Genomic DNA, 61,602 nt, shown 5'->3' with positions numbered 1-61,602 from the left:
GAAATTGGTATAATTCATTAAATGCTACAATCAAATAGAAGTGAATGTATAGTTTAATTGGCCTTTTTTGTCCAATCAACAGGTGCAAACAAGCCAAGCCGAGCCCGAGCCGACTCTTGGCTCGTTTAACTAGCTCGACTCTCGGCTCATTTAACTTACACAGAGCTCGAGCTCGGTCCGTGTTCTGTTTTCAAAGCTCGGGTCGTGAGTAGATTGCAAGCTCGAGCTCGGCTCGGGCTCGGCTCATTTACTATTTATTAATTATTTTTTATATAATTCTAATTTTTATATATTTTTTCTATTATAATGTATAAAATAATATATATTATTTAATTATTTTTATTTAGTTTTTTCATAACATTATATATATATTAATTAACAATTATTAAATATATATTAAAAAAGTATTATAAATGACATGCTCGTTTAAGCTCGCGAGCCGGCTCGAGCTCGATAGGTGAAGCTCGGGCTCGTTTATTAAACGAGCTTATTTTTAGGCTCGAGCTTGGGCTCGGCTCGATTGAGCTTTTAATGAGCCGATCTCGAGTAGCACGAGCAGCTCGGCTCATTTGCACTCCTAGTCCATTGGTATCCTGTTACGATTAAGGCTTAGGTTTTATGAAGTCTTATGTTCAAACCTAACTCGAGTGAGTTTTTCTACAGTGGTGAGTTTCTTTCTTATTTATGAATTATGAGTAATAATGAAGCGTCAAAATTTGTACAGACGGCTGACATCATATCTCAAGAATATTTACTCGAGTATTATGGAGAGTTCTAAATATTGTTAAAAAGGACGGAATGTAAACCATAAATACTGGTTTTGACGCCTAGACATGACTCGCCCAAGGAAAACAACCTATTGCTGTATGAAAACAACCTTGATTCAGGTTACAAATATGCGCCCACAAATATCGAAAACCTCATCATCACCCAATGTCATTGTAAAAATAATACTTATAGTGTTATAACTTATAAATTCTTTTGTTTGTAAATTTTGTATCGAATGTATCATGCATGTTGAAAAATATTTGTCTTTTATATATCAATATATGTAAAAAATAAAAATGTGAAAACAGTTGACGAGCCAACTTGATGAGTCACAACCTAACTCTAGCTTTTATCAAGCCGAGCTCGAGCTTAGTATTTCAACTTTTTAATATAAACGACCTGAGCCCGACACAAATCATTTAAGTTGGCCTCGAAACTGAACAAACCCCGGCTCGCCTTGCCTCGTGAACAGCGTTACATGATAGTTAAAACTTAGAAGATAAAAGTGACAATCCCAATAATATTCGTTCCTTAAATACACACTTGATTAATAATTGGATACACAGACAGCAATGCTTGCTCATCAGTTTACTCCTCGCCCCAATGCCCACTGAAGAAACGTGGATCTACTCGCTGGTCGCAGATCTACTTTCCTCGGGTGTGATTATACTATTACACCGATGGTTCTTCTGGATCCGTGCTCTTCCACCTACAAAATGAACAGCGCCGTTACTTACCCCTCAGAAAGGGACAGAGGGGTCCTCTTTGGGGTAACCCTCCGGCGTGAGAATCAGTATATTGTGGAGAAGATGATAATGTGTGTAAGGGAATCTCAAGAGTATTGCTGAATAGCTGAATACCCTCTGATTGTGAGACTGTCTATTTTGTGTGTAACTGACTGTGAGTGAATGTAATTCAATATGATTGAATGTGATATCACTGCCTGTAACTGTCAATGATTGAGTATGAATGTGTCATCAAAGTGGAGTTGATGCTGTATTTATAATGCTAGGGTTTCCACTGATTGGGCTCAACCTCGTTGGCCTCCTCCAATCGCACTGCGCCACGTGTCCTCTGGGACACCTGGCGCTTTCTCGTTGGTTGTAATCACGTGGCAACACATGTGTCATGCTGAGTTGTCGACCTTTCATTTGGCAGCTGTCAACATCAGCATATTCTTACTCCTTAAAAAGATGCCTTCTGGAAGGTTGTCTGACGTGCACAATCAAGGTTGCCCTAATCCTGATTTGGATAAGGACGAGGTTGATTATGCGCACGTGTGATATGCGCCCATCCCGAGGATGCGCGAGGTCTTCTCTTTATTCTCACGCGCAGATATTTCATGCGCAGATGTGATATGCACGAGCATGTGATATGCGCCGCGCGCCGATGCGCTGCGCGCATATGTGATGCGCGAGCATATGTATGCCTGGGCAGATGTGATATGCACGAGCATGTGATATGCGCCGCGCTCTGATGCGCCGCGCGCATATGTGATGCGCGAGCATATGTGTGCCTGGGCATATGATGCCTGAGCATGTTTTGTATGCGCCATGCGCATAGGTTTTGGCTTTGTGCCTTCATAATGTCTTTATCTTGTGGGTTGACCCGCCTTGCTCGGTGTTGAGGCGGGTACATACCTCTTCAAGCCCCCCAGTCTAATGTGTGTCTTATCTCGCGCGAGCGCGGTAAGATAGATATTAGACTTACTGATTTGGTCTTTTAAAAGGGGTTTTGTCGTTTTCTTGGTTGTTTCCATCGTTGCGCGAAGTTCTATCTATTTGGTTGAAACGAAGGGTCCAAACACGTGGTTAGTTGGTGGTGACGTGCGCCGTAAACGTGTCAGACGTTTCGTGTGCTCGAGGTGCTACAGTTGCCTTTCATGTCCCCTCACACAGCTGTCTTGAACACGTGTCGCGCTCGCATTGGTTAGCACCTGCTAGTGGGGGCGCGTCTCTGCTCCGTGGCAGGTCAGTTACGTTTTCATGTCCCCTCAAACAGTGTCAAGGACACGTGCCGCGACCACGTTGGCTCACAGCTGCGAGTGGGGGCGCGTGAAAATCCGATCAGTTGCCAAATTTCTCTATCCTGGGCCTATAAAAGCAGGCCCTTAGGAAATTTTTTATCTTCATCTTCATTGTTACTAATTTTCGAATTTCTGTCTTTCATATTCTGAATTGAGTATTTTCATCGTTTCGAAACTTCTATTATTTGCTGCTGCAGTTGTATGTCTGATAGTTCAGACTCGTCTAGCCCCTCAATCACCTCTATTGCCTCTCGAAGACGCCGTGTGAAATCTGTGGTGATGTCGACACTGAAGCAAAAGGGGAAGGGGAAGAGGGTTGTTGAGACCACATCGGAGGAAGTAGGGAGGACCAAGGCCACCAAAAGGTGGAATGAAATCCCCTGCAAATTGAAGCAGGCCGATCTCGACAGCCTCATCGCCTCTCAGGGCTTTCTCCCCCTGTTTGGCTGCATGTTGCCTGGGGCCGGGCAAACGGCGGCGGACCCGCCTGCCGGCTATATATCCCTATATAGCCACTTTTTCACCCACTGCAACCTTCGTCTCCCGATAACAAGGTTTGTGGGTGCACTGCTGAAGTTCTATGGGATTCATATATCCCAAGTCCATCCGTTTGGACTCGTGCGCGTGACTCACTTTGAGTTCATGTGCAAATCCCAGCGCGAGGAGCCTACCTCTCGGCGCTTTCAGTATTTTTATAAGGCCAAGATCCAAGACAATTGGTTCTCTTTTATTCCTCGCAGTCAGAAGGTGAAGTGCTCCACTGTTTCATTCAAGAGCCTTCATGACTGGTCTGAGAGGTTCTTCTACATTAGGGCTGGTGTGATACCCATCCGTATGACCATGCGCTCCATCTCTTCTGCGCCTGCGGATGTGGGTGTCCTCAAGAACCCAACTGGCGCCTGGGTTAAGAAACTGACCGCCGAACCATCCCCCGCGAAGAAAATTTGCGAGGAGGCACTGGTGGGGGTCGGCATGAGTAAGCTATGGGCCGACAGCGCGCTTGAGCCCGTTATCCAAGTCGACGGGTTGTGTAAGTTTATTTCATTGGTTTATTTATTTTTTCTGCGCGAACATAATTCTTTTGCTGATATCACTTGACTTGTTTTTGCGCAGTCACCAAGGATTATATCCTTGCCGCTTATGATGATCAAGTGGAGGGTGGCTCCGTCGCGCTTGGCGCTGGGGAGGTTGGTTTCCCAGATCGCTTCGATGACATGTTCATCCCAGTGGATCTAGATTTTGACTTTGACAGTGACGCGCCTGGTAAGCCTTCGCACTTATGCTCATTCCTTTAGAATACCCAAGTTTATTAACAGTTCTGTTGCTTGTTTTTGCAGATGCGCTTGAAAACTACGAGCTGGAGCTCGCGGAAGAGGAGGAGGAGGAAGAGGAGGCGCCCCTACTAAAACGCAAAGCTAAGGGGAAATCTGGCGCAGGGGCCAGTAAGAAACAAAAGAAAGATGACACCCCTGTCGCTCATCCCCATGCTCAAACGAAGGGACCTAAGGAAACCCAGGTGTTTACCACCAAGGTTTCTTTAGCTTCCCTGCCTGTGAGAGTGGGCCGACCTCCTGTCCACTTGAGGTATGGTGGCGTCACCTCCTCCGTTCGCGCGGCTGAAGAGAGAAGCAGTGCCGCGCCTGCGACAGGTATACTTTGCTTGTCTTCATCTAGTTGAATTGTTATTAAACCTTTGCTCCTTTGAATGTTTGCAGAACCGGCGACGGTAGCAGATCAGCCACAGGCGCCACAAGGTGCTAAGGCTGCGTCGGGGGCTGCTTCGGAGTCCCCTGTTCTACCCTCTGAAAAGGGTAGAATGAACTTTATGGCGATGTTCGCCGCGCGAACAGAATTGCGCCAAGGTATGTTTTGCACATTTGTCTTCTGAATTTTTCTTTTGGATTCAGTCATAAACCATTCTTCCTTGTTGATTTGTTCATAGGAGTTGTAGCTGGCGCACAAGTTGCTGGTGACACTCCTGGCGCCGTTGCCGGCGCCGCTGGTTCTGTTCCTGCTCCTGCTAGTGCTGAGTCTCCCCTTATTGGGATTACCAAGGAGCAGGAAACCGTATTGCGCGCCGAACTGGCGGCGTCGAGACCTCCCTCGCCTCCTCCTACACGCAGCCCTCCCCGCGAGACTGGTTTGGAGCCCTCCAGGTCGCAGGAGAAGAGGCCTATTGAAGAAGATGAGGAGGATGAGGGGGCTCAAGCTGAAGACTCCTTGGGAGACCGCGCCAGCCCTGCGATGCCACAAGAGTTCGCAGCGCAGACTTCTGGTGGGGCTGGCGCTGACTTTTCTGCTTCATCCCCGCAGGTCTGTTTTAATTTGTTGCTCCGCCGCGCGTACCTCCATATAAGTATGTTTTATGACTTAGAACATTTCTTGTGTTTTGCAGGAAGGTGACCACGTTTACCGCCCGAGATGGAATATTAATGAAGACAGTTCCTTCCAATCCATGGGCGTATGCGAGGACTTCTGGGCTCATGCCGTGCCTCCTACTGAAAGGAGGTATCAGGAGGAGCGCACCCGCGCGGACTTGCTGAATGACCATATTTTCGCTGGGTCGGCTTTCTTTGCTGCCTCCCAGGAGCTTCGTCGTGATTATATTAAAGTAAGCGATGCTCTTGTGGAAGCCCAGCGAGAGGCTAAGGTGGCCGCCTGGAACCTTTCTGATGCTCGCGCACGAGCTGAGAAACTCCAGGCGGAGCTCAGCGAAAACCGAGCAAGTGCCAACACCGCCTATATTAAGCGCGGGCATGAGCTCCAAGCTGCGCGGGAGAAGCAGCAGGTGGCGGAGGCCGAAGTTGCCAAGTACGCGTGTAGAGTGCGTGTCTTGGAACAGCAGGCTGAGGCGCGTGACCAAGCTATCGTCCAGAGTATCACTGAGAAATCATCACTGGAGAGCGAGGTTGCGCGCCTGAAGAGGGAGTTGGCGGCCGCGCAGGCCGATAGAGATGAGGCCTTGGCGGCGGCAGCGTCCAGCCAGGAAGCACTTGGTGCTGCGCAGGCGGAGAAAGAAAAAATTTTGGCGGCAGCAGCGTCTGATAAGGAGGAGCTAAAAAAGACCAAGGAAACTGTTGAGTTATTAAACTCCCAGGTTCCTGCCCTCGAGACGTCTGTTGCTGGCCTCGCGCAGGATCGCCAATGGCTGGTGTCACAGGGCATGACTCGTAGCGCTTTGGCGATGAAATATTCCGCCGAGTTTCAGGCCCTTGTGATGGACTGCAATGCTGCCGCGCGCTTGGTGGGTCGCGCTGAAGGGTTTACGGATGGGTATGAATATGGCATGTTGAAGAAGAACCCATCCGAGTACCCTTACAAGAGCGACGTGGCCTGCGCGGACATGGCCGCGGTGGGGGAGAAGTACATGAATACTCCCATCCCCATCCTTATGCAGGTACCTTGACCTTAATGAGTTTTACTTGATTAATTTTCCCAGTGTTTTGTACTCAATACTTTTCTATTGATTTTGCAGATAGCTGCGCTTGCTGACCAGCCCGACCTCGGCGCGCTAAAGAAGTTGCTCGATGAATGCGAGAGGGCTGGTAGCGATGATGGTGGCGCGGGGGATGTTGCCCCTGCCAGCGGCTCTGGCGCTGCGAAAGAATCTGCTCCTGACACCGTCGTGATAGAAGACTCCAATGAGGAGGAAGAACTTGACTATGGTCAGTTCGGAGATGAGGAGCAGGCCGCGCCAGATGCTGCGGGAGATGATGAGGGTGATGAAGTGGCTGACGTCGACGTGGAGACTTGAGAAGCCCTTCATCAAATTTTATAATTTTTTTTTTTATACTTGTAATTTGTAACTCATCATACTTGTAAATTTCAATGCTATGGAATGAAACTTGTTTTCTCTTTTTTACATCTTGCGCATTTCCATTCATCTCTTCATGTTTGCTTGTATAGATATAAGATATGCTTGCACGTTAAAATAAGAACAAGGTTGTAAGGAAATTATTCACTTAACCATAGTCCTATTTTGTAAGTGGTTTCGCAGTATCTTGTTTATGCTGACATGCGCGATAACTTTTCACAATTCCTTTTTCGCGCGTCGTTGTCGCGCGGTTTTTATATGGAAGTATGAGTTTTAGCCATTACATGTCAGCATGTGTTACTCAGATACCCACTATGATTCCGAGCGCGACCTCGACCTGAGACCTTAACAACTATGATATGGCATGTACTTTGCCTTAGTTGTGTTTAAGGATTTTTATGATCAGGCTGCGCAGGATGTAAGATGGATGTTTGTGAGTGTTTTGAGCTAAGGCTCTTTGTTTTGGGCTAAGGCCCTGACGTTTTAGAGTTAAGACTCATTAACGTGTTTGAGCTAAGGCTCGTAGGTTTGGGCTAAGGCCCTGACGTTTTAGAGTTAAGACTCGTTAACGCGTTTGAGCTAAGGCTCGCGCATGTATGTTTTACTTCGTTTTATTTTGTTTTGAAGTCAATATAGTGTTGTCATATTGCTCCAAATTAATAAAGGAAGTGTGAAACATGTATGCAAAGGTAATAGAACAAATATTGAAAGATAGCGCGAATCATCATTCATGATGGCTTAAAAGCCTTGATTACATATTTGAACTTTTACATGAAGCATTTTCTAAGCTGTGCCGCGTTCCACGCGCGCGGTATCTTTTTTCCATTCAAATCTTTTAAAGTGTACGCGCCTTTCCCCAAATCTTCTGAAATTTGATAAGGTCCCTCCCAATTGGGGGACATTTTTCCTGGGGGTATCGCGCGGCTAGCTTCATTGTTTCGAAGGACAAAATCATTTTTCTTGAAGTGGCATTCTTTAACGCGCTGATTATAATATTTTTCCAGCTTTTTCTTGTATTTGGCTTCATTGATGATAGCCGCCTCTCTACGCCCTTCAAGCAAGTTGAGGTCCAATCTTCTTTCGCGCTCGTTATCAGTCTTGCTCATCATGAGTACCCTATGGGATGGGCATCCAATTTCTGCTGGGATCATAGCCTCTGTCCCATAGGTTAGGCTGAACGGGGATTCGCCATTGCTAGTTTTGCTTAATGTCATGTGCGCCCACAGGACATTAGGTAACTCTTCGACCCAAGAATGGGATTCTCCCTCCAACCTTTTCTTCAGCCCATTTAACAAACTTTGATTCGCGCGCTCCACTTGGCCATTCCCCTGAGGGTGGTAGACCGAAGTGAAGATTTGGTTGATGTGCAATTCTTTGAGCCAGCTGGATATCTTCCTGTCAGTGAATTGTTTGCCATTGTCGCTCACAATTTCCATAGGAAGGCCAAAACGGCAAATGATGTGGCTCCAGATAAATTGCTTCATCGCCTCAGCTGTGATTTTTGCTAGTGGCTTGGCTTCAACCCATTTTGTGAAATAGTCTACTGCCACTACCAAAAATTTCACTCGCCCTTGCGCTTGCGGCAGGGGCCCCACAATATCAATGGCCCATTTGTGGAAAGGCCATGCGGAGGTCACTGGAATCAAGTTGTTCTTTGGCCGCATGGTGTTTGGCGCGTGGCTCTGACATGCCTTGCATTTTTGGATTTCTTTGAGCGCATCCAAGTACATGCCTGGCCAATAGTAGCCTGCGCTCATTGCCTTGGCAACAACCATGCGCGGGCCATCGTGTATTCCGCAGATTCCTTCGTGAATCTCCCTAATCACATAGCTTGCGTCTTCAGCATCCAGGCATTTCATGAGCGGTCCAAGATAAGAGCGTCGATATAATGTACCCTCAAGCAGTTCATAGTTCTGCGCCTTGTGTCTTATCTTCCTCGCCTGCGCGCGATCGTCCGGTAACTTCCCCTCCTTCATGAATTCCATTATTGGAGTTATCCAGGATGAAGGGGTTGTATGAATTACAAGGACCGATTGCGTTTGCACTGACGGGTTGCTCATTACTTCCACCCTGACATCTTTGCCAAAGTGATCAAAATTAGTTGATGCCATTTTACTCAACGCGTCAGCGGACTTGTTTTCGCTGCGCGAGATGTGTATGATTCTGAAGAAGTCAAACTGCTCAACGAGCTTTTTTGCCTGCTCTAGATATAGAGGCATTGTGTTCTCCTTGGCGTCATACAGGCCGTTGACCTGAGCAGCTACCAAGTAAGAATCAACATGGGCCTCTAGCCTTTTAATTCCAAACTTGCGCGCAATGCGCAGACCAGCCAGCAGGGCTTCATACTCAGCCTCATTGTTGGTACTCTTGAAGTCCAACCTAATAGCATAAGTATATTCATGATTATCAGGGTCCACCAGTTTGAGGCCTGCGCCGGACCCTTCGCTGTTGGAGGCTCCATCAGTGAATAGCCTCCAAACATCTTCTTCATCATTTGCTAGCGGAGGGTCTACCTCGCGCTGAGCTTCTTCAATCTTTCCCTCTGGGATTTCCGTGATGAAATCCGCTAAAACTTGACCCTTTATTGCTGGACGGGGCTTATAGGTGATCGTGTTTTCACCTAATTCCAGCGCCCACTTTGTCAGCCTTCCGGAGAGCGCAGGGCGTCTCAAGACTTGCTGGATGTTGTAACCAGTCAGAACTTCAATAGGATGACCATTGAAGTATCTATGGAGCTTGCGCGACCCGTGTGTTAGTGACAAAACTAACTTTTCCATGATGGAATAGCGCGTCTCAGGGTCTGTGAGCACCCGACTCACATAGTATATTGGCGTTTGGATCCCCTTGCGATCCACCAATAATACTGCGCCGATGGCGCGATCTCCAGCTGACAAGTACAATGTAAGGGTTTCGCCAGGAAGTGGAGCTGTGAGCGCGGGCAGCTTTATGAGACATTCTTTTATCTCAGTGAAAGCTTGCTCAGCCTCAGGCGTCCACTTGAATTGGCTCTTCTTCAAGCAGTTCCTCAAAGTGTTAACGAATGGAGTAGATTTGCTGGCGTGGTTCGCTAGGAACCTGTTGATTGACACCAGTCTACCATTCAGCTTCTGAACCTCTTTCATGGTGGATGGTGAAGGCATGTCAAGGATGGCTTCCACCTTTTCAGGGTTCACCTTGAAACCATCCTTAGTGACCATTACACCAAGAAATTTCCCCTCTTCCGCGCCGAAAGTACATTTGCTCGGGTTGAGCTTCATGTTAACTTCCGTTAGGCGCTGAAGAGTTTCCTCGATGTCTTTGAGCATTTGTCTCTCCTCCCTGCTCTTGATCACCAAATCATCAACGTAGACTTCTAGATTTCTTCCGATTTGTTCACTGAAAACCGAATCCATAAGTCTCTGATAGGTTGCGCCCGCATTCTTTAAACCAAAGGTCATTTTTGTGTAACAAAAAACACCCTTGTCGGTTCTGAAGGCAGTCTTGTCTTCGTCCTGTGGTGCCATTTGAATCTGATGATAGCCTTTGTAGGCATCCAGGAAACATTTGAGCTTGAATGGCGCCACGGAGTCCACCTTTGCGTCGATGTTTGGGAGGGGGTAACAGTCTTTCGGACATGCTTTGTTGAGGTCCTTGAAGTCAATACACATCCTCCATGACCCGTTGCTTTTCTTTACCATCACAGGATTGGCTACCCACGTCTGGTATCGGATCGGGCGGATGATGTTTGCGCGCAACAGGTCCTCAACTTGCTCATTCATGGCCTTCGCCTTTTCATCCCCCATGATTCTCTTTTTCTGAGCAATTGGCTCCACCGACTTGAACGTGTTAAGAGAATGTTGCGCCAAGTCTCGCGGGACCCCCGTCATATCGGAGTGTTGCCACGCGAAAACCGACGTGTATTTTGTGAGCAACCTTTTCATTCTCAATCTCGTTTCGTCTGAAATGGTAGCGCCAATTGTGACCGTTTGCTCTGGGAATTTTGGGTTTAAAATCCACTTCTCTGGCGCATTGTCTGCCATTGGAAGTTTCATTCTCCCTTCCCGCGGCGTACTTGTCACTGCGCACAAATGATCGCGGTAAACAAATGTTACGCCTGTTGGTGTAGGGAACCCCAATGCACCGTGCGCTGGCGACGGTACAGCATTAAATTGGGCAATCGTTCCCCTACCCAGGATCATATTGTGGCATGACGTGGTGGGCAAGACCAAGAAGTTGACAACTTCGGCTCGCTTGTGCTCATCATCCCCCATAGTTAATTCAAACTGAATCTGGCCTAGGGGATGGATGATTTCATTTGAAACACCACAGATTGGTGCGTTCACAATTTCGAGCCGCGCTTGGTCTGCCGGGTCTAACTTTCTGAAACATTGCTCATACATAATGTCAGATTCGCTTCCAGTGTCCACCAGGACTTTTGACACTTCGTAATGAGCAATGTGTGTGGTGATGACGAGAGGACTGCTTATTGAAGGGCCTCCCCTGATTCTTGGGAAGATTACTTGCTGCTCGCGCCAATCCCCGTGGATTTGCGCGCTTCTCTTTTTTGACGTCTGCCCTTGTCGTCCCCCCTCAGCCACACAGATTCTTTTGTATTTCTTGCTGGCAGAGGCTCCTTCCGGTTGCTCATCTTCTATTCTTTGGTTTTTCACCAAGTGAGCCAGCCTGCCTGACTTTACATCCTTCTCGATCGCATCCTTTAAATGATGGCATGCGTCGGTGTTGTGGCCCGGGGACCTGTGAAATTCACAATATTTGCCACTGTTTTACGGTCCCTTGTAGTGTAGTTGCTTGGGGGGCTTGAATTGGACATTCTCAGTACTTAACACCTGTGAAGGTGTTTTAGTGAGGGGAGTCCATATTCTTGGCAGAGGTCTGCTTGGGTCTCTGCCGCCCTCCCTCTTGTCACCCTCCCCGCGATTACGAACATCTTTTTGGGGCTGTGGTGAGCTTGGTTGCGCTTGCTTTTCTGCTGTAGAAAAACTTGTTGGCTGCAACCTGGACCATACAGAGTTCTGTTTGGCCCTCTTCTCTTTGCTGCGCGGTGATTCAGCCTGATGCGCTCTTTCTCTTGCCCTATCTTGGGCAATCTGTTTCTCATTTTTCGTGAAAACTCGCGATGCCTCCATTAACTTGGCCCACGTGGTGGGCATGCCATCTTTGCTTACGAGAGCTCGTCGTAATTGATCACTGCGAGCGCCTTGTATAAAGGCCACGCGCAGGAGTTGCTCGGTTATACCTCCGATTGCCAGAGACTCCTGATTGAACCGAGTGATGTAATCTTCAATCGTTTCATCATTCCTGCGTATGCAGTGCATGATGTCATCAGGATCGCGCGTGTGCCTGCGCTGCTGTACGAAGTGGGCTTGGAACTTTTCTAATAGTTCCTCGAACCCATCAATTTGCCCTGTCGGCAAGCTCTCGAACCATACCCGCGCTGCGCCCGTGAGGCAGCGAGCAAACATATGACACCATGTTGGCATCGTCCAGCTCTCTAGGTTTCCCGTGTTATAGAAACCTTGCAAAAAGTCATCTGGATCTGTTGTGCCATCATATTTGCCCAGACCACTTGGCATCTTGGTCTTGTGCATGATGGGATCCTGCGCGATGCGCGCAGTAAACTTTGAGTGTTTTACCAGGATGGCTGGTCTGTAGGGCGTGGTTACGTCCACTTGCCCTCTGACCGGTGGGCTGTACGGCATGTGCAGATCCAGATCTGCTCTGGCTCCAGGCGCCATGTTCACAGGCGCGCGGAGCTGTGAGCCTCCTGCATGAGTATCCCGTGTCTTCCTCATGCTATGCACTTCTTCATCACTGAACTCAGTGTGTGCAGTGTGAACAGAATGTCCTTCTTCCGGCGCGCGCGGCCTTTTTGTAGTCTGCTTATCAAACGCTTGCCTTTGTGTTTGGTCGGCTAGCTTCTTCTGCTTGACCATTTCATTGTACTTTTCCATCAGACGCCGCTGCTCGTTTATGAGCCATTCATTCGGATCATTTGTTTCTTCTTCTGGACCCATTGGTCCTTTCAGTTTCGCGCCGGCCATGTTTTGTAACGTGAGATCATCTGGAGGAGTTTCAGTCTGGCCGTGAGGGGTTGTGACGAAGGGACGGTTGCTGGTGGTACGCGTAGAATCACGCGGAACCCTCAGAACCTGTTGTCCGTCGTTAACAACCTCACGTTCAATATCCTCCAGAGCTTGATCAACGTTACGAACGCCAGAAACCATGGTGATTGATTTTTTTTTTTATAGATCTGATGAGATCTGATTGCCGTTTGTAACAGTGGATGGCGCCAATGAAGAAACGTGGATCTACTCGCTGGTAGCAGATCTACTTTCCTCGGGTGTGATTATACTATTACACCGATGGTTCTTCTGGATCCGTGCTCTTCCACCTACAAAATGAACAGCGCCGTTACTTACCCCTCAGAAAGGGACAGAGGGGTCCTCTTTGGGGTAACCCTCCGGCGTGAGAATCAGTATATTGTGGAGAAGATGATAATGTGTGTAAGGGAATCTCAAGAGTATTGCTGAATAGCTGAATACCCTCTGATTGTGAGACTGTCTGTTTTGTGTGTAACTGACTGTGAGTGAATGTAATTCAATATGATTGAATGTGATATCACTGCCTGTAACTGTCAATGATTGAGTATGAATGTGTCATCAAAGTGGAGTTGATGCTGTATTTATAATGCTAGGGTTTCCACTGATTGGGCTCAACCTCGTTGGCCTCCTCCAATCGCACTGCGCCACGTGTCCTCTGGGACACCTGGCGCTTTCTCGTTGGTTGTAATCACGTGGCAACACATGTGTCATGCTGAGTTGTCGACCTTTCATTTGGCAGCTGTCAACATCAGCATATTCTTACTCCTTAAAAAGATGCCTTTTGGAAGGTTGTCTGACGTGCACAATCAAGGTTGCCCTAATCCTGATTTGGATAAGGACGAGGTTGATTATGCGCACGTGTGATATGCGCCCATCCCGAGGATGCGCGAGGTCTTCTCTTTATTCTCACGCGCAGATATTTCATGCGCAGATGTGATATGCACGAGCATGTGATATGCGCCGCGCGCCGATGCGCTGCGCGCATATGTGATGCGCGAGCATATGTGTGCCTGGGCAGATGTGATATGCACGAGCATGTGATATGCGCCGCGCGCTGATGCGCCGCGCGCATATGTGATGCGCGAGCATATGTGTGCCTGGGCATATGATGCCTGAGCATGTTTTGTATGCGCCATGCGCATAGGTTTTGGCTTTGTGCCTTCATAATGTCTTTATCTTGTGGGTTGACCCGCCTTGCTCGGTGTTGAGGCGGGTACATACCTCTTCACCCACCTATTGATATTATTCATTCATTCACATATTCTCTCTCTCTCTCTCACAATTTCCCCTTCAACGTTTTTAGAACGACAAAATTTTTTTTGTGTTTGCAGGTTATAACACTTTTTAAATTAGAGAGCCTTATTGGTCTTATACAGCCAAACTATGTTGTTTTAATTAATTAGACACATACTGACTTTAAAGTTTAACTTGGATGTTTTCCAAGACCTTTTGAGATGGGAACGCAGGGAGATCGACCGTCTTAGGCCCGAAATATATATGAATTTTCAAGTTCAACCAACCCATTTTCAAAATATCAAGCATATGAATAAAAATCTTGAAAAAATCTTTCATTTGTCTCAGGGCCGGCTCCGAGAATTGGAAAAAGAATTTGGGCCGAAGGCGAAAAATATTTTGGGCCTTAAGTAAAAAGAGTATTTTGTTATGTTTAAATAATTTAATTTTAAATTGATTTCCTTGGTTATGATTTAGGTTGTGTAAAAAACTAATGTATAAAAATAAGCTTAAAAATGTCTCAAATGGGACTAGAACCCACAACCTTTTGGTTGGAAGTCATACTCCTTTACCAATAGACCAAGTTAGTTGTTATGTAATTGAGTTTAAACATTAAGTATACATATAGTTTTTTTTTTATAAAAATACATATAATTTTTTTAAAAAAAAAATTTTGGGCTTAACGGGTAGTCGGGCCTATGGCCGTCGACCGCCCTGCCATAGGCCATGGCAGGCCCTGATTTGTCTATCATTATATACAATCCCATCAATATTATTATTAATATATATAAAGAACAACTTTGGTGTCGCAGGTGGTCTATTAGCCCACTTGACGGCACCATATTGGTTGGTGAATTTTGTTTTTTTAGTTCTGTTACTATAATAAAAGTAATGGAAACCGACCAAACGTAAATTTTTTTTATTTTAGCAAATTAACCGAGTTCGCACAGACTCGCGGCCTTATTTAAAGCCATGACCAACAACGCTTAGGTTTTACCAATACACAAGTTTATCGACCCCCCCCCCCCCAATGATCGTTGGCCCACCTCAATTTATATATATTTTTTTGTTTTTAAGTTCAGGTACCATAACGTGCGTAATCAAAACCGACCGAATTCGTGTCAACTTACTACCTCAATGCTCGAGACCGACAACATTTGGGTTTTACCACTGCCCGGGTTTGCCAACCAAGTAAACATCCTATTAAATATTTTGTTTTCTTATATGTTAATGTTTTTATATGTTAATTTGACGAATTAAATTTTTGGGTTTTAACGCTCAAATTTATCGCCGATGTCTATATCGTAACGAAAACAGTAGGTTCTGACCGAATTCGTGTCGACTCATCGTCGTAATGCTCGGGTTTACTAACGTCTAGGTTTCAACCGCCGGGTAGAAAACCTAGTTATCTATGGAACTAGAACCTGAACTCTATTTGCAATTCAGTGTTTCTATATCATCGGCTCTTCTTATTTCTATTGATTTAGGTCTAGCCTGTTCTATTTTTTTTATCTTTTCATAGAAATATTCAACATATTTTCACATTTAGTATTTCCATATACAACATATATTACTTACAATATATATCACCGTCAAGGGGGAATTTCTTAGTATTTGAGTGATTTTTCGGTATTTCAATAAAAAAATAATCAGGTTGCGCGATATATATGAAAGTATATTTATAAAAAAACTGTATTAGACTCAATCAAAAGTAACAATACCCAATAAGTTAGCAGAATATTCAAATTATATACAATGCCCGCTTACCTTTTATATCATGAGTTATCAAATTTATATTTTATCTAAGTCCCGTATTCGGCCCAATTTTTTTTAACTATTCTTGGTACATTCTTCCAACAAATCATACCCGTGACTGTCATTTAAGAATAAATTTCTATTGATTTAAGAATAAAATTGATCTTCAACAATAAACACCCTTTATACACCTACTCTGTATTTATAATTTGATCAAGACACCTTTGTGGGCACCCCTTCAAATTTGTCTTCTTTTCAAACCACGCTTTACCCTAATTTGCAAGGACACCCTTCTCATTCATAAATGCCACTTCTTCTTCAATTTCCAACATCATCTTTCCTATGCAACTTCTGGCCTTCTGTTACACTCTGAAATGCAGTTATTAGTCATCATCTTAAACTGTCGGTGACTCATAATAAGATGCTTAAAGCTGTTAACTCTGATTCCACTCCACCTATCTCACCTGTCTCATCTCGCCACTCAAGCTTTCAAGGGTAAAGTTTTGATTTTTATTGCAGTTTGCATATGGGTTTATCTTGGTTTCTTGAAATTGTTTGTTAATTTGGCTGTATGGTGATTCTTGCAGGTGTTCTTGGAATAATAATAATATTAATAATAATGGGAAGATTAGTAAAGATGATGATCATGATGGTGTCTTAGATATGGGCCATATGGCACCAAGAACTTCATATAATTTAAACCCTGTGAGTTTTTTTTTTCAAGATTGATGATATTTTGACCTTTGTTTAACAAGATTAAGACAACACATATGGGTTTGTTTAAAAAATTGTCTTTTTAGCAAAGGGTTTTTGTTTGTTTCCAAAATGATAAAGGAACATTCAATATTAACAGAGAGTTTGAGAATCTTTGTGTCTGGTATGATGTTGACCATTGGAGCAAATAAGATGTAACTTGAAATCTTTCCAATATGAGGATGCCATAATGTTCTTGAGATTCCCAAAATCCCAAATAGAATTTGATACAATCTTTATTTGACTATTTTGTTGTATTGTTGTTCATAAAGATTGTTACTTTATGATATGCTTCATGGTTATTAATTAGTAGCTATGGTTTCTTGAATTTAAAATGAATTCAAGAAACATTGAAATTGAAAGTTTGAAGTTTGACTTCATATCTTTGACCCAGGATGTTAAATTGTCCTTTTAGGATGGTTTGTTTGTTTGTTTTCCCATATTATAAAGGACCATTCAACAATGACAAAGTATGAGAATATTTGTGTTTTGTGATGATATTGACATGGGAGCAAATAAGGTGTAACTTGAAATCAAAATCCCACATAGAAATTGATGCAAATGTTATCATTTGACCATTTTGTAATTTTGTTATGTCCATTTATGACCATTTTGTTGTTCTTATATGTTTTGCTTTCTGCATATTAGAAGTAACTTTTGTTCATGTAAGTTTGACTTCATATGTTTGACACAGGATGTAAAATTGGGGAAAATATTTCTTGATCAATCCTCAGTTTGGTCAGAGTCAGAGATGACACCGACACCGTGTTCTAGTTCATTTTCTTCAAATGCTTCAAATGGGACGCCAAATTCAAAGGTTAAATTTATTTCCCACAATTGTTAACTAATATGCTCATTTTAACAATCTAGAACTATTTGTAATCATTGTTTTTTTGGTGATTTTGGGTACAGTCATCAATGGAATTAGTGAAAGAAATTACATCTATTGAAAAGGAAATATTTCATTTGGAACGGTATCTACTTTCTCTATACCGCACGGCTTTTCAAGAGCAAGTTCATCAAGTCCAAATTACAAAGTCATCTTCAGAGTATAAGATAGAATCGCAACTAAAAACTGTTGCTGATCAGTCAATCTTTAAAGTCAACTCTGATGCTTGGTTAAGTGGTTTCCATGGTCAACTTTCAACACGTAGTGAGGGGGTTACGGGTTCAAATCATCAAATTAATTCTGCGGTCTCAAAGTCATCATCTAGAAAGGTGAGTATTCATTAATCATTAGAAGTCACAATTTCGATCAATTCGCTTATAAAAGGCTGATTTTTCTGTAAAAAAATTTGGTTTTTAATTAAAAAGTTTGAATTTTTTATAAAAAAGAATTTATTTTTTATAAAAAGCATTTGGTTTTTATATAGAAAATTGTGTTTTTATATAAAAAAAAGTTAGCTAAAAAATGAACAAGTTGAAATCTGGTCAAAGTGATGTTTATGCATAAAACACAATAGTGCATTTCTTATAATCATATTTGACTCAAACCATTACAAGAAACGACCTTTCTGACCCGTCCATATTTTTCATAACGGATAATTTCAGGAGAGAAAAACGAGTCGTTGTAGTCTTGGGGAACACTTTGGAACTTGTACTGAAAATGCCGTTCTTGACGGGCCTGATAGACTATCTGAAGACATAATCAAATGTATCTCTTTGATCTACTGCAAACTTGGAGACCAAAATCAAACTCAATCTAGACCGTTAATTTCTTCATCTGGTACAAACTGTAGAAATGTTTCTGATACATGGAGTCCTTATTGCAATGAGGAACCTAAACATGAGAATTTAAAAGATGAAAGACGCGCGGATGCTGAAATGATTGAAGTTTTGAAAATAAATGTGGATGATGATGTTTTTAATTATGCTTCAAGGATGCTAAAAAAATATAGGTAGTTCATTAAATTGCTATAATTTTAATCTTTGTTCTTTTTAACATTTTTAATTTTTAATTGATGTAGAGCATTGGTGAAGAAACTCGAGAGTGTTGACCCAGGGAAAATGAAGCGGGAACAAAAGCTTGCGTTTTGGATCAACATTCATAATTCTTTGATCATGCATGTAAGTCTTTCATTTGTTTATACTCTTCTCACGTTATATGCGTTTTTGTGTCAAAACGCCTTAAAAATACCCTTTTAGAAAGGTTTTATTTTTGTGGTCGTGAGAACCTGTTAGGGAAAACTCATGGGACCCACTAACCCCGGATAGGACACTTACTATTGTACCACTCCTTGAAGGTTAATGTGTATTTTGGGCATATGCAAACTTTGACATGAAACTTTCTGAAAAAAGAAAGGCTGCAATGTTTTTAGGACATATTAAAAAGGGAAAAAGTTATTATTGGTTTATTTTGCACTTATTGAAGTACTGTTATGTGCTTGTTTCTTGCAAGGCTTATTTAGCATATGGGACGCAGAACACCACAAAGAGTAATTCCATTTTAAAGGTACAACATACGCTTTTTAAATAATATATGTTCATAGTTATCATTTGTTAACGCACATTAACTTTTTTATTGGAATTTATAATTTTGTTTTCAGGCGACTTATAACATCGGGGGACAATCCATCAATGCATATATTATACAGATATCTATATTAGGAATCAAATCACACTTTAGAGCCCCGGTTAGTCTCTTATCTTTATTTATCGTATATAATATCATTTATTTGTTCGTTTTAGTCGTTATTCCGGTGTGGGTCCCACAAGATGATATTAATAAATGGAACTTTTATGGTATTTTAACTAACATAGCATAGATGCAGTGGCTGCAGTCATTGTTATCTCCAGGAAGGAAGTTGAAGACGGAGCCTAGTAAACATATTTATGCCATCGAATACCCGGAGCCACTTGTCCATTTTGCCCTTTCCTTAGGATCGTTTTCAGACCCTGCGGTATGCAAATATTTATATTTTTACATTTTTAACATAATAATTATAATAATACTAATAATGCAGTTTTAGCTGCCAATGCGCCTTTTAGGTTTAATTTTGTCGTTTAATTAGGGTTATCGTTTTGCTAAGAAAAATAAGCTGGCAAGATGGACTTGTTCGGACTGTCGGCTAATGGGCCAACATATTGGGTTGGATGGGCCCGTCAAACATGATTACAATATTGATCAAATATTTAGAATAAAGCATTAAAATTATACCGGGCCCTGGCGTTTCCTTCTACTATATATTTTAATTAGAACTCGTTGACCCGTTGAGGATAGAGAATAGCATAATTTACCTCTTTATAAGTAAACGGGCTGAAATTGCCACCTCCAAAATTTATTAAATTTGGATTAATAAGTTGTATTTTTGTCGCATAGGTTCGAGTCTACAGCGCGAAGACCATTTTTCAGGATCTAAGGCTTGCTAAAGACGAGTTTATACGATCAACGGTTTATATAAACAAAGATTCAAGAATATACCTGCCCAAAATCTTATATTTTTTTGCAAAAGATATGGCAATGAGTATGGCAAGCCTTTTGGAATTAGTCAACGCATGTTTACCAGAAAGTCAACAGAACTTAATGAAAACAAGCATCAAAGGTAAACCCGAAAAATGTGTGTACTGGTTGTCACAAAGTTGTATATTTCGATACTCTATTCATCGAGAGACAGTTGAAGGCAGACTATCAGTTGATTTTTAATATTAATTTTTTTTTTGTGCATTTGTGAATCTTGAATAATTTTCTTATATTTGTTTAGTAAGTTTTTAAAGTGTATAGTTTGGTTAAAGTAATTTGAATAGTGGATTAAGATTTTATTTACTTAGTTTGTGTTTTTTTCAAGCTTGACTTAGATTGAATAATTATAAGGGTTCATATGTGTTCCATTTGCCTCGCCTCACTTAGTTTTACGGCTTTCTAACACTTTAAGCTTATACAAAACTGTAAGACGTGATAAAAGTTGAGTGACTTTAAAGTAATAGAAGACTATTGAGTGACTTTAAAGTAATAGAAGACTGATAAAAGTTGAGTGAATTTAAAAAAACAAAAAATTCCAGTTTTATCATAATACTTGAAAAACTTGATATACATTGAAACATTCTTTTATTAATCTTAACACTCAAAACATTAAAAAAACATCATATTACAATACTTAAAATGGTATCTATATCTAATCTCTTTTATCTACCATGACTAAGAGACCTTGAGTGTTCAACTTCATCAGAAGGATCCCAATCCAAAGAAGAAGACAATATCTTATCCAACACCCCAAACACCTCCGCCACCGACGGCCGGTCGTTTAAATCCGCCGCCACACATTTACTAGCAATCTCCACCATCGAATACGCCAATTCCACCGGATACTCACCCCGCAACCTCCCGTCCATAAACCCCGCCAACTTCTCCCTCACATTCTCCTCGCCCCGAACCACCTCCTTCACCATCTCCGACAACTGCCCTTCCGGCACCCCCGCCACATCCTTCCCGTCATCATTCACCACCCGAGCAGCGGCCTCTTTTCCCGATAACAATTCAGATATCAAAACCCCTAAAGCAAACACATCCATCTTCGGCGTAATCAACCCGTTCTCGATATACTCCGGCGGCATGTACCCAAACGTCCCCACAACGTGTCGGGTCAACTGAAGCTCGCCATTCTCCCTACCCTCCACGCTTCGAGCCAGCCCAAAGTTGGTTATTTTCGCGCGCATATTACCATCCAACAACACATTACTACTCTTCAAATTCTTATGTATATAAGGTGGAGTGATATAATTATGCATATAATTCAAAGCATCAGCCATATTATGTGCAATTTGCACCCTTTGCTTCCACTCCAAAACCAAATCATACTTACTATTTTTAGCAGTCACGTGCGGTGTATCACTGGTCACGTGCAGCCAGTCACTGAGTGAACCATTGTCAGCAAACTCATAAACCAAATAAGTGTTTCCTTGATGCAAACAGAAGCCAGACAGTCTAATAATATTAGAGTGATTAATCTGTTTAAGAATATTAATCTCCCCTGACACGTCACCTTTCATAACTTTAACGGCGGCTGAGTCGCCGTTAAAAACCCCTCTATAAACCAACCCTTTTATTCTATTTTCGTCGCTAAAGTCTCCGGTAGCGAGTCGTAAGTCCTCGTATTTGTAAACTGTTAACGACCCAACTGCAATTCGAACTCCTTCTGACGAAATCGACCATGAATTGCTCTCCGGCGGGATTAAGTTACTCGCCGGCGGGTTTTTGGCCGAAATTTGGGTTTTCCGGCGACGTTGAATTTGCCGTTTTCTAAAGCAGTAGACAAGAACGCCGGAAGTTAAAACAAGTAGGAGTAAACCGACGCCGATTCCGACGCCGGCGGCGACCCATTTGCTGGAGGATCCGCCGGAGTTGGGGGGTGTGACCGGAATGACCGGCGGAGCTGGAGGTGGTGATGGGGTGGCTGAATTGTCGATTCTGGTGGGTGTGGTGGTGAGAGGGATTAGTAATGGTGTGAATGGGAAGATTAGGCTGGTCGGCGAGAGCTCGTTGGCGTCGGAGATGCTTTGTGCGGTAACGCCGGAGAAATCTCCGGCGATGGAGTCTAATGTGTTGCCCCATGTTATAAGGAATGTAAGCAAATACCTGAGTAAACGAGTAGTTTAGATTTATTGGTGCCAAGTAGATTGAAATAGTTTAGATTTATGGGTGCCAAGTAGATTAAAGTAACATTTCGTTGGGTATGAAACCGTAAATCGGAAAATCAAAATGAAATAGCATAATTAAAAAAACCGATGATTTGTTTTATGTTTTAAAGAAACCGAACTTTTGGTTCGGTTTCAGTTTTGCGAGTAACTAAAACCGAACCGAATATATATATTTTTATTTTTTGTTTTAAATTTATGTAATTTGTAATATATGATTATTTATAGTTTTAACTCAATTAATTTAGTCGAAATGTATAATGATCAAAGTAGATTAAAGTAACATTTGTTATTGGTGTGTATGAAACCGAAAAAAATCAAAAAAGTTAAATTAAAATAACATGGCCAAACAAAAACTAAACCGATGGTTTGTTCAATGCTTTTGAAAAAACCAAACTTTCAATTTGGCTTTAGTTTTGCAAGTGACTAGAATCCAACCAAACCTACATAGTTTTGTTTTAAAGTTTAATATAATATTTAGTATATAGTTTAACCTAATTATTTTAGTCCAAATGTATAATAATCAACTAGTAGTTTTTTCTTTTCTTTTCCTTTTTTTTTTCTAAAAGGATAAATTTACTTCATGTTTCAAGTAACACCAAGCTCAACTATATAAACATAACCATTTGTTTGATGCCCACTAGATCAAACTAGTTAGTCATTGTATACCTTAATTGTTAATTGAATGGGAGAAAATCGACCCAAAATTTCAAGCCTCAATGTCAAAACCGATAAATCCTGAAACCGATCCAGAATCAAAATCCAAAAAAGTGCAAGAAATCAAAACCGTACAGTTTTAAAAAACCCAAAATCCGACATTGTTGTTTTTGGTTCAGATATAGCCCAAAACTGACCTGACCTGACCCATATCACTAAAATTTGCGTTAGAGGTGGGTAAATAAACCGGTTAACCGAACCGACTCAAAAATCGAAACCAAACCGGTTTGAAACCGATTATGTAGAAATCGGTTTGGAACCGATTGAAACTGTAGGTTCGGAACCAGTTTGTTATTTTCTTCATCAAAACTGGTTCCAAACCAGTTAACCGAACCGAAACCGGGCAAAAACCGGTCAACACCCGAACCAAAACTGATTGTAACATGGTAAAAAATGGTTTCAACCTGAACCAAAACAAATTATAAACCGGTTTTGATTTTTGTTGACTAAACCGAACCGGTTTCAACCCAAACCGGTTTGTGCACCTCTAATTGCTTTAAATAAAAAAATACCTGATTCCTGATGCGGTTTGGTTCGCGGTTGGACATGCGCACCTCAACGGAACCGTTAAGTTATACCCGACTAATAAGTTCCGAAAATTATACGGGTTTTGATGAATCATAGCCTGACACGCGGTAAGCCCCCATAGGTATTATTAGCAACAGTGAAGTAAGTCTCGTTAGTGGATTGAAGTACGTAACTAGCGTTGTGCTGGTAATATCCGGCGTCCGTACAAGAGCAGTTGCTGATGGGGACCACGACGATAGTGTTGGCGGGAATGGTGGCGGAGTTGGAGGAGAAGTTGTTGATGGCAGTGATGGATGAGGCGTTGGAGTTGAGGAGTGTGGCGATGGCGGAGGGGGTGTTGTAGGGTGGTGATAGTGATCGGAAAGTTAGGTAGGAGAGGCAGGTGGGTGGGCCGTTACAGGTGTATCCGAAGGTGGTGGTGTTGTCTTCGTTGCAGGCGAGTTGGCGGTTGTCGACGTAGGTTTGTTGGGCTTGGTGGCCGTGGATTGTGAACAAGAACACCGCCGCCGGCAGCCACCAGACGATCATATTTTATATTTAATCAAAGTGGGAAAATGATTGGAGTGAAATTGGGGTTGGATAATTTAAGGGTGGTGGATGACTTGAAAATTCAACGCGGTTGATGGTTTGACTACGGCGGGAATTTGATTGGTGGGTTACTTTTGTTGTCGTGTTGGAGACGGATGGTAATGTTTAATTCAAAAAGTCAAAGCACCTGGAAATTAACTTAAGTCAATTCTGGACGTTCAGGTGGTGAATCTACGCATATTCGGTCAGTTTCTGTCACATTCGTTACGATACCAGAATGCAAACAAAAATAAAGAGGCATTCGGTTGATTTTTATTATGTTTGTTACGAACAAGAATTTAACCAAAAAAAAAAAACTAAATTGGTCACACATGATTGATGCCACATGGACCATAAGAATCCAGCGGCACCAAACCTTACAATTGGTGTATATAATAATGGCCTTGGCGAGAAAAGAAGGTGAACATGCCTAATTATGCTTGAACAACGAGCGCGTCACCGATTGTGAGTTGTTATTGCTCGCCTGATGAGTCTAAAGTGGACTCTGACCATGAATGAAACGGATAGGTTGGACGTAGGTTAATTAAGGGCAACACACGGGGCGTTAAAAGATTGCTTGTTTCAAATAAGCTTATATTGTTTTCAAGCCAAGCGAGGATGGCTTTATAAGTTTTGAGACGATGTAGGCTCAACGAATAAAAATATTAGCCCATGCGAAGGTGAAAAATGACGGTGAATAATTGGTCAAGAAGAATAGGTCTCCATTTTGCAATTGATATTGTAACCTAAAGGAATGAAGATCTTAGACCACGCGTATTCAAACTAGGCACATCTGGACATTTTACGTCATGTGGCACCTAGTTAGCATTTTAACATTTTGCAAAAAACGAGTGTAGTGAAAAAATACTCCCAAAACGCCCAAAAGCCTCAAAATTCGAGCCGACCTAGCATTTTGTACAAAAAGTTCACCCAAAATGACACCCAAAACGCTAGGGGTGGGGGTGTTCCCTGGCCCAAAGCGCCGCCCCAAAATGTCCGACTGCGGATGATCTTATAACCTTTAGGATTAGTATGCCAAAGTAACAACATATGACGATGCTGAGTAACAACATAGACGTATTAATGTGGATATATCATGTTGATATAATCATAGGTAAGAGGCTTGGTCAGATCGAGATGACGAATAGCTTACAACATCGCTTAAAAGAACAGTGGAATTGTTTCACAGTCACCTCTACTAGGCACGCCTCAACGTAACAGGTGCGGGGTTGTCCGAAAGTGAGAATCAAATTCTGCTAGACATAATTCGATCAATGATAACTCTTGTCAGCATGCCTCATTTTACATAATTCTACCAAGTCGTATCATTTAGCCACACAAAATAACTGTTTTTTACACAAAACATGTCACACTCCCATGTCATTTGTATTACCAAATGGACATTCACTACATAGATAATAGTTACACCAGAAAATAAAAGAGTGAAAAAAAAACATAATAAACAACACAAGCATCAATAATTGGAGGAAATTAAAATAAATATAGCACATTAATACATACAAGAAACAACAACTATGCAATTCAATTCTCCTCTCTAACTTCATGCCCTTTTTGAGTTCACCCTGCTCTCTCTCAAGCTTCTCCCTCTTCTATAATCAATTTCCGCATCCGAATTCGATTGATGATACTTCACATTTATTCTTGAACCCCCCATCTTCGAGAATATGTCCTCGTCATCGGTCAACAGGCTGTTTCACATCTGAAATCACACCAACATGAAAACATATTATCAGACAAAAATTCTTGGATCTCAAAGGAAGATTCTTTGGTCAGACCGGACTAGGCCTGAAAACGAACCGAACAAACACAAATGAGTCATCTGTTCGTGTTCGTTCGTTTAACTTTTAACCGAACAAATTGGGTTCTCTAGTTCTTGTTCTTGTTCATGTTCGTGTTCGCTCACTAAAAAAATGAACATGTTTGTGCATGTTTATGTTTGTTAATTACGAACGGTTCAAAAACGTAAACGAACATAATTAAACATAGATGAAGGGATATAGCCGAGCCAAAACTAGTTAAAAGTAATGTGAAGAAAAACGTGTTGGGCCTAAAAGTTTTTTAAATCCATACTGAGTTGTAATGGGCTGGAAATTTTAAGTGAACACAATAACAATAATGATCGTAACTGTACTTATACAAGCGTAAACTAATGAACATAAATGCCCGTAAACAAATGAACATAAACGAATTTAAATGTTCACAAACATAAAAATAATCATAAGATATTATTCACCTTTTATAGCGTGACATGAACTTGACTCGCTCTTACTAGACTGAGTTTTCAGGCTTGACTCTTCATTCGCGACAAGGGTCAGCCCGGTTTTGATATCGGGCAGCTTATTAAGCCCGGGTGGCATAATGGAAAACGAGTCATCCGCCACATCAGATATCTCAACATAATGAGGAGTTGAAACAATCTCATCAGCACTAAACCCGAACGATGCTCGATAAGCTTCCAATTCCTCAATATCTTGTTTACAAACCTTACTCTGCCTACTTGGTACCCCGTTATCCGACTCTTTAGACACACTTAACCGCCCACCCAACTGAGGAAACGAAGACTGATCATAATAATATTGCGCAAATGTCTCAGGACAAAAGAAATTAGCATCTTGAGGCGCCTTTGAATCATCGTTCGAAGCCCGTGAAACAGGTGACCGAAGTGTGCTAGCCAGGCTGCCCGGGTACAAAGAATAAGACGGTGACATCTCATTCTTTTTACGACCATTTCTAACTTTCAAACCGGGCGAAAGGAACTGCGCGTACGGGACCTCTGGCGAACTAGGCGTAGTCAAATGGGCTAGCTCGGGCGGGGGCGTGAATGGGGCCGTGGACGGCTCGGTAGTAAACGTTGAGAACACGGGCGGGGAGACAAGCTGTGTCTCGTGGGCATACGGGCCGGTGGCAAACATTGACGGGCCGCTGGGCGAGTTCGCAGATATGAAACAGTTTGGTGATTGGGCTGTGGATTGAATGGCGGAATTGGAAAAGGACGAAAAGGATGCGGGTGAGGATGGCGGAGCTAGTAACGAGGTTGTCGGGTTGGTTAGCCCGACGGGTTGAGGTACAGGTTGCGGGTAAGGTGTCGGGTGGGTTTCGGGTAAGCGGGTTGCGGGTACAACCCGTTTTCTGCCTTTTTGTGAGCGGAAACATGATAAGCTAGTTAAACAGCCACCCCAATATCTTTTCCTCTACAAAAGCATAAATGAATTTAGGGTTTAATTACAAATTAATAACAGGATCTATAATGTTATAAAAATTAAATGAAGACCCAGTAATCATAATGTAGATCTGAAGGTGGTCATCAATCAATTAATACTTAATTTAACTTAGTATAAGTTTATAAATACAAGATCTGAAGAAATTACCCGGGAAGAAGGTGGTTGATGGTGTTGAAGTAACAATCTGTGTTGCTCGGTGGCCATTATCAACCAAAATGAAATAATTAATCAATCAATGAATATACATATAAGAAGGTGACAGAATAAAGAAAGGTTTGGAGAGTGAATAGATGGGAATGAAAGAAGATTAAAGATGGGTGGCGCTTTTGATTACTTTTGAGAAAAAGAAGAGTGGACGCCATTGTTGTGAGCTTTTTGTGCAGACAAAAGAGAAAAAGAAAAGAAAGATGATAAATAAACAGGCTTTGTTTTTATTTGCCTCAAAAGGAGAGAGAGAGATAGATCAAGACAATAACAGTGTTCGCGCGTGACCAATTAGCGGCTATCTTTAGTTTTGGTGGGAACATAGGCTCTGTTTAGCTGTTACGTTAGATAGTTTTCATCTTCTGGAAGCTGCGGTATGGTTTTTTAGAGAATCGTTTAAATCAAACTTTGAAAGTTAACGTAGACTCGGTTAATACACCATAGTCTGGTTAAAGTGAGACTACAAGACTCTCCAGATTAAAGAGTACGGTGACGTAAACACAAAAGAAAATTATCGTTCTAAAAAAATGGAGGCCGTGTTTATGTGATTGTGAACTTTAGGCATGTAGGTTGTAAAGATCTTGCCATGTGTATGTGTTGCTCACTTACCTGCCGCTCTATTATAATTAAATCATTTTATTAAATAATTCAATCATAAACTTAAGACAAAAAAAGTGTATGTTTATTTAAAATAATTATTTTTTTATTAATTATAACTAGTGTATGGCATCGAGAAACCAATCCAACATTTACATTTCAAGCACTCGCGCTCGTTATTCTCTAAACACCTTTCCCTTAGCGCCCCTGCCCGTTTCAACGTTTGAATGCCTTCCCATGTTGAGTAGGCCTGGACTTTACGACACATGTTCCTGTATAACTATTTTGTATAACTAGTTGGAAGAATTTAAAGTTTCGATTACAAACCACCTTAAAATGTTCAAACAAACTTTTTTTTTCTTTTTGAACGTCTAATTTGGATCACTGACAGGTTACTAGATCATTGGCTCTAGTAACCTGCCATTGTCTCAAACTAGGGATGAGCAAATTCGGTACTGGTACCGATTGATGCCGGTACCAAAATTTTAAGTTTCAGTATCGGTACCGGTACCGGTACCGATACCGGTATTTCTCGAATTTTTTACCTTCGGTATCGGTACTACCGAACCGAAGATTTACTGGTACCGATACAAAAATTTGCAATTATCGAGAACATAATTTTTGATACCGTACCCCTAGCTCAAACCAACTTTAATTAGGCGGTCTCCACCGATGGCCGCTTACTCCCTTCAACCTTTCGCTCTAACCACTAAATCGATTCCTTTTTCATCTCAATTTGTAGCGCATCCCTAGGTATTTTAAAGCAATTTTTCTCAACTTATACCTTCTTTTTGATATATTCTAATTTAATTTACTTGTAAATTTCATGGTAGTTTAACTCCTTTTTTTATATTCACATAGTTAAGTTATGCATTTTATCCTACATTAACACATATATGTGTACCTATATAGTTGATATCTATTTACGCTAAAAGATATAAGTTGATTATCCTGTTCATAACTTTTCTATTGCTAAAAGTTTTATACGAATAGGTGTTGAATGGTGTACTAGTAATTTACGTGTTATTGTCAACCTTTTATGAACCTAATGGGTTGCATGCTGAGTTGGATGAATTGTATGTCAATGTTGGGCGATGTCCATTTCATTAAATGCGGTTTTTCAGTAGTTTAAAGAGGCTCTTAAACGGTGTTTGGAGACGCATGATTTTTGGGATGCTTTAGTACATTCTTTATGCAAAAGAAAATGCCTAGAAACTCAATATTTTTATAAGATTTGTTTGTTCATCTTTAATATGTTTGCTAGATGAAGACTTGTAAGCTCAACTAGGAATATTATGCATGGGTAATTAGTAGTCGATACTCAAATCCGGATAAAAGCTTGATGATTTGGTTGTAAGATATTATGTTCATATGAAAAATAATTACAAACACTAGCTTGTGAGTTTGAGTTACTCGTAGTATGTGTTTGGTTGATATGATTAATTCGACTTATTTTATGTTTTTACCATTAAAATTGTGAGTTTTAGAATTATTGTTTGAAAAGTAAAAGATAGTTTAAAAGTGATGACACATGTACTAGTTTACTACATGTGCAAAAGTAAAAGTAAAACCCGTAAAAAGAACATACGTTTACACAATTTTAGGTAAGGCTCTCATCATTTATCAACTACATATCTTCTTCTTCCTTTTTATTTTTTAATTATATTTCTAAACTCTAATATCAATAAAAGAATTCAAAACAAACACTTGTTTATATAATCATATCTAATCCCGACCGGGTTTTACTACAACTGGCATTCGGGCGATAGATTTTCCCTGAAACAGGAGATAGCGAGCTCGGGCTACCTGGTGCTGTCTACAATCGTGGACGTATGCCGCGTATGAGGTTGTCTTTGTCGTTAGGTTACCCCGGATAGTTAGGCTGTAAAGGAACTGAACTAGCACGAACAAGACCTTGTTCATGTTCGTTTGTTATGGAAATAATATGTTCACGAACGATTCACTAACACTTACTAAACGAGATTTTATGCTCATGTTCGTTCTTTAAGGAAATAACGTATTCACGAACGGTTCACAAACACAAATGAACACAAATAAAATTGGTAGAGCGTAGAGATTGAGACCGATTTATTAATCAATATGATTAATGAAAGCTTGCAAATGAATCGAATGAACACGAACAAGGGCATTTTCGTGTTCATTCATTTAACTTTAAACGAACACGAATGCTTAATCGAACAATTATTTATGTTCACGTTCGTTTATATAAAAAAAACTGAACATTTGTATTCTTTTATGTTCGTTTGTTTAAAAACTAAATGAACATAACTGAATAAAGATAAACGAACATAAATGAATATGTATGAACAAATGTAAATGAACACAAACAAACATAAGCAAACATAAATGAAAACAGTTAAATGAACACAAATTAACAAATATAAAACATTTAAGCAGATTACCCATCCAGATAATGTTTAATTAAATTTTTATTAATACATAAACGAACATAAATAAACGTACGTTCATGAACATAAATGAACGAACGGAATAAGTGTTCATGTAATCATGTTCGTTCGTTTATTAAATAAATGAACATAAACTAACTTCCCATCAAACGGTTTCCAAATAATTTACCAAACGTTTGATCCGTTTACATGCCTAGGTATAGTCTTGCTTTATTCGTCGTTCGTTTAGGAAAGATTACGTGAAGGTTTGTAGTTGAAAAGTATAAAACCATCACTTATCACCGCCCCTTGGCCCACTCTGATCCGATTATTTTTATATTTTAACAATTTAATAATGAAATAAGGCAGGTGTTGCTAGTTCAATGCACATGTTAAATAGTTTCATATGCTCTTACAAGTGTAAAATAGCCTCACATGCTTGCACATGGTACTGTCTAGATTGCTAATTTGGTGCCTGGGTTTGTTATCTAATGTTTGGATTCTCAATCTTTCAATCAACCTTTCGTTGTTGATTACTATAAAAGATTAAAACTAACTTAGGATTCTCAAATCAACCTTTATTTTCAAACACAGTTCAAATCATCATATAAGTTGAATTGAAAGTGTTGATATAAATAGTTATAACTTGTAAGTTGAATTGGACATTAGCTTGTTGTTAAAGCCGTAGAGGTGTCACTTCACTTGTTAACAAAAATAAATTTGTCTTGTCTTCATGCACCACCGTTATATGATAAGAAAAATGCTTGTTAAAGCTTCATTGGTCATCGCTTAATGAAATAACTTGATAAATCTTTTAATTAACTAAAATCAATCATGCACCAATCAACGCAAAGCAATTATCATTAAAATAAGACAAGATAAATTTGTGATTATCTTTCTTATGATCGCATCATCTTTAAAATTCTTGAAACAACTTTACTTTTGATTGGTTCGCTCTATGATTATTTTTCTTATTCTTGTATCACCTTTCACATTTTTGAAATCGTATTACTTTTGGTTGGCTGGCTCTGTGATCGCCAAGTTAAGTTCAATCATAGTTGGATTTGAATCCATACCAAGTCATTTGTTGTGCTAATAGAAACCCTCAGAAAAAAAAAAACAAGATCATGGGTAAATTAAGACGAATGAAATCGATAAAATGTCAAAAGGAGTTCAAACTTTTAATCGTGCTATTTACACCAAATTCAACATACACTACATGAAATTCAAAATCTAAGTCATGGATTCAAATATTTTAAATCCCAAAACACATTTGGTCGTGCCATCGCCTTCTCCCTCCTTCTAACTACCACTCAACGGGTCTCCTCCGGCATCTATTTTCCACCGCTCTCGTATTTTTCTTATATTTCGTCTACAAGACCACTTTTTAGTTTTGCATTTAGTTTGTGTATTTTTTTATTCTATATATATTAACAAATTGATGGGATGGGACATACGCATAGCCTATTTCTAGAATCAGAGTTCCGTAATAGACAGTGTCTTACAATGCCACGTCTGAATCTTCCAGAACCCACCGACATCTTATATACCACACCCTCCTCTCTCATCAACGTTTTTGTTATCCTCCTAGCTAAGGGTGCAAACGAGCCGAACCCGAGGCGAAACCTAGCTCAACTTGGCTCGTTTAACTTCTACGGAGCTCGAGCTCGAAATCGGCTTGTTTACTATTTATTAATTACTGTTTATGTAATTATAATTATTTGTATATATTTTTTCTATTATAATTATATATATAAAATAATATATATATTATTTATTTATTTTTTCATAACATTATATATATTAATTAATAATTATTAAATATATATTTTAAAAATTATATAAATGATAGGCTTGTGAACCGGCTCGAGCTCAATAAGTGAAGCTCCGGTTCAGACGAGTTTATTTTTAAGATCTAGCTCAAAATTAAGCTCGGCTCAATCTTACGATGATCTTGCACTAAACTCCTAGCCACTTATATAGAGTCCAAACTTTACTGGAGGACTCCAATTCCAATTCCAATTCCAATTCCAATTGGAGCAGCAGGTTGAAATGGAAAGTTGAATAATCAAACTTAGCACAATTACAGTCTGTCTCAGTCGGCAGTATTCATTTGATCATACAGATTTATGCGCCTTGATTCTTCGTTAACCTAAATCAATCAATCAATCAATCAATCAACTAAATCCACAGCAACAGTGGCACCAGCATTGCGATGGATGACATGGAGGACTCACTATTCGAAGGCATGGTCCTCTTCAACCCTACCTCTTCATCTTCATCTTCTCAATTACCACTAACTAATAATAATAATAATAACAAGGCGGATGACGATTCCGTTAATCTATCTAATCACCGTGAAAGTACTCAGCAATCTCTTCAATTTGAGCCGTTAGATGAGAACCTGTTCTCCGATCTAACCCTAATTCAACCTCAACCTCAAGATGACGACGTTTCGTCACTCGATCCTCCGCTTTCTCCGTCTTCTTCGTCAACATCGTCTCGTAGCACTACTGATTTTGCTTCAACTGTTGTTACTACTACTACTACTACTAATAATAATTATTATTATAATTATGCAAGTGTTGTTCCGTCTGCTCGATCGCTCACGTCGCAGGTTTCGTCGACTCGGAAGAAGAAGAGAGCCGGATTACGGATCGGATATGGTAGACCGGCTGCTGCTGCTCAATTGCAGGATTCTGCTGGTGATTTTGATCATTCATCAGCTCGTTCGTATATTCGGTCACCGTCTCAATTATCATTGCCTGTGGTTCTGCCAGAAGCAGAAGCAGAAGAAGATAAACAGCAGGTTGTTCGAATTGTACATGATCCTGAAATTAGGTCTGAGATTAGGTCTGAAGTTAGGTCAGAATCACCTGTAGTAATTGAAGAGCAGGTCTCGATAACCGAAGCAGTTCGGGATTCGGAATCAACGTTAGAGCAGGAGGTTAAACAAGTTGAAAGAAAGGAGGATTCGGTTGAGTTGAGATATGAGCAGGTTAAGAAACAGGTTGCTGATAAGCTCGATTCTGCGCAGCGAGCGGTGGCGGCTGTGTCTGTTAAGCGGAAGGAGGCTATTAGAAAGAGAAGGAAGGCTGCGGAGGAGTTGAGTCTTGTGTCTGTGAAGTACAAGGAGATGGAGAAGGAGCTGGAGGAAGCTGTTGAGTCTGAAGATTTTGAGACTGCTGAACGGGTTAGTGATGGTCTTGCGTCAGCGGAGAAAAACAAGGAGGTTCTTTTGATTGCGTTGAGAGAAGCGGAAGCAGAGTGTGATGCCATTGATTCTAGGATGCAGGAGGCTTTGGAGCTGCAGATTGTAGCTGAAGAAGAATGTGCAAAACTGCTAAAAAGCTTTGCAGTGGTGAGTTTGTTATCTTTATCAGTTTATTATTGAATATTAACCTTATGATAATCATGTGCTCAGTGATTTTTAACATAGTGCGATTTTTGGTGGCTGCATAGTGTTAATAGTTTCACAGACATCACTTATCAGATTATGCATACGATGAAATCTTGGAGCTGAAACAAACAGATCACATGTAGGAAAATAGTTATAAGTTGATTACAACTGGGACTTTAATGCGTATATAGAAAGACAAATTACTACAAATAAACCAATAGTTTTAAGTACTTTTAATTGATTTACACTTTTGATTGGGATATATGAAGTCATGGAGCTAAAGCAAACTGGTCACATGTAGGAAAGTAGTTCCAAGTGTGTTCAACGCAAGACAATTAACTGAGAATAAACTGATAAACTTTAGTGTTTTACACCTCAGATGGTGATGCTATCTTTTGTATCCAATTTTCTTGCTTTTATTAGTGCTAATTATATATATTAGTAGTTTAATATTAGGGTTTATTTATATTTAGCTTACAAGATTGAAGGCCTTGGATTAGATTATTAATATAATAATATCACACTACTGCAGCAACTTTGATTAACCAGAACAAGAAATAAAAGATGAAAAAGAAAAACAGGCTTCGATCAAAACTATGATCGACTCCTTTTTTGTAAACATGAACCGAAAAGTTAACAATACAAAGACTCCATGACCCGTTTGTAATACTATGATTCGGTTAAATATGTAGTCACTTTTACAGTTGGCATCTTTATTCAAATAACTCAAGTAAATTCTGATTTATGTTTTCTTCTCAGGATGCTGATCAAAATGCAGATTCTGTCATCTCAAATGCCAAAACTAAAACTTCAGAAGAAATGGAGAAATGGGATTCATTATCTGAAGCTTTAGAGGCCAAGAAAATGGAAGCTGAAGTTGAATCAGATGTTATATCAGGAGCACGCCAAGGGTTAGATGATTCCATTAACCAAATAGTCAAAGAAGACAAACAAAAAAGTCAACTCCTTTACAAGAAACTGAAGATTTTAGCAGATGAACTACAAGAATTACTCGCTTTAGTGAAACAAAAAGAAGCAGAAATATCAGAAAACAATTTACAAATCGAAGAAATTGAAAAAAAGATGGCAGGTGCTGTTTCTAACTTCCAAGATGCACTCTCAGACATTGATTTGAAGTTTAAAAATATTCAATTGGGCCTATCAAAACTGGAACTGGAGAATGAAGATTTGTGTAGAAAAAAGAAGGCAATTGACGATTTTGCTCTTCAGGAAGAAGCTAGAGGGTTTAAAATCAGGGAACTTGCACAGGTTTCTGCAGATGAAGCAAGTGTGCACCAAGAAGTTATAAACTTGCGTAGGAGTTTAATAAAGTTTATATCAAAATCACGAGAAGATAAAATACGGCTAGCTACAACCGAACAGAAGTTGTTTGATGATGTTCAAGTGCTCAAACAAGATATCTCTGCTGTAAGAGCTTCTCTTCAGGTTAGTTATCTGATTAATCATGGACTCATGATTTGAAGGGTATTAACGTAAAGTTACTAGAATGTCATTACTTAGGTAATGTTTTGTGACATGAAATTAGGGGAATGTAGGCAAGTAGACAGACCGATCGTTTGGCGGGAAGTTCGAACATGAAGAAACAATTGTTCATTTAGTTAAATGAACGGACATGAACACATGTCTCGTTCGTTCATTTATGTTCGTGAACGTTCGTTTAGTTAAGTTCGTTTATGTTTGTTCGTTTACTTTCAATTATATTCGTTAGTTTTAAGTTATTATATTCATCTAAAATTGTTTGGCCCATTACAACATAGTATAGATTAAATAACTTTTTAGGCCCAATGCATTGTTCTTTACTTTACTTTTAACTAGTTTTAGCTAATTAGCTCTCAGTTATGTTCGTTCATCTAATTTAGTTATGTTCGTGAACTGCGTTTATACTAACGGAGCGAACATACACAAACAAGAAAACCCTATTTGTTTAATTGTTCGTGTTTGATTGTTTGTTCAGTTAAAGTTAAACGAACGAATACAAGCATGCTCTGTACCAACCAAACAAACATGATAGTTGCTTAATTGGTTAAAAATTGTCATTTTGAAACAATACAAATCTTATAAACTTTTCTTTATTTGTGTTTTAGGATCTGTCTTCAACAAAATCTGGAACCCAACAATCAATAGAATCTTCCAAACAAAGGCTTCTTTTTATAGAAAAACGGGTCCCGGAGATCGAATCTGAAAAGCGAGTCTTTGCAACCGCAAGAAACTTCAAGGAAGCAGCCCGAATTGCCAACGAGGCAAAGACACTATATGCTGAAAAAGAAACTTTACAACTTAAAATATATGAAGATTCGAGTACCCTTAAAAAGATAGAGGATGAACTCAACCAAAATGTGCAAAAGTTACAAGAAAAAGAAGAAAATGTTTTAATAATGGAAAAGGAGTTAGAAGCGGTTAGATACAAACGTTTGGTTCTGGTTGCGAGTGCTGCCAAGGCTGAACGATCGGCTGCTATGAAAATAGGTGATGTTGAAGAAGCCAATATTTTGTTGCAAGAAGCCGAGGTTGCAGATTTGGAAGCTAGAAAGATTCAATCAGATTGTAAAAATGAAGAAATTGATGGTGAGATGTTGAACTCATTTGTTTCAATGGAACTTGTTTCCACTCTGGATAAGAACCAGTTGGCTGAGCTTGCAAGCAACATCAATGGTGAATCTAGGGTCAAGTCTGAAGGTGGTGTCTAGAGGTATTCTTTTTTCTTTTGTTTTTCATACACCCATGTTTTGTTTTGGGATTTTGATTTGTTGAAACTGTTTTTGTTTGTTTGTGATTTCTATACAATGTTGTATAACAATTGAACTTGAGGATTTGTTAAAAGCGCTAAGACCTTTCATTTGGATTAGAACATTCAAGTCAAAATATATTGAGTTGTGAGTACAACTAATGTGCTTTTAGCCTTTGAAGTATTTTGATTTGGTTGATCTACAATGGTGTTTTTGATGTAGCATTTTCTTATGCAAGTTTCGTGGGATGTTGGTGGGATGTTGGTAGCAGTGCTGTAGAGATCGTCAGAGCCAAGTCGGGCGGTGGGTAGGGACTGACAATTATCTGGATTAATAGGGATTAGTCAAGATTAATTGGATTGAAATTTATATATAAATTTTTAAATTTACATATATATTTTCAATTTTGACCGATTTTATACAAATGAGGATTAATTGGTGACAAGTCGGTGTGGTAGAGGCTAATGATTGGTTGGCAGGTCGAATCCAATAAGTTATCACGAATTAGAAAATCATGTCAGATATATGAATCCGGACACAACACAGTTTTTCATAGTTAATACAAACATGACCCATTTAACTTGAAGTTTTATTTTATAATTTTGCATGTTAATAATCTATAATTATAAAATCGTGCCCGTCTGTCAGATATATGAATCTAGACACAACACGCTTTTTCGTAGGTTAATACAAACACGATCCATCTAACTTGAAGTTTTATTTTATATTTTTGCATATTAATACTCTAAAATTTATAAATTTAGGGCCTTGGAAGTTGGAACCAAAAATACAAATTTATATAAATCTAGGTTTGCAATCGTTGCGTCAGTTGGTATGAGTTAAGTTCGTTACGATATAGACATTGAATTGAAAAAATTAATCCTTCAATGAAGAAGACAATAGTGACACTCGTATAACTTATAATAAAGAAATAACATGTTAAAAAAATAAATACAACTCATGATCAAAGCTACACAAATTCGGTTGGTGCGCTACAATACTAACACTAAACCCAAAAAATATATTATTAAATGCCCAAAATACTCATATAGCTTATATTACCAGAAAAAAAAATAAAAATAAAATAAAATAAAAGGCCGAAGTTTATGTGGTCGTTAAAATTGGTATTAGAAACCTGAGCGTTGTTGCGTCGAGCTGACACAAGTTAGAGCGGTTTTGATTACGTTTGTTATGGTGCCGGAAATAAAACAATAAAAAAAATACAAACTTAAAGAAAAAAAAAACAAGAGAAAAACAAAACTGGATGACGTGACACAAGCTAATGCCGCCAGGTGAACCAATGGTGCTCTTGCGACACCAATCCATTGATTTTTATCTTATATATAATGTTTAAGCCATAAAACTTGATGCACATTTCTCTTTGAAGATTCTAAATAAAATATTCAAAAAAATAGTTTAAACTATGACATAAAACACACATAAAATTAAAAGGATCCTCAAAACTAGAATGGAGTGAAAAACACAATCAACCAGTTGATATTAATGAATCTATTAATTTGACACAATAATAATTTCTATAAATGCATAAACAAATGAGCTTAAAAAGCTATATAAAAACTATAAATTCCAATTTGGAACAACAATGAACAAAACCACATCAAAAAACATGCAAAACATGATATCAAATCAAATGCATATTTGGAATCAATCTTTCTATTTTGACTCCCCAAACTCAGGTTCCTTAATTGGACCTTTCTCCAACCCTTCTTTCAACAAAGTCAACTCTTCTTCAGTCAAACTATGCTTCGAAAGCGGTAAGCTTTTGTTAGCCGCCTTTTCGACCTCCACCGCCCAACTATAAATCACCATACCCGCAACCGCAACAAGCATGCCCGCGATGTTCTTGAAAGTCAACTCTGAGTCAAACAGCAGCCACCCTAAAGTCAACACGGCCACGGTTTTCATGTGACCTAAAACTTGAAACGAAACAGCTGAAAACCGCCCTATGCAGAGGTATTGACTAATGTTGCAGAAAACCGCCAATGAGCATGAAATCAATATGAAAATCTGTCATTTGTGAGAGTGAAGTTAAAAATATGATTCACCGATATAATTGAAATGTAACAAGAAACGAAAATGAACAAATTTTGCTTACAATTGCACCAGAAGATATGGTTTTCATGTAATCTGAAATTAGTCGTCCACTTAAATAATAATCAATAAAAGGACCAAGTACAAGAAGCGAAAGAGCTTGAATCGGTGCGGTTTTACTCAACAATTCAAAAGCTCCAATCGAGTATTTCTTCTGCAAGGATCCGATAGACTGCGCGATAGAATCAAAATCATTATTGTTAGCTATATTCATAACAACTTACTATTGGAATTAATTAGTATATACGTTTCTCTAGAGTTTCTAGTTTTGTTCCTATATATATTCTTATCTCATATACTGTTACAATTATTAAGGATTCGTGCGCATTAAAGGTTAGTAAAACACTTGTGACACGTGTACTCACAATTTGTTGCAATGATGTTGCTAGCACTGCTACACACGCGCATATAAAACCTTTGGCGTTAACTTTAACGTCAGTCACAGTGCAAACACCAACACCTATAACCACCACCACAACCGAAGCTTTGACTTCCTTTGAATACCGCTTGCCATGAAGAATCCATTCCATCACACAAACCACCGGAATCATGCTTAGTTTGGAAATCTACATAGGAAAAAAAAACATAAGTAATGCACTCAAGAATGCGACTTTTTTTGTAACCATGAGATTCCGTTAAGGAAAACTCATGGGCCCACCAGTACACAGACAAGCAGGTGGTCTTCAAGAGGTTAAGGCAAAAACCAGTGGACGCAGGATTCAAATCTGAGACCTCTAATTCAAGGAATCAGGCGCTTACCACCGTACCAACCTTACCAACCGTTGAACGTTTCAAAAACGCAACTTATACCATAAAACTATAATTCTATTTGTAAAACATATATGCAAATAAATAAATTATATAACTACATACTTGGTAGAATCCAACTGAATTCAACATGAGACTAAGGTTCATCCCGGTGATGGACATATTCGCAACGACCGAAAACCATAAAAGCTCCCACAAAGGAACATGTTTGGCCGTAGTGTACCCCGAGGAATTCGACACGAATCCAACCAACGCCGTTACCGCAAAGTGGAATCCGGTTAACGTTGTAGCTGTAAACAACACCATTGTTAGCAAACTTACCAAATCCTAATTCAAGATCAAGAAAATAAAAAAAAAACTTTTCTTGATCTATGAAATGAAGTGAATTTAAACAACTTTATGCATAATTAGGGCAATTCGGTCAAACCCAATAAACTAGAGCTGAAATTGAAACTAGATCAATGAAATAAAACCCTAAATTGACGAAATTGAAGCCCAATTAAACCCTAATTTGACAGATCTGAGAGACCCACTAACCGAAAGTGAAAGAGTAGCCGTTAGCCGACATGAGTTGCTTGTTGGCCATGATGATTCCGACGGAGCTTATGACGTTCATGGCCCATGCTCCGACGTCAGACACCGGCGATGGTTTCTTGTCGGTGGCCATAATTGATCGGAATCCAATTGAATTGAATTGGGTTTTTGACGGCGAATTCAAGAAGTTGAATTTGAATAATAATAAGACGAAGAAGAAGATGATTGACAGCAAGAAGAAATCAAGATTCTTTCATTAAGAAGAAGAATAATAATAAATGATAATAATATGAACGGTGATCTAGGAGTAGAAGAATAATAATATTATGTATGGAGACAAGATCTGTTTTATTTTGGGAAAATGATTAAGAGTTTGAAATTTATTTATTAAAGTTTTGATTGATTTGATAATTATTTTCTTGTGACTTTTACTAAATAAAGGCAACTGTTACTTTACCTAGGTAGCTTTTTTTAGGAGGTGAAGAGGATGTTTTAACATTTGGGTGTGTTTTATTTGTATGGGTCATGGGTGTATTGTAAAGTGAGTGTAGTAAATGAATCTCTTTTTATTATGGCTGTTGAGAGTTTTAAGTATGATATGGATAGATATGTAGATTTAGGAGTTGTTTAAAGAGTGTGTGGGTAGTGTTTGCAGCCCGTGATTTAAAATATGTGAGGGGGTTTTATAAATAATAGGATGTGGTTGGTGGTGGTTGTGAGTAGAGAAAGAAGAAAATGTTAAATAGGAAAGTTAAATTTAGGATTTTACTGTTTACACAGTATAATATTTTGATATTTTTGAAAGTGGTTGTGAGTGAATGAGAAATAAATGGTAATGATAAAAATATAAAAGTGTATGGAGAGAGAAATTGTGGTATTTTTAGTTTAATTATAGGTATATTGGTTTTTAATAATCCCAACTATTGTCTTTTGGTTATTGCTGATCCCAACTAATGAATTGGCTATTAATAGTCCCAACTTTTAAATTATTTGTTCCTAACGGTCCGCGACTAACAGAAAACTAACGTCGTTAGTTTCAAGTCGCCGGAAAAACGGTTTTCGCTGGAAAACTCAAATTCTTTCCCGAAAAGTCAACATTTTCATTCCAAACATCTTGGTAACTTCGTATCGGACCTTTAGGAACCTTTTTCTAGTAAAAGCCCCAATTATTGAGGTCGCCGAAAACCTTAGAACCATCATCAGAATCGGTTGATGGTTCTCAAGTGGTGGTAGTTGGTTAACAGTGAGTCAATTGCCGGTGGTTGCGGTGTTCAGGTGGTGTTTTCCGGCAACAAGTTTGAATTTTCTGGCCAAAAACGTTTTCCCAACGACCTGAAACTAACGGTATTAGGATTTTGTTAGTCGCAGACCATTAGGAACAAATACTTTAAAAGTTGGGACCATCAATAACCAATTCATTAGTTGGGATCAGCAGTGGCCAAAAAGCAATAGTTGGAACCATTAAAAACCAATATACCTAATTATATGATATATATGAATATATAACATTCTGTTCCCTACCACACACACATATGTGTATATATATATATAATTAAACTAAAAATCATTATAGTTTCACTCTCCATACACTTTTATCATTATCATATCTCTCTCCTTCACTCACAACCAATTTCAGAAATATTAAAATATTATACAGTGTGAATAGTGAAACCCCAAATTTAACTTTCCCTTATAACATTTTCTTTCTCCTATACTCACAACCACTTATAACCATACAATATAATTTACAAATTTTTCTCACATATTTTTAGGGAACATGTTGAGATTTGAGAATGCTCTTAGTCGTTTAAAAAGAAAGTTTAATTGTAATTTGGGGTGTTGATTGTGTTGAGTTGACGGTTTTCAGGTTGGCGGGAGTAGTTGTTCAAGCAGATACATTAATACGGCGAATATTTTTATTTGTGTGAAAAATACTAGTTATAACCTGTGCCCATTTGAAGTTGTGTAATATGAACATGAATCTTTGACTCATTTATTCAAACGTGTCGCCAACCAATCCCTTTCTTCCCACGCATCATATGGGTAAGCGGGGCTATGAAGTTAACCCAAGCTAAGTGAGCGACGCGATGCTCAAATTGGATTTCTAACCCTCCAGAAAAGAAAGAGTGATATTAAATAATGCGCGCATGTGAAAAAGGCAAGCTGATTTTGCCAATCCAACTCAATCGAAGGAGGAAAAAAATATGGGACTACGACTTGCTTAGTGAAGGCAAGCTTGTTGTAATTAGTTGGACACTCTTTTTGTTTAAAGTCGACGCTTTATCACTTTATTAAGCTTCCCCAGCTAGTTTATTGAAAGGGGTACAAATGATTGCTACTCAAAGCATCTGGTTTGGGATCTGCCAACATCCTCGTATCCCTATTCCCAAGCAATGCGAATTTCCTCTCGCGACTCTTTGGCTCATTTATTCAAACGGGTTGACAGATGCAGTGGCGAAGCCACATTGTGGTCACCAGGTTCGGCCGAAGCCGTTAATTTTTTTGGTTTTATATATAACCTATAGTATTGTACCAACGAGCGAACCTATTCTTTTTTGGTGAGCGAATCCAATGTCATTTTAAAAAAAGTATTCGACCGACCGACTCTTGGATTGCTTCAAGCCTTCAATCGATCCAGACCTCACGCTGAGTCTTTCTTTGATTTTGCGTAACCAGGATCCAGACCTCACGTCGAATCTTTCTTTGATTTTGCGTAACCAGATTAGTGACAACCATATATGATGTTTGCATTTGTTATATTGAATATGAGTTCTTTTTTCAAGTCACGATTGAAGATGTTATGGTTTTTAAAATGTGAAAATACGTAGGAAACAATTATAATATGTATTATCTTTTTTATTAAATATGACTTTGTATTTTATTGAATGCTGACAATGTACGTTTATTATCAGGCTGATATTCTAGTGTATCCATCTCACTGAATGACCAACCCGACCCATTGGGGCCTGAAAACTTTGACTCTGGACAAAATCGAGCACCAAAAAATCCCGAACCCATAGAAAAAATTTTCTGGCCTCCGCCACTGGACAGATGGTAATCAAATTGTAAATGTTTTAATCTGGTTGGAGAGTTGTAAAAACGGGTTCAATGGATTACATGCCGACATGTTCAACTTTAAAGGTACAAACTTCAAGCTAACATGATCCATTTGATCAAACATTTCAACCTGTACATGACAGGCTTATTAAACATGTTAAATGACCGGTATATGATTAATGTGTCCACATAATAAATACCTTGTTAATAGTTAAATAGATAAGAGTTTATGGTTGATGCAAAGTCGCATTCGATGCCCAAGATGCGGTTTCATGTGTAGGAAACCAACCAAGGCCATACTTACCTACCGACATGACACATATATGGACTATGGACCATATTGTAACTGTTTTCATGTCAACTTATTATATTTATTACATATGTAGGGTGCACTATCAATTTTAAGTAGATAACTAGGTAATACCAAAAATAATTGTATATAGTTAATGTAAGACTCACCTGTAGTAAATATGCTAAAAAGAAAACACAACTTATTGTAAATACGTAAAATTGAGAAAAAGAAACGATTAAAATATCATCGTATACACTAGTGATAATTTCTGACACAACACAAAAATAATCAAATTTTGAGTTGTCATATCTAGTTTGTTTAATAAACAGGTCATGTTCGAGTTCACGTGTTTAACCCAGGGCTTTCACTTTTACCCGAAACCCAAAACCCATACCCGAACCCGAAAAACCCAAAACCGAAAAGGACTAACCCGAACCCGAACCGAAGTAATTCGGTTTGGTTTTCGGGTTTGATTTATAAGTTTTAGGTCAACCCGAATAAACTTTTAGTTTTGAAATTTAATATATTTTTAGGTAATAAGCTTAGTCCTAGCCACTAAAGTTATCAGAATCTGATCCTAATCGACTGTTGTCATTCCAACTATTATGGATCGATTGTTTATTGCTAATTTATGTTTTTCGTTTATTACTAATAGCAACCGTAACCGAACAACCAAATCACATCCAACTGAAGACAATTATGGTTCGAGTTAGTTACTTATTTTATGAATTAATCAAGTTATGTTGGCTTATTATTTGGTTATTTGTGTTACAAGCAAAGAAGAATATGTTGTTTTAATTTTAGCATTAAAGTTTTTAATTTTTGTTTTTTGTTTTGTTTTCTAGGATACTTGAAACCCGATTAACCCAACCCGAAACCCGACCCCAATAACCCGAAACTCAAAAAACGGACCCAAAGAACACCCCTAGTTTAACCCATTAAATTAAACATATCGACCACTAACTTGTTTAACAATTTTTTTACAACCCACGTAAAATAATTTAAACGAGTCATATATTGATTACGCAATTTAAAATGCATGCAGGTTAAGATTAATGTTTTACACACGATAAGTCATAAGTCATGTTTGGGTTGCAATTCAACCCGTTAATCCAAAGCCCGTCGACATAAGACAATTGACACTTAAACCTTAAATCAAAGCATATAAATATTAGACACACAGTAGATCAAACAAATAAAAGAGTTTAAATATCACTCAAAATGTATTATAATTCAGATAATTTAACACGTAAAAATACTTAACTAAGCACCGAGAACGTTATAACCTTGATATTGAATAATCTAGCGAGTTTGCAACACAGTTTGCGAAAAATAATACATGGTGTGCTTATAATAAAATCACATTAAAAAACTGAAGTATTCATTTATCGGACGTTACTGTACATGACTTTGCAGTTTGCAACAATAGTTTGGGAAAAATAATGCATTATGTGCTTATAATAAATCAAAATAAAAACTTAAGTATTCATTCAAATAAATACAAATTCAATATCATTACCACAATGATACATGCATATAAAACATATACATACCATTCAACCATGCAACTTCACTTTAATCTCTGGGCCCCAGGGGGTACAGTTGGCATAGGGTAATTGTAATTTTCTGCACCTTGGGGAGCTTCCACATATGGACTCTACAAAAGAATTTATTATATAAAATGGAAAAAGATATGTTTTTAATAGTGAAAAAAATGAATAATAAACCTGCGGTGCGGTGGTGGTTTGAGAAGTTTGACCAGATTCTGCAGCTTTTGGCTTATGATCTGAATCAATACCATTTGGATCATGCATGCCAGAGTTTAACATGGGCTCATTTTCATGCCCATTGGCTGGTTTTGCTTTCTGAAACCAATATAATTGTTTATACATCAGTCATGTATCGGTTTTGACTGATCAACTTGAAAATGGATCGATTTCGATTAGATATTATATCTCTTCAACGGGTCAAGTGGATCAATTTTAAAGGATCTAGTACATTATTTATTAATGGTAAAAATTGTTTGACCCGGCCCATCCAGTTAACCAGTTTTGCCATAGAGTCCTAGGTGTGTGGATGAAACCGAAATAGCCAAACCCAACGGTTTGGTTTTAGTTTTGCCTGTGTACCGGAAAAACCAAACTCGTAGAAACCGAACTGACTATTACAACCAAACCAAACCTGTAAAATGGGGGGAAAAATCAACTTTTGTTATTGAAGTTATGAGTTATATATTTTATTTTTGAATGCTAAGTAATTTATAAGAATTTGATAAAATTTGTAGCTCAATAATTTCAGGTCCATATATGTAACCTTAATTAATCATTAATTAACAAACAATTTAGGTCCAACATTTCATGCCCAAATTCATTATTTTCGGCCAGCAACTTTTTCGGCCCAAATGAAAATTTTAAACCTTACGGTTTTCAAAAACCCAAGAACCAAATTTTCGGTTCGACTTGAGCCCATACTGACCCACACACATGATATTAATAAGTATAACACCTGAAAGATCCGACCAAGAGTCTTCAATCCCTTGGCTCGCATACGAAGCTCTTCTTTTTTCACATTATGATCATGAAGAACCTGACACAGAAAAATATAATATATATATATAAAAGTACTGTATAATATAAACAAAAAAATGAAGAAAATTGAAAACCACCATTTGACAGACACGGGAAACCGTGGCTTCAATATCTGCCACATTAAGCTTCCAAAGAGAATCAATCATTAACTTCTTGTGTGACTCCATATATTCTTCAAGTTGCTCTTCTGTGTACTTCCCTTCTGCACTCAACTGTCGTTTCATGTCCTCTTGAAGCTGAATCAAAGCAATCGCGCCTAAAAACATAGAAAGTAACACAACAATGACAAAAATATATTAGAGCAAAATATTAAAAGGGATAGGCTTGTAAATGAACACGAACAGAGCATGACCGTGATCGCTTGTTTAACAACGGAATAAACGACCGACCATGAACAATTATACGAATAAGGTTTTCTTGTTCCTGTTCACTCATTAAGAATATGAGTGTGTTCGTGTTTATAAACAAACGGTTCACAAACAAAAGGAATAAACATAACTAAAGATTGATGAACGAACATAACTGAGCTAAAACCAATTAAAGTGAATGTGAACAATGTGCTAGGCTTGAAAAGTTATTAAAACTAGACAAAATTGTGATGGGTTATGGGTCTAAAAGTTTTAAGTGAGTATATTAACAAACGTAAACAAATTAACTTTAAAAAACGTAAGCTAACGAACATAAATGGACATATACATATTTAAATAAATGAGCGCAAACGCACTGGTTCACGAACATAAATGAACAGCAAGACATGTGTTCATGCTCGTTCGACTAACTAAATGAACAAAACCCTTTTTTCATGTTGGTTCATTATTAGATAATCGAGCATCCCACAGAACGGTTCACTGAATGATCTATACATTTACATGCCTAAACAGGGATACTTTCATATATCCCTTGTAAAACTTGGTAAAACACCATATTTACCCATCTGGAACATCATAATATTAAACATACATATTCTCAAATTTGTGACATTTATGCCTTTCCCTTAAACTTGCATTACAATGGTCATATTATAAATTGTAATCAATAAAATGGGTAAGCATCATATAGTAGGAATTTCAAGGGTACATATGCAATTTCCATATTAAAAAGGCAGATGTACCTGTGGCGGCTGTAACTTGTGATTTAATAAAGTGACCTTTGTTCCTAAACCACTCAGCAATAAATGGTAAACCAAGGTAAATAGCCTTTTTACCAAGCTCCTTGGCAGCTTGGTGAGTGTATATATAACCAATTGTGTTCAACATGTCCACACCATAAGCTACAAAAGGTATTGATATACTTTAGTAAATTGATTTATAATAGAAAGATATGTTGCTTAAACTAATAATACCTGCATTTGAAAGCCTTGATACTTCAGCTTCAGCATGGCGAATAAAATCATCTTTGTTTCCTTGAACGTATTCATGTAGACGATTTTTAAGTAATTCAATTAATTTTTCTTCTCTTTCCATTTGCACAATCTGTGATGCACACGCTTAACTGATTCAAATTTTCGTTGACACATTATAAATTTTATAAAATATTACTTCTAGCGTACTGCCAGATAACAAGAAATACGTTACTGCATAATGTATATTATAAGGGCGCGATCAACAATTAAAACACGGCTTTAATGCTTGTATGCATTATAGTAGTCGGAGAGACAAAAAGAGACGGTTATGCAGTTACATTACCGCCTTATGTATCACAATTAAATTTGTGAATCTGTCTTTTTCAATGCTTCAAAATTTTGTCAACCACTTCAAAAGGAATATAAAACTGCCAAGTTAATAATTTTATCATCTATACGATTCAAATTGTACATTATGATCCCGATTCTATACACACGCATACATACCCTCATCTTTTCTTGCAACTTTTTAGCATCAACCTGCTCCCCTTCTGTGAAAAGATCCAAAGAAGCCATGGATGCCATTGCCAGCTGCCCAATGTAGTCTTCAAATAACTCACTCCCGAAAAGCATTGCAAAGATTGCAGCAGGATCAATGATCGCTTCACTATAATTAACAGACAAAATAACTAAATAAATATCAAGAAGAAAATACACATATGAACGTGCACGTGTATACAGCACAATATACCATAATCTATAATTAAAGACCACAAAACTAAAGTTGAGATTCCTGATTTCCCGTGAGCATCATAAGCTTGTCGTTGATCAGGATTACTCAATACTTGGTAAGCTTCACCTAAAACCTGTTGTAAAATATAAAATCTTTAACTAAAACAGTATATTAAAGAAAAAACATAAGCAATAAATTCAATACGGGTTAGATGGAAATGTTGCCTGAAAATTCTGCGCTGCAAGAGGATCATTCGGATTTTTGTCAGGATGGACCTGTCGTGCCTGCAATCATCCAAACATAGCAAGCTAAAGATAACAAGAATTGCACTAATTTTACTAATCTCGTGAAAATAACGTTAAAAAGTGGCGGAAGGTTAATCAGACATCATGTGGTGGCGTTGATAGCCAAAAGACAAGGGTACATGCACCAATCGACCAGTGTGCCGATGGTTGAGTGTTATGTGCCTTATGTCCAAGGCTTGATGCAAAACTACTATCGAGCCGGGGGTCTCACCGGAAGCAGCCTCTCTATTCCTACGGGATAGAGGTAAGGCTGTCTACATCTTACCCTCCTCAGACCCTACCATAGCTTTGCTATGGGTGGGATATACTGAGTACGATGATGATGATGATGATGATGATGACATACAATCATCATAAATCATTTATTTGTACATGTATAAATGTTTAGATACCAATACAGACATGTTAGCCTGCCCGATTTGATGAATTAATGTAATGTTTATTATAGGTCTAACAGGCTATGCATAGGTAGCTATATCAAATCTAGCACATAACTTTTTTTCTTCATAATCAAAGACTTTAAAATGGTAAAGATAGTTAGTGAATATAACGCATACATAACTGCATAAGTTTAAAAGGATTAAATGATCGGTTCGATTACACAGCCGACCACAAAGACATTTAAACCGCCAAAACCGAGGTTTGATATGTTGTCTTATATAAACAAAATGTACTACATATTAGTTGTTCTAGCATGATTCCTTTTGAAACTGCAGATCATTGATTGAAATGAAAGTGAAAGGTTGCCTAAACAATATAGATAATAGATATTACTACACACTAGCTTCAATTTCCTTGCTTTAAATTAGGGCAAATAAAAACAGGTAATAAATGAGCAGATTGAAATGAATTTGGCGTCAATGAATTGAAGATGTGTGTTATATGTATATAATAATAACCTTGACGTAATAAGCTTTCTTAATCTCAGATTCTGTGGCGGTAGGTTTAACCCCGAGGATATCGTAATACTCCGTTTCCTTCACCATCGATCGATCATATACGATTATTTGGCGTTCCGATTAACGATCGATCTAGCGATTGAAGAAGTTGTACGGAGGAGGAAATATCAATGCTGAATAATTAAAGTCGTAGGAAATGGATTGAATTGACGAGTTGGTTAGAAAATGATAAAATAGGAAGCAACTGGCTAGCTACGTCAATTGGAGTCGGAATAGTCGTTGTTAGAAATCATCCACAAATTGTTAATTGGAATGCAATTGCTTACGAATTGAAAGCTTATGATTGCGACGTAGAGGCTGCGTTCTAACTTTGCTGACGATCAGATCAGGCCCCACCAGTTTAACGAGCTGGCTCGGACACATGAAAGACATGTCATCTTTTTCTAACGCAAATTTGGATCACCGACGGCTCACCGGTTCACCTGATAACTTTTGTTCCCCAGGTATGAAACCTTAGAACTCTAGACCAGGACGTACTGGCACGTATCGAAAGAGTTTAGTGTCTCAGTCCCGACTATAAGGGAGGTACAACCTTGTCACATTAGATTTGCCGCTAAACCCGGAAGCCGAGCTCAAGTAAGCATTAGCTCGTTTGTTGGGTCAAATAATTTGTATATCCTATAAATCCTTTGTTTAAAGCACTACCAACTCGCGTAGCGTCTAAAACTACTCTTAATCTACGTCAACATGGATTGTTAAATTAAAACTTTTAACCACTTATGAATGCTATAAAATCTAAATAGATAACTCAAGTAGCTCATTGAGAACTACTTGAACTTGATACAAAGAGAGTAAAAAGTCAAGCTCATATTAAACCGGTTGAAAAATACTAAATCAAGTTGAGCCACGTTATATCTTAATTTTTTAGTTGTTGAACCGCTCTCAAAAATAGTCTCAACTATAGCAAATTACATATTTAACATTAGCATATTTTTATGACAACATGACCGATGGACTCTCTTAACCCTCCACGATTCGATCTACATCAACAAGCGACCATTTAAATGTACATTCATTATGTCATTATACAAATACAAAATACATACATGTATATTATTTTGTAATATATATATTTTTGACAAAATGGCAAAACACTTTCTTTACGTTTGACCCGATTTTCATTAGACGTCCTTTAATGAAAGAAATAGCAAAAGGCAGACATCATGTTTTAAATTCCTTTCATGTTACATCCTTTGTCACTAACCCAGTTAAATTTTTTTTGTTAAATATTGTCATGTGCAAGACACATGAGGGTAAATTCGTCTTTCTACTCCTTAAAGGAGTATTTGTGTAGATTACTTAAAGTTTGGCCATCATGAAAATATTAAAGAAAATAAAAATTAATAAATATCTAATATATATATATATATATATATATATATATATATATATATATATATACTTCTCTCTCATGTACTTTATCTCTCCTCCCTCTCTCTCACACTCTGCAACTACAGCGGTTGTGGTCATTGTGCCACCACCACGACCACCGGTTGTCACTACCAGCGGCAGCCACTACCACCTCCGGTCGCCACTACCATCGCCGCTGACACCCCTACGATCCTCTAAGTCTTGTCGTTCAGTCGCTGACACCCCTCGGCGACCTCGAGAAGCGCACAGCCACATAAAACCACCATCACCATCGTGCTCCCACCACCACCAGACCCTCTCTATCAGCTGTCGCCATCACCCCTTCCCTTCCATCGGAATCCCAACCCCAAATTCTGTCCATGCCGGAACCCTAACCCCAAGTTCAGTCCCCTGGTAGCCACGATCTCTGCGATAGTCGATTAAAATTACCGGTGACTTCTTTACCTACCACTCCACCTGCAACTTCCGATTAAAACCCTATAAACTATCAATTTCTCTTCAAATCGAAATCCGGCCAAACCCATATAAAAGTGTATTTGAAATTTGGTTTAGGGTTTCATCACACACATGAAAAGACAGGCACCGATACCATATCTGAACTCGCCATATGTGACAGCCGAAGGTAGCCGGCGGAGGGACCGTTGGAGGTGGTTGTGACATTCGTCAATTTCGGGTCTTGTTTGTATTCGTTTTTGTTTTGTTTATTATGTAAACCGACCCGATTTGTAAACCAAAGCTTATGTTATAATCAAAATGATGGATTTATGTTACAATATTGTTTCACACTTGTTGGGTCTTGAAAACATCCTATTTTTATTTTTATTTATTTATTTATTTATTATTTATTTATTTTTTTGTTGTTTTGTGTTTTTGTCTTGATCCATTTTGCATGAAAACTCTTGTGTCTCACACCCATATTTGACCACCAACATTACCCTATATATACACCACCTTTCCTCTTCATGTTCCCTTGCTACAACTCCAAAAAAAAAAACTCTCTCAAACATCAAAGATTCAAGGTTATCTACTTAAGTGTTCTTGAAGGATTTTGGTCTTTCATCTTAATTAGTTTATGTAGCCTTATTAATACTTGTTTATGGTTGTGCAACATATATATAATATACACCCCTTGTTTACCTTTGGTAGTTACTTCTCCGATTCCGGTCGGTGAGGTTTCGGACCCCATAAGGCAAGGCTTCATGGAGGACTTCGTGTCCTTGATATATATACATCTATATAACTTGTTCATACATATTAATCTTGCTTATTTTAGTTTGTTGGTCATGTTTACAAGTTCCATGGTAATGGGTTTTTAAGAGTCTATGATTCGGTTTAACCGTAAATAGCTCTAAACCGTAAACCGAACTTTGTTACTAGTTTTGTTTGTTTAAACATACTTAGTGTTAGATCTAAGTTTATAAAAATCATTTTTACAAATTCTATGGTTATGGGTTTGTAGAATCTTACCTCGGTCTTAACCCGAAACACGATCCGAACCGAAAACCGAACTTTTGTTTAAAGACTTTATTGTTAACTTTTGGTATTTTTTTATTTGTACATTATTATACAAGTTATTTAGTGTTTGGACATGTGGAAACCATCTATGAACTTGTTGTAAGATGGAAACCGAACCAAAACGATTCTTGCTCGCTTAAGACACACAAGTGTGTTTTTTTTTAGCCATCAAGACTTGTATATTTCTTTAAAAATAGTTACAAATTGATTTTTAAATATTTTCTTAAGTACTTGGAAATGTTGGATCCAACTTGATCTCATAACAAAGTTTGGACCGACAAAACCGAACACTCGCTTAACGTGCGTTGTTAGTTCTAAAACAATGGAACTACATACTTGGTTAAGTCTTATTAAATTTTATTGAGTTATCTCATAACATTCAATATTTTGGAAAGTTGACTTTGGGTTTGACCAATTATCAAGACCCGAACCGACAACCCGAACACTCGATAAAAAAAACCCGTTTTAGTATCTTTATTCAAAAGGGATTTGCATTCTTGCATTTTACCCACCTTATTACTTAACATAGGTTGAGTAAATATTAAGGTTAGATACTTTAACCCGGTTTCGAGCAAACTTACATTTTTAAAGGGTTATTATTATAAATTCTTAAATAGTCACATTTTAAACCTTGAACTTTAATTATTTACATTTCTCAACATTTATTTTGTTTAAAGACCTTCAAGACAACCTTTCTAAATTCAAGACTTCTTTTCTTTTTATGCATTGTGCGTTAAACTCGTCGTTCCGACAAATCTCCACATTATCATCTTTCTAGTTTACCACTTGAAGGTGAGTACTTCATACCCCATTTTCCATCTTTTATTTTGGGGGTGACATTTCATACTTATTCAACAAAATGCTTTATATTTGAATCTTAAACCACAAACGTAGTTGTATACTTTACCTAAATAATTGCTCGATTTGGTGTTCTATGCTTATATGCCTATGTGTCTATCGCTTTTGGTTGGTGGAACTATAAAATCCTAGACTATTTGGCATCCCCTTATAGCAAGGTGTCGTTAACGTAATGCAATTAACGATAACTATAAAATCCTAGACTATTTGGCATCCCCTTATAGCTAGGTGTCGCTAATGTGTTTAGCGATGTCTATTTATCTAAATTACCACTTTTATTTATTGCTTCGTATGCAAGTTTTGTGGCTATCTTTATTATATACTAATATGATTAAACTTATGAATTGCTCACCGACCTTTGTGTTGACAAACTTTATTTTATGAAATGTTGCAGGTTTGCATCTTGGTTGATTTATGATTGTGAAGAAAACGACATCAAAGACCTTAGGATATTAGTAAAAATGAACAATATCAATTTGCCATATTTTGTGATATCTTGTTTATGGTTATTTTATGGATAATTGTTATGTGACATTTTCGATGTTGTGAAATGAAATGAGTTTATTAAATACTGTCACTTTAATTAGTGTCATGTGCTTATGGACAATCGTTACACCTCGGCATGTTCCGCCGCCTTTGGTCGGGGTGTGACAGTGGTAGCCGGAAACTTCACACCCAAATCTCTACCACCCAATTCCCATTGTTGCGGTCAAAATCCACAAGAAAATATCCAACCCAGATCCAGATTGATTCACCTTGATTTGGAGAAAATCAGAAATTAGGATTTTGTTTTTTAGATTTTTGTTGTTTAAGGTTCGATGAATATGGGAGGAGAGACAGTGACTGCTAGTGAAGAAACGGTTGGTGAAGAAACAGGGCGGTGGCAGTCGTAGTGGTGGTGGCGACGACGATTGGTGAAGAAACGAAGTTGCGGTGGGGGTAGGGGTGTGTTGGCAGAGGTTAATAGAGAGAGAGACGTGTCAGACGTTGGTCGTTTGTGGTGGTAGTTCGATGGTGAGGGAGAAGAAGAGAAGAAGAGAAAGAAAAAGAGGAAAAAGGGAACTCTTTAGTCTAATTACATAAATAGTCATGTGCCTTACACATGACTAGATTTAACAAAAAAAATTAATTGGGTTAGTGCCTAAGGACGTAACATGAAAGGAATTTGAAACATGATGTATATCTTTTGTTATTTCTTTCATTAAGGGACGTCTAATGAAAATCGGGTCAACATAAAGAACGTATTTTGCCATTTTATCTATATTTTCTCATTTTAGTTTATCCTAAAACAAATATCCAAACTTGCTTCAACTTTACACTTTATTCAAAATCCAAAAAGCATGCCACCTGCACTAAAAGTCTAAAAAACCGAACCTACTTCATATTTCAATCTCTAGACCACAACACACGTACACCTAAATCACAACCGACCGTCTTCATCGTACTCCACGTGTACATCAACCAACATATATAACTATCTCGAACACCAACAAGTAACAACAATCCAAGATGAGTCAGAACCAGCTGCAAAAAGACCCCGTCAAATTCGGAGACGTGTTTCAAGTTTCCGGCGAGTTAGCCAACAAACCGGTGGCCCCACAAGACGCTGCCATGATGCAGGCGGCGGAGACTACGGTGTTCGGACAAACACAGAAGGGTGGCACTGCTGCAGCCATGCAGGCAGCTGCTGCAACTAATGAACGAGCTGGGTTAGTTGGCCATGAAGATTTGACTGTAACCGGTGATCAAGGGGTTACTGTTACTGCTACTGAGATTATCGGTGCGCGTCTTGTTACTGAAACCATTGCTGGCCAGGTTCAACTTTTGCCCTGAAATATTAGAGTTTATTTAAGAAAGAAATTAATATATTTAAATGGGTGTGATTAGATTGGTGGCAGTAGTCGGGGGTCGGGCCCTGGCCCTGACTAATCCCGATTAATCGAGATTAATCAGGATAAATCGGATCGGTATACACACATTTTTACATGTAATTTTCAGTTTTATATGGAAGCAAACATATTTTTGGCCGAAAATTGGATGGAATATCGTGGAAACAGCTGATTTTGGTCGGAATCTCGTCAACTGCCGATTTTGGCTGGATTTTGACCGTTAGATCGATTAATTAGCCGACTAGCCCAAAATTAATAAGTGAACTGGCGACCATCGATTAATCGGGATTATCGGTGCCTAATCAAGATTTTTGCAACACTGATTGGTGGTGTATAATTTTGTAAAACTTTCAAATTTGGGGCTGCCTCCGTTGTTAAGCTTTATATAATACATCTTTCTTTGTTAAACGCCAATTTGGATGGGCCGTCGGCAACTCACTCGTCCGATAATCTCCATTGATTTATTATATCTAATTAATATTTTCTTATTGGTTTTAGTTTTAACATTTAATAATTTTTTTTTCGAGGATGGAATGGAGATGACTAAGTGGTGGGTCAGGTCCAATAGCCCGTTTGTAATCTAAATTGACCGTTCAAATAATAATAATAATAATAAGAAAAATTTGATTTAAATAATCCTAACTATCACCAATTAATATCACCTATTACCTATTAATAGGTAAATAACAGACCCAAATTTGCACTTGGCTGGTGGCGGTCCTAACTAAAGGGGTATTTGTTTTTCAACGGGCCCGCGACTAACGTATGTTAATCCCGTTAGTGATTTGTTGACGTGGACCTTCTTCTTCGGCTGGAAACCTGCAACTCGCCTCCATTCTCCCTAATATCATCATACCGTCTCCCTCCCTCTTCAAAAACATATCGGAAATTTGAAAATGAAGTGCATTACATCTTCTTCCATGGCCAATCCCTAGATACCAAACCCGATCTTATTTTCAAAAATTCGAAATCAATGTTACGCGATCTACAAAATAAGCATAGGGCTTTTGTTAAAGGGGTCAAAACGAATCGAATGAAGTGTCAATTACCTCGAATGGCGCACGATTGATGAAGGTGGACTTCGCTGAAGACAACAACAGCGACACGTCGGTTAGGTTTCGTATGAGGGGATAGATAGAGAGAGAGACGGTGTAACGATATTAGGGAGAATGGAGGCGAGCTGCAGGTTTCCGGCCGGAGAAGAAGGTCCAAGTCAGCAAATCACTAACGGGGTTAACATCCGTTAGTCGCGGCCCGTTGGAAAACAAATACCTCTTTAGTTAGGACCGCCACCAGCCAAGTGCAAAGTTGGGCATGTTATTTGCCAATAGGTGAAAGTTGGGATTATTTAAAACCAATTTTCCTACTAATAATGAATAGATTTTTAAACCCATTATCTAATGGACTAATGAAGCGGTGGTTCAAATCAATCCTTACAAGGTGTGCAAGGGCTGAGGGATACTATGGTGAAAAAAGTTGATGACTAGAAAATAGATTTATTTTTAAATGTAATTGATATTACATCGAAATTAAATTAGATATTACATAGAAAAACAAAATAAATTAAAAATGAGAACAGAAGCGAAAAGAATTAAAATGGCTAGGGTTGTAAATGAGCTGGGCCGAGCCCAAGCTCAGCTCGTTTTAGCTAGCAAGAGCTCGAAGTCAGCTCATTTTGACCTCTTTTTCTAAAGCTCGAGCTCTCTCCTAAGTCGTTTTTCAGTTTTCCAACCTAGAGCTAGTCCGTTTCTTATATATTAATTAATTAATTAATTTATGTGCATTTTTTAATTATTTTTATATGTTTTGGTAAATACCTTAACGAGCCTAGAGCTTGTGTGCACTTGAACGGGCCAAAGCTCGGGTAGAGCTCAGCCGTGCAGTGCAAAATTAATACATAGAAGTCCAAAATAGTTAAAACTTCAAAAGACACAACTCAGAAGACTTGTTAAGGCTCGAGCCTAAACAATGTTATCAACACAATTTTTCGGAAATGAGAGGTTAATTTAATCATGTATAAGTTCGTTTTCGGCAGGTGGTGGGGCAGTACGTGGAGGCTACACCTGTACTCCAGCAAGGCGGTGGTGTGGGAGATCTTCACCAACAGGGTGCAATAACCATCGGAGAAGCACTCGAAGCTACCGCAAGGACGGCTGGGAACAAGGCCGTCGAGCAGAGTGATGCTGCGGCAATTCAAGCCGCGGAAGTCAGGGCGACGGGTAGTAATATACAAATCCCCGGTGGACTTGCAGCTCAGGCTCAATCAGCTGCCACTTTGAACACATTTACATGTGATGAAGATAAAGTCAAGCTTAGTGAAATTTTAACGGTAGGTCGGTTTATTTCGAACACTGAATGATTGAATATTTGAGTTAATTCATTTTGATTAATATTATGTGGTTGTGTATGTTTGAAAAAATTAACAGGATGCAACGGTGAAACTTCCGGCAGATAAGGCGGTTACAAGGGAAGATGCGGAGGGCGTGTTGAGTGCGGAGAGGCGCAACACTGGTAATATGACGGCTCACGCTGCTGGGGTATCGGCATCCATTTCGGCTGCTGCTAATTTGAATGAGAAGGAGAGTGTTGGCAAGCGCGTGTAAAGTGTACCAGTTTCACTTTGTTCACTTTGTTCTGCATGGTTTGGTTTGGTTTTTTATTATTCGAAATGAAATGTTTTGTTGCAACAAAGTGAGCATAGTAATTAAAGGACAATCACCAAAATACATGTGCGGACCTCGAACAGGCTAGACAACTCCTTCACCACCTACGCTTTGATAGCCCGTCCGGCTTCATGAGAGCTGGGTTGCGCTACACTCCGAGAATCCAGCTCCTTAAGTTTTGACTATTATTTAAATTTCGATGTTGAAGGACTTTTTTTATTTAAATTTCAACTTATTTAAAAATTTCAGTTTATTTTAGTTGTATGCAAACGTTAAAAAACAAAAAGTCTTTTTATTACTGTAGGGGTATGGTATTAAACCCGGTTTACAATCCTAAATTTATTATATTTGGTTTGTTTTATTATATGGGCTAATACATTTGTTATTGGGCTGAGGAGGTTTGTGGAGGTAGCCCTAATTGGGCTAGGCCCATTAGGGTATCATGATGATGGCCATGAGACTCTATATAAGGAGGTCTTCACCTCCTTATCATGGGGTCATGCTCAGTAGGTGCCACCACCAGTTTTTGTGTCTGTGAACAAGAGATCTTCAAGATCATCTTAGCGGTCACCTCCACACCCCCCAAACGCCACTGCAGATCGCGAGCAGCCGGAGGAGAGGATCAACAGACCAGGATGCGGTTCATTCATCTCGAAATCCGTGGAAGCTCCGTCATGGGTCAGGTCAGATTCCATTTCGTGCTTCGATTGTAGGGGTATGGTATTAAACCCGGTTTACAATCCTAAATTTATTATATTTGGTTTGTTTTATTATATGGGCTAATACATTTGTTATTGGGCTGAGGAGGTTTGTGGAGGTAGCCCTAATTGGGCTAGGCCCATTAGGGTATCATGATGATGGCCATGAGACTCTATATAAGGAGGTCTTCACCTCCTTATCATGGGGTCATGCTCAGTAGGTGCCACCACCAGTTTTTGTGTCTGTGAACAAGAGATCTTCAAGATCATCTTAGCGGTCACCTCCACACCCCCAAAACGCCACTGCAGATCGCGAGCAGCCGGAGGAGAGGATCAGCAGACCAGGATGCGGTTCATTCATCTCGAAATCCGTGGAAGCTCCGTCATGGGTCAGGTCAGATTCCATTTCGTGCTTCGACATTGGCGCCATCCGTGGGACGGCAATGAACCACACTGGCCTCTCTTCTCGGCCCTCCGATCCGTTCATCAAAATCTCAGGAAGAACCACCAAGCTTTTGGGGGAAACCCTTAGATCTATGTTTTCAGATCTGGAAAATACTTCCAGATCTGGAAGATGCAGGAGGAAACCACCAAGCTTTTGGGGGAAATCCTTAGATCTGTGTTTTCAGATCTGGAAAATACTTCCAGATCTGGAGGAAACAGGAAGAAAACAAATAGCTTTTGGGGAAAACCCTCAGATCTGGGTTTTCAGATCTGGGTTCGTCCGAGCAGCAGCCACACCTCATATTCATAGGTTTATAAACCCTATCAGATCTGTTGGTTTTACATAAAACCTACCTGATGTGGATATTCAAAACCTTTGGGTCGCGCGCAGCGCCCAGGCGATTACTCTGCGCCTCAGCGGGGTCGCGCGCGCGCGCCCAGGCGCGCCCAGGCAATTACTCTGCGCCACAGCAGGCGCGCGCTGCGCCCAGGCGATTACTCTGCGCCACAGAGGGTCGCGCGCGCAGCGCCCAGGCGATTACTCTGCGCCTCAGCGGGTCGCACTCTGCGCCTCAGCGGGTCGAGCGCGCGCGCCCAGGCGATTACTCTGCGCCTGAGCGGGTCGCGCGCGCGCCCAGGCGATTACTCTGCGCCTCAGCGGGTCGCGCGCGCCAGCGCTCAGGCGATTACTCTGCGCCTCGGCGATTACTCTGCGCCTCAGCGGGTCGCCGCGCGCCCAAGCGATTACTCTGCGCCACAGCGGGTCGCGCGCAGCGCCCAGGCAATTACTCTGCGCCTCAGCGGGTCGCGCTCCGCGCGCCCAGGCAATTACTCTGCGCCTCAGCGGGTCGCGCGCGCAGCGCCCAGGCATTTACTCTGCGCCTCAGCGGGTCGCGCGCGCGCCCAGGCGATTACTCTGCGCCTCAGCGGGTCGCGCGCGCGCCGCCCAGGCGATTACTATGCGCCTCAGCGGGTCGCGCGCGCCCAGGCGATTACTCTGCGCCACAGCGGGTCGCGCGCGCGCCCCAGGCATTTACTCTGCGCCTCAGCGGGTCGCGCGAGCGCGCCCAGGCAATTACTCTGCGCCTCAGCGGGTCGCGCGCAGCGCCCAGGCGATTACTCTGCGCCTCAGCGGGTCGCGCGCGCACACGCCCAGGCGATTACTCTGCGCCTCAGCGGGTCGCGCTCGCGCGCCCAGGCGATTACTCTGCGCCACAGCGCGCGCGCCCAGGCGATTACTCTGCGCCACAGAGGGTCGCGCGCGCGCGCCCAGGCAATTACTCTGCGCCTCAGCGGGTCGCGCGCGCGCGCGCCCAGGCATTTACTCTGCGCCTCAGCGGGTCGCGCGCGCGCGCGCCCAGGCGATTACTCGGCGCCACAGCGGGTCGCGCAGCGCGCCCAGGCAATTACTCTGCGCCACAGCGGGTCGCGCGCGCGCCCAGGCGATTACTCTGCGCCTCAGCGGGTCGCGCGCGCGCGCCCAGGCGATTACTCTGCGCCTCAGCGGGTCGCGCGCTGCGCGCCCAGGCGATTACTCTGCGCCTCAGCGGGTTCGCGCGCAGCGCTTGCCCAAACATGAAGGCAGAGCATGCTCAAGCAATAAGCATGCTCAAGCAATAAGCATGCTCAAGCATCAAGCATGCTCAAGCATCATGCATGCTCAAGCAGCAAGCATGCTCAAGCAGCAAGCATGCTCAAGCATCAAGCATGCTCAAGCAATAAGCATGCTCAAGCAGCAAGCATGCTCAAGCAGCAAGCATGCTCAAGCATCAAGCATGCTCAAGCAGCAAGCATGCTCAAGCATCAAGCATGCTCAAGCATCAAGCATGCTCAAGCATCAAGCGTGCTCAAGCAGCAAGCATGCTCAAGCATCAAGCATGCTCAAGCAGCAAGCATGCTCAAGCATCAAGCATGCTCAAGCAATAAGCATGCTCAAGCAGCAAGCATGCTCAAGCATCAAGCATGCTCAAGCAATAAACATGCCCAAGCAATAAGCATGCTCAAGCAGCAAGCATGCTCAAGCATCAAGCATGCCCAAGCAATAAGCATGCCCAAGCATCAAGCATGCTCAAGCAGCAAGCATGCTCAAGCATCAAGCATGCTCAAGCAGCAAGCATGCTCAAGCATCAAGCATGCTCAAGCATCAAGTACGCTCACGCATATCGCATGCTCACGCGTAACGCATGCTCACACATCACAGATGCTCACGCATTCAAAATCTTTAGATTACGCGTCCCACCCGCGTATCAACTTCGGGTTCCGCATTCGCGCTCCCGGCGATCACTTCGCCACAGCAGTTTTGCATTCGCCGCCACCGCATACAAGTTTTCGCATACATGTTTCGCACTTCCTTTTACTAATTTGAGCAATATGACAACATTATCTTGACATCAAATTAAAAAGAAAGCGAAGTAAAACATACATGCGTGAGCTCCAAGCTCAAACGCGTTGACGAGTCTTAACTCTAAAACGTCAGGGCCTTAGCCCAAAAATATGAGCTTTAGCTCAAACTTAAAGGTTGGGAATCCTCATAATATCCCGTATGGCTACGCGCAAAACTTAAGGGTTGGGGACCCTCATAATATCCCATACGGCTCCGCGCCATAGGCTGGGAATCCTCACAATTTCCCATACGGCTCCGCGCCATAGGCTGGGAATCCTCACAATTTCCCATACGGCTCCGCGCCATACTTAAAGGTTGGGAATCCTCAATTTCCCATACGGCTCCCCGCCATACTTGAAGGTTGGGAATCCTCATAAACCCGTCGACCACGCGCAGCTTTTATTATCATTACTTTCATTGCCCATAAGACGCCCCGCGCGCAGGTTTCCATTATTATTACAGCCCGTAAGACGCCCCGCGCGCAGGTTCACATTATTATTACAGCCCGTAAGACGCTTCGCGCAGCAGGCTACTATTATTATCAACAGCCCGTAAGACGCCCCGCGCGCAGGTTTCCATTATTATTACAGCCGTAAGACG

The 61,602-nt window shown here is 39.8% G+C and overlaps 5 protein-coding genes and 2 pseudogenes across 7 annotated transcripts; 3 read left to right on the top strand and 4 right to left on the bottom strand.

Annotated features, from left to right (window-relative positions):
• The first annotated feature begins 16,095 nt into the window (after window positions 1-16,095).
• Window positions 16,096-20,149, top strand: LOC143529964 (uncharacterized). The gene is made up of 10 exons (XM_077025630.1): window positions 16,096-16,192; window positions 16,285-16,402; window positions 17,145-17,267; window positions 17,363-17,668; window positions 18,002-18,348; window positions 18,418-18,517; window positions 18,849-18,902; window positions 18,997-19,083; window positions 19,222-19,350; window positions 19,770-20,149. The coding sequence occupies exons 1-10, from the start codon at window positions 16,119-16,121 to the stop codon at window positions 20,091-20,093; spliced, it is 1,662 nt and encodes a 553-aa protein (XP_076881745.1). The 5' UTR covers window positions 16,096-16,118; the 3' UTR covers window positions 20,094-20,149.
• Window positions 20,150-20,572: 423 nt separating this feature from the next.
• Window positions 20,573-23,854, bottom strand: LOC143530001 (protein LYK5-like; annotated as a pseudogene). The gene is made up of 2 exons (XR_013134771.1): window positions 23,311-23,854; window positions 20,573-22,022 (listed from the first exon to the last, which is right to left on the bottom strand). The product of XR_013134771.1 is annotated as a protein LYK5-like (transcript).
• Window positions 23,855-25,393: 1,539 nt separating this feature from the next.
• Window positions 25,394-27,339, bottom strand: LOC143530002 (uncharacterized protein At1g76660-like; annotated as a pseudogene). Its single transcript, XR_013134772.1, has 3 exons — window positions 27,283-27,339; window positions 26,148-27,105; window positions 25,394-25,613 (listed from the first exon to the last, which is right to left on the bottom strand). The product of XR_013134772.1 is annotated as an uncharacterized protein At1g76660-like (transcript).
• Window positions 27,340-32,559: 5,220 nt separating this feature from the next.
• LOC143529931 (uncharacterized) lies at window positions 32,560-36,553 on the top strand. The gene is made up of 4 exons (XM_077025609.1): window positions 32,560-32,595; window positions 32,668-33,705; window positions 34,504-35,190; window positions 35,850-36,553. The coding sequence occupies exons 1-4, from the start codon at window positions 32,560-32,562 to the stop codon at window positions 36,450-36,452; spliced, it is 2,364 nt and encodes a 787-aa protein (XP_076881724.1). The 3' UTR covers window positions 36,453-36,553.
• A 1,515-nt stretch (window positions 36,554-38,068) lies between these two features.
• Window positions 38,069-40,038, bottom strand: LOC143529999 (UDP-rhamnose/UDP-galactose transporter 2-like). The gene is made up of 5 exons (XM_077025650.1): window positions 39,909-40,038; window positions 39,477-39,661; window positions 38,969-39,169; window positions 38,608-38,775; window positions 38,069-38,519 (listed from the first exon to the last, which is right to left on the bottom strand). Exons 1-5 carry the CDS (start codon window positions 40,036-40,038, stop codon window positions 38,166-38,168), a joined length of 1,038 nt encoding a protein of 345 aa, XP_076881765.1. The 3' UTR covers window positions 38,069-38,165.
• A 4,653-nt stretch (window positions 40,039-44,691) lies between these two features.
• Window positions 44,692-49,254, bottom strand: LOC143530000 (chaperone protein dnaJ 10-like). The gene is made up of 10 exons (XM_077025651.1): window positions 49,122-49,254; window positions 48,142-48,201; window positions 47,959-48,050; window positions 47,692-47,851; window positions 47,185-47,314; window positions 46,954-47,112; window positions 45,920-46,098; window positions 45,760-45,840; window positions 44,982-45,119; window positions 44,692-44,911 (listed from the first exon to the last, which is right to left on the bottom strand). The coding sequence occupies exons 1-10, from the start codon at window positions 49,206-49,208 to the stop codon at window positions 44,825-44,827; spliced, it is 1,173 nt and encodes a 390-aa protein (XP_076881766.1). The 5' UTR covers window positions 49,209-49,254; the 3' UTR covers window positions 44,692-44,824.
• A 5,180-nt stretch (window positions 49,255-54,434) lies between these two features.
• LOC143529998 (late embryogenesis abundant protein D-34-like) lies at window positions 54,435-57,417 on the top strand. Its single transcript, XM_077025649.1, has 3 exons — window positions 54,435-54,740; window positions 56,850-57,143; window positions 57,241-57,417. The coding sequence occupies exons 1-3, from the start codon at window positions 54,435-54,437 to the stop codon at window positions 57,415-57,417; spliced, it is 777 nt and encodes a 258-aa protein (XP_076881764.1).
• The last annotated feature ends 4,185 nt before the right edge of the window (window positions 57,418-61,602 follow it).

This window comes from Bidens hawaiensis, unplaced genomic scaffold, assembly GCF_021521415.1.
Source record: "Bidens hawaiensis isolate Kalapana, Puna unplaced genomic scaffold, B.hawaiensis_p1.1 tig00008796_1, whole genome shotgun sequence".
Lineage (NCBI taxonomy): Eukaryota > Viridiplantae > Streptophyta > Magnoliopsida > Asterales > Asteraceae > Bidens > Bidens hawaiensis.
This window is presented reverse-complemented; position numbering and strand designations above follow the sequence as displayed.

Bases quoted from the DNA above. Each gene is read 5' to 3' on its own strand.
- LOC143529998 (XM_077025649.1), top strand. From the start codon at position 54,435: ATGAGTCAGAACCAGCTGCAAAAAGACCCCGTCAAATTCGGAGACGTG. The intron at 54,741-56,849 runs GTTCAACTTTTG...CGTTTTCGGCAG, and splicing joins CTGAAACCATTGCTGGCCAG to GTGGTGGGGCAGTACGTGGA. The intron at 57,144-57,240 runs GTAGGTCGGTTT...AAAAATTAACAG, and splicing joins AGCTTAGTGAAATTTTAACG to GATGCAACGGTGAAACTTCC.
- LOC143529931 (XM_077025609.1), top strand. From the start codon at position 32,560: ATGGATGACATGGAGGACTCACTATTCGAAGGCATG. The intron at 32,596-32,667 runs GTCCTCTTCAAC...AATAATAACAAG, and splicing joins ACTCACTATTCGAAGGCATG to GCGGATGACGATTCCGTTAA. The intron at 35,191-35,849 runs GTTAGTTATCTG...TTTGTGTTTTAG, and splicing joins CTGTAAGAGCTTCTCTTCAG to GATCTGTCTTCAACAAAATC.
- LOC143530000 (XM_077025651.1), bottom strand. From the start codon at position 49,208: ATGGTGAAGGAAACGGAGTATTACGATATCCTCGGGGTTAAACCTACC. The intron at 47,113-47,184 runs GTATTATTAGTT...TACCTTTTGTAG, and splicing joins ATCAAGGCTTTCAAATGCAG to CTTATGGTGTGGACATGTTG. The intron at 46,099-46,953 runs GTACATCTGCCT...CTATGTTTTTAG, and splicing joins ACAAGTTACAGCCGCCACAG to GCGCGATTGCTTTGATTCAG.
- LOC143529999 (XM_077025650.1), bottom strand. From the start codon at position 40,038: ATGGCCACCGACAAGAAACCATCGCCGGTGTCTGACGTCGGAGCATGG. The intron at 39,170-39,476 runs GTATGTAGTTAT...TTTCCTATGTAG, and splicing joins ATTCAGTTGGATTCTACCAA to ATTTCCAAACTAAGCATGAT. The intron at 38,520-38,607 runs GTAAGCAAAATT...CACAAATGACAG, and splicing joins CCATATCTTCTGGTGCAATT to ATTTTCATATTGATTTCATG.
- LOC143529964 (XM_077025630.1), top strand. From the start codon at position 16,119: ATGCTTAAAGCTGTTAACTCTGATTCCACTCCACCTATCTCACCTGTC. The intron at 17,669-18,001 runs GTGAGTATTCAT...GGATAATTTCAG, and splicing joins CAAAGTCATCATCTAGAAAG to GAGAGAAAAACGAGTCGTTG. The intron at 19,084-19,221 runs GTTAGTCTCTTA...GCATAGATGCAG, and splicing joins AATCACACTTTAGAGCCCCG to TGGCTGCAGTCATTGTTATC.